The following is a 72089-nucleotide window of genomic DNA, read 5'->3' on the forward strand; positions in this document are numbered from 1 at the left end:
GAAATTATAATTTTATACTCATTCAACATTCAAAGGTTATTGAAATTATAATTTTATACTCATTCAACATTCAAAGGTTATTGAAATTATACTTTTATACACATTCAACATTCAAAGGTTATTGAAATTATAATTTTATACACATTCAACATTCAAATGTTATTGAAATTATACTTTTATACACATTCAACATTCAAAGGTTATTGAAATTATAATTTTATACACATTCAACATTCAAAGGTTATTGAAATTATAATTTTATACTCATTCAACATTCAAAGGTTATTGAAATTATAATTTTATACACATTCAACATTCAAAGGTTATTGAAATTATAATTTTATACTCATTCAACATTCAAAGGTTATTGAAATTATAATTTTATACTCATTCAACATTCAAAGGTTATTGAAATTTTAATTTTATACACATTCAACATTCAAAGGTTATTGAAATTATAATTTTATACTCATTCAACATTCAAAGGTTATTGAAATTATAATTTTATACACATTCAACATTCAAAGGTTATTGAAATTATAATTTTATACACATTCAACATTCAACACTTTATTGAAATTATAATTTTATACACATTTAACATTCAACACTTTATTGAAATTATAATTTTATACACATTCAACATTCAAAGGTTATTGAAATTATAATTTTATACTCATTCAACATTCAAAGGTTATTGAAATTATAATTTTTTACTCATTCAACATTCAAAGGTTATTGAAATTATAATTTTATACTCATTCAACATTCAAAGGTTATTGAAATTATAATTTTATACACATTCAACATTCAAAGGTTATTGAAATTATAATTTTATACTCATTCAACATTCAAAGGTTATTGAAATTATAATTTTATACACATTCAACATTCAAAGGTTACTGAAATTATAATTTTATACACATTCAACATTCAACACTTTATTGAAATTATAATTTTATACACATTTAACATTCAACACTTTATTGAAATTATAATTTTATACACATTCAACATACAAAGGTTATTGAAATTATAATTTTATACACATTCAACATTCAAAGATTATTGAAATTATACTTTTATACACATTCAACATTCAAAGGTTATTGAAATTATAATTTTATACACATTCAACATTCAAAGGTTATTGAAATCATAATTTTATACACATTCAACATTCAAAGGTTATTGAAATTATAATTTTATACTCATTCAACATTCAAAGGTTATTGAAATTATAATTTTATACACATTCAACATTCAAAGGTTATTGAAATTATAATTTTATACACATTCAACATTCAAAGCTTATTGAAATTATAATTTTATACACATTCAACATTCAAAGGTTATTGAAATTATACTTTTATACACATTCAACATTCAAAGGTTATTGAAATTATAATTTTATACACATTCAACATTCAAAGGTTATTGAAATTATACTTTTATACACATTCAACATTCAAAGGTTATTGAAATTATAATTTTATACTCATTCAACATTCAAAGGTTATTGAAATTATAATTTTATACACATTCAACATTCAAAGGTTATTGAAATTATAATTTTATACACATTCAACATTCAAAGGTTATTGAAATTATACTTTTATACACATTCAACATTCAAAGGTTATTGAAATTATACTTTTATACACATTCAACATTCAAAGGTTATTGAAATTATACTTTTATACACATTCAACATTCAAAGGTTATTGAAATTATAATTTTATACTCATTCAACATTCAAAGGTTATTGAAATTATACTTTTGTACCCATTCAACATTCAAAGGTTATTGAAATTATAATTTTATACACATTCAACATTCAAAGGTTATTGAAATTATAATTTTATACTCATTCAACATTCAAAGGTTATTGAAATTATAATTTTATACTCATTCAACATTCAAAGGTTATTGAAATTATAATTTTATACACATTCAACATTCAAAGGTTATTGAAATTATAATTTTATACACATTCAACATTCAAAGGTTATTGAAATTATACTTTTATACACATTCAACATTCAAAGGTTATTGAAATTATAATTTTATACACATTCAACATTCAAAGGTTATTGAAATTATAATTTTATACTCATTCAACATTCAAAGGTTATTGAAATTATAATTTTATACACATTCAACATTCAAAAGTTATTGAAATTATAATTTTATACTCATTCAACATTCAAAGGTTATTGAAATTATAATTTTATACACATTCAACATTCAAAGGTTACTGAAATTATAATTTTATACACATTCAACATTCAACACTTTATTGAAATTATAATTTTATACACATTTAACATTCAACACTTTATTGAAATTATAATTTTATACACATTCAACATTCAAAGGTTATTGAAATTATAATTTTATACACATTCAACATTCAAAGGTTATTGAAATTATAATTTTATACACATTCAACATTCAAAGGTTATTGAAATTATAATTTTATACACATTCAACATTCAAAGGTTATTGAAATTATAATTTTATGCACATTCAACATTCAAAGGTTATTGAAATTATAATTTTATACTCATTCAACATTCAAAGGTTATTGAAATTATAATTTTATACACATTCAACATTCAAAGGTTATTGAAATTATAATTTTATACACATTCAACATTCAAAGGTTATTGAAATTATAATTTTATACACATTCAACATTCAAAGGTTATTGAAATTATACTTTTATACACATTCAACATTCAAAGGTTATTGAAATTATAATTTTATACACATTCAACATTCAAAGGTTATTGAAATTATACTTTTATACACATTCAACATTCAACACTTTATTGAAATTATAATTTTATACACATTCAACATTCAAAGGTTATTGAAATTATAATTTTATACACATTCAACATTCAAAGGTTATTGAAATTATAATTTTATACACATTCAACATTCAAAGGTTATTGAAATTATAATTTTATACTCATTCAACATTCAAAGGTTATTGAAATTATAATTTTATACTCATTCAACATTCAAAGGTTATTGAAATTATACTTTTATACACATTCAACATTCAAAGGTTATTGAAATTATAATTTTATACACATTCAACATTCAAATGTTATTGAAATTATACTTTAATACACATTCAACATTCAAAGGTTATTGAAATTATAATTTTATACACATTCAACATTCAAAGGTTATTGAAATTATAATTTTATACTCATTCAACATTCAAAGGTTATTGAAATTATAATTTTATACACATTCAACATTCAAAGGTTATTGAAATTATAATTTTATACTCATTCAACATTCAAAGGTTATTGAAATTATAATTTTATACACATTCAACATTCAAAGGTTACTGAAATTATAATTTTATACACATTCAACATTCAACACTTTATTGAAATTATAATTTTATACACATTTAACATTCAACACTTTATTGAAATTATAATTTTATACACATTCAACATTCAAAGGTTATTGAAATTATAATTTTATACTCATTCAACATTCAAAGGTTATTGAAATTATAATTTTATACTCATTCAACATTCAAAGGTTATTTAAATTATAATTTTATACACATTCAACATTCAAAGGTTATTGAAATTATAATTTTATACACATTCAACATTCAAAGGTTATTGAAATTATACTTTTATACACATTCAACATTCAAAGGTTATTGAAATTATAATTTTATACACATTCAACATTCAAAGGTTATTGAAATTATAATTTTATACTCATTCAACATTCAAAGGTTATTGAAATTATAATTTTATACACATTCAACATTCAAAGGTTATTGAAATTATAATTTTATACTCATTCAACATTCAAAGGTTATTGAAATTATAATTTTATACACATTCAACATTCAAAGGTTACTGAAATTATAACTTTATACACATTCAACATTCAACACTTTATTGAAATTATAATTTTATACACATTTAACATTCAACACTTTATTGAAATTATACTTTTATACACATTCAACATTCAAAGGTTATTGAAATTATAATTTTATACACATTCAACATTCAAAGGTTATTGAAATTATACTTTTATACACATTCAACATTCAAAGGTTATTGAAATTATAATTTTATACTCATTCAACATTCAAAGGTTATTGAAATTATAATTTTATACACATTCAACATTCAAAGGTTATTGAAATTATAATTTTATACACATTCAACATTCAAAGGTTATTGAAATTATACTTTTATACACATTCAACATTCAAAGGTTATTGAAATTATACTTTTATACACATTCAACATTCAAAGGTTATTGAAATTATACTTTTATACACATTCAACATTCAAAGGTTATTGAAATTATAATTTTATACTCATTCAACATTCAAAGGTTATTGAAATTATACTTTTATACACATTCAACATTCAAAGGTTATTGAAATTATAATTTTATACTCATTCAACATTCAAAGGTTATTGAAATTATACTTTTATACACATTCAACATTCAAAGGTTACTGAAATTATAATTTTATACACATTCAACATTCAAAGGTTATTGAAATTATAATTTTATACTCATTCAACATTCAAAGGTTATTGAAATCATACTTTTATACACATTCAACATTCAAAGGTTATTGAAATTATAATTTTATACACATTCAACATTCAAAGGTTATTGAAATTATAATTTTATACTCATTCAACATTCAAAGGTTATTGAAATTATACTTTTGTACACATTCAACATTCAAAGGTTATTGAAATTATAATTTTATACACATTCAACATTCAAAGGTTATTGAAATTATAATTTTATACTCATTCAACATTCAAAGGTTATTGAAATTATAATTTTATACTCATTCAACATTCAAAGGTTATTGAAATTATAATTTTATACACATTCAACATTCAAAGGTTATTGAAATTATAATTTTATACACATTCAACATTCAAAGGTTATTGAAATTATACTTTTATACACATTCAACATTCAAAGGTTATTGAAATTATAATTTTATACACATTCAACATTCAAAGGTTATTGAAATTATAATTTTATACTCATTCAACATTCAAAGGTTATTGAAATTATAATTTTATACACATTCAACATTCAAAGGTTATTGAAATTATAATTTTATACTCATTCAACATTCAAAGGTTATTGAAATTATAATTTTATACACATTCAACATTCAAAGGTTACTGAAATTATAATTTTATACACATTCAACATTCAACACTTTATTGAAATTATAATTTTATACACATTTAACATTCAACACTTTATTGAAATTATAATTTTATACACATTCAACATTCAAAGGTTATTGAAATTATAATTTTATACACATTCAACATTCAAAGGTTATTGAAATTATACTTTTATACACATTCAACATTCAAAGGTTATTGAAATTATAATTTTATACACATTCAACATTCAAAGGTTATTGAAATTATAATTTTATACTCATTCAACATTCAAAGGTTATTGAAATTATAATTTTATACACATTCAACATTCAAAGGTTATTGAAATTATAATTTTATACTCATTCAACATTCAAAGGTTATTGAAATTATAATTTTATACACATTCAACATTCAAAGGTTACTGAAATTATAATTTTATACACATTCAACATTCAACACTTTATTGAAATTATAATTTTATACACATTTAACATTCAACACTTTATTGAAATTATAATTTTATACACATTTAACATTCAAAGGTTATTGAAATTATAATTTTATACACATTCAACATTCAAAGGTTATTGAAATTATACTTTTATACACATTCAACATTCAAAGGTTATTGAAATTATAATTTTATACACATTCAACATTCAAAGGTTATTGAAATTATAATTTTATACACATTCAACATTCAAAGGTTATTGAAATTATAATTTTATACTCATTCAACATTCAAAGGTTATTGAAATTATAATTTTATACACATTCAACATTCAAAGGTTATTGAAATTATAATTTTATACACATTCAACATTCAAAGGTTATTGAAATTATAATTTTATACACATTCAACATTCAAAGGTTATTGAAATTATACTTTTATACACATTCAACATTCAAAGGTTATTGAAATTATAATTTTATACACATTCAACATTCAAAGGTTATTGAAATTATAATTTTATACACATTCAACATTCAAAGGTTATTGAAATTATAATTTTATACACATTCAACATTCAAAGGTTATTGAAATTATAATTTTATACTCATTCAACATTCAAAGGTTATTGAAATTATAATTTTATACACATTCAACATTCAAAGGTTATTGAAATTATAATTTTATACTCATTCAACATTCAAAGGTTATTGAAATTATAATTTTATACTCATTCAACATTCAAAGGTTATTGAAATTATAATTTTATACACATTCAACATTCAAAGGTTATTGAAATTATAATTTTATACACATTCAACATTCAAAGGTTATTGAAATTATAATTTTATACTCATTCAACATTCAAAGGTTATTGAAATTATAATTTTATACTCATTCAACATTCAAAGGTAATTGAAATTATAATTTTATACTCATTCAACATTCAAAGGTTATTGAAATTATAATTTTATACACATTCAACATTCAAAGGTTACTGAAATTATAATTTTATACACATTCAACATTCAACACTTTATTGAAATTATAATTTTATACACATTTAACATTCAACACTTTATTGAAATTATACTTTTATACACATTCAACATTCAAAGGTTATTGAAATTATAATTTTATACACATTCAACATTCAAAGGTTATTGAAATTATAATTTTATACTCATTCAACATTCAAAGGTTATTGAAATTATAATTTTATACTCATTCAACATTCAAAGGTTATTGAAATTAAATTTTATACACATTCAACATTCAAAGGTTATTAAAATTATAATTTTATACACATTCAACATTCAAAGGTTTTTGAAATTATACTTTTATACACATTCAACATTCAAAGGTTATTGAAATTATAATTTTATACACATTCAACATTCAAAGGTTATTGAAATTATAATTTTATACACATTCAACATTCAAAGGTTATTGAAATTATAATTTTATACACATTCAACATTCAAAGGTTATTGAAATTATAATTTTATACTCATTCAACATTCAAAGGTTATTGAAATTATAATTTTATACACATTCAACATTCAAAGGTTACTCAAATTATAATTTTATACACATTCAACATTCAACACTTTATTGAAATTATAATTTTATACACATTTAACATTCAACACTTTATTGAAATTATAATTTTATACACATTCAACATTCAAAGGTTATTGAAATTATAATTTTATACACATTCAACATTCAAAGGTTATTGAAATTATACTTTTATACACATTCAACATTCAAAGGTTATTGAAATTATACTTTTATACACATTCAACATTCAAAGGTTATTGAAATTATAATTTTATACACATTCAACATTCAAAGGTTATTGAAATTATAATTTTATACTCATTCAACATTCAAAGGTTATTGAAATTATAATTTTATACACATTCAACATTCAAAGGTTATTGAAATTATAATTTTATACTCATTCAACATTCAAAGGTTATTGAAATTATAATTTTATACACATTCAACATTCAAAGGTTACTGAAATTATAACTTTATACACATTCAACATTCAACACTTTATTGAAATTATAATTTTATACACATTTAACATTCAACACTTTATTGAAATTATACTTTTATACACATTCAACATTCAAAGGTTATTGAAATTATAATTTTATACACATTCAACATTCAAAGGTTATTGAAATTATACTTTTATACACATTCAACATTCAAAGGTTATTGAAATTATAATTTTATACTCATTCAACATTCAAAGGTTATTGAAATTATAATTTTATACACATTCAACATTCAAAGGTTATTGAAATTATAATTTTATACACATTCAACATTCAAAGGTTATTGAAATTATACTTTTATACACATTCAACATTCAAAGGTTATTGAAATTATACTTTTATACACATTCAACATTCAAAGGTTATTGAAATTATACTTTTATACACATTCAACATTCAAAGGTTATTGAAATTATAATTTTATACTCATTCAACATTCAAAGGTTATTGAAATTATACTTTTATACACATTCAACATTCAAAGGTTATTGAAATTATAATTTTATACTCATTCAACATTCAAAGGTTATTGAAATTATACTTTTATAGACATTCAACATTCAAAGGTTACTGAAATTATAATTTTATACACATTCAACATTCAAAGGTTATTGAAATTATAACTTTATACTCATTCAACATTCAAAGGTTATTGAAATCATACTTTTATACACATTCAACATTCAAAGGTTATTGAAATTATAATTTTATACACATTCAACATTCAAAGGTTATTGAAATTATAATTTTATACTCATTCAACATTCAAAGGTTATTGAAATTATACTTTTGTACACATTCAACATTCAAAGGTTATTGAAATTATAATTTCATACACATTCAACATTCAAAGGTTATTGAAATTATAATTTTATACTCATTCAACATTCAAAGGTTATTGAAATTATAATTTTATACTCATTCAACATTCAAAGGTTATTGAAATTATAATTTTATACACATTCAACATTCAAAGGTTATTGAAATTATAATTTTATACACATTCAACATTCAAAGGTTATTGAAATTATACTTTTATACACATTCAACATTCAAAGGTTATTGAAATTATAATTTTATACACATTCAACATTCAAAGGTTATTGAAATTATACTTTTATACACATTCAACATTCAAAGGTTATTGAAATTATAATTTTATACACATTCAACATTCAAAGGTTATTGAAATTATAATTTTATACTCATTCAACATTCAAAGGTTATTGAAATTATAATTTTATACACATTCAACATTCAAAGGTTATTGAAATTATAATTTTATACTCATTCAACATTCAAAGGTTATTGAAATTATAATTTTATACACATTCAACATTCAAAGGTTACTGAAATTATAATTTTATACACATTCAACATTCAACACTTTATTGAAATTATAATTTTATACACATTTAACATTCAACACTTTATTGAAATTATAATTTTATACACATTCAACATTCAAAGGTTATTGAAATTATAATTTTATACACATTCAACATTCAAAGGTTATTGAAATTATACTTTTATACACATTCAACATTCAAAGGTTATTGAAATTATAATTTTATACACATTCAACATTCAAAGGTTATTGAAATTATAATTTTATACTCATTCAACATTCAAAGGTTATTGAAATTATAATTTTATACACATTCAACATTCAAAGGTTATTGAAATTATAATTTTATACTCATTCAACATTCAAAGGTTATTGAAATTATAATTTTATACACATTCAACATTCAAAGGTTACTGAAATTATAATTTTATACACATTCAACATTCAACACTTTATTGAAATTATAATTTTATACACATTTAACATTCAACACTTTATTGAAATTATAATTTTATACACATTTAACATTCAAAGGTTATTGAAATTATAATTTTATACACATTCAACATTCAAAGGTTATTGAAATTATACTTTTATACACATTCAACATTCAAAGGTTATTGAAATTATAATTTTATACACATTCAACATTCAAAGGTTATTGAAATTATAATTTTATACACATTCAACATTCAAAGGTTATTGAAATTATAATTTTATACTCATTCAACATTCAAAGGTTATTGAAATTATAATTTTATACACATTCAACATTCAAAGGTTATTGAAATTATAATTTTATACACATTCAACATTCAAAGGTTATTGAAATTATAATTTTATACACATTCAACATTCAAAGGTTATTGAAATTATACTTTTATACACATTCAACATTCAAAGGTTATTGAAATTATAATTTTATACACATTCAACATTCAAAGGTTATTGAAATTATAATTTTATACACATTCAACATTCAAAGGTTATTGAAATTATAATTTTATACACATTCAACATTCAAAGGTTATTGAAATTATAATTTTATACTCATTCAACATTCAAAGGTTATTGAAATTATAATTTTATACACATTCAACATTCAAAGGTTATTGAAATTATAATTTTATACTCATTCAACATTCAAAGGTTATTGAAATTATAATTTTATACTCATTCAACATTCAAAGGTTATTGAAATTATAATTTTATACACATTCAACATTCAAAGGTTATTGAAATTATAATTTTATACACATTCAACATTCAAAGGTTATTGAAATTATAATTTTATACTCATTCAACATTCAAAGGTTATTGAAATTATAATTTTATACTCATTCAACATTCAAAGGTAATTGAAATTATAATTTTATACTCATTCAACATTCAAAGGTTATTGAAATTATAATTTTATACACATTCAACATTCAAAGGTTACTGAAATTGTAATTTTATACACATTCAACATTCAACACTTTATTGAAATTATAATTTTATACACATTTAACATTCAACACTTTATTGAAATTATACTTTTATACACATTCAACATTCAAAGGTTATTGAAATTATAATTTTATACACATTCAACATTCAAAGGTTATTGAAATTATAATTTTATACTCATTCAACATTCAAAGGTTATTGAAATTATAATTTTATACTCATTCAACATTCAAAGGTTATTGAAATTATAATTTTATACACATTCAACATTCAAAGGTTATTAAAATTATAATTTTATACACATTCAACATTCAAAGGTTTTTGAAATTATACTTTTATACACATTCAACATTCAAAGGTTATTGAAATTATAATTTTATACACATTCAACATTCAAAGGTTATTGAAATTATAATTTTATACACATTCAACATTCAAAGGTTATTGAAATTATAATTTTATACACATTCAACATTCAAAGGTTATTGAAATTATAATTTTATACTCATTCAACATTCAAAGGTTATTGAAATTATAATTTTATACACATTCAACATTCAAAGGTTACTCAAATTATAATTTTATACACATTCAACATTCAACACTTTATTGAAATTATAATTTTATACACATTTAACATTCAACACTTTATTGAAATTATAATTTTATACACATTCAACATTCAAAGGTTATTGAAATTATAATTTTATACACATTCAACATTCAAAGGTTATTGAAATTATACTTTTATACACATTCAACATTCAAAGGTTATTGAAATTATACTTTTATACACATTCAACATTCAAAGGTTATTGAAATTATAATTTTATACACATTCAACATTCAAAGGTTATTGAAATTATAATTTTATACTCATTCAACATTCAAAGGTTATTGAAATTATAATTTTATACACATTCAACATTCAAAGGTTATTGAAATTATAATTTTATACTCATTCAACATTCAAAGGTTATTGAAATTATAATTTTATACACATTCAACATTCAAAGGTTACTGAAATTATAACTTTATACACATTCAACATTCAACACTTTATTGAAATTATAATTTTATACACATTTAACATTCAACACTTTATTGAAATTATACTTTTATACACATTCAACATTCAAAGGTTATTGAAATTATAATTTTATACACATTCAACATTCAAAGGTTATTGAAATTATACTTTTATACACATTCAACATTCAAAGGTTATTGAAATTATAATTTTATACTCATTAAACATTCAAAGGTTATTGAAATTATAATTTTATACACATTCAACATTCAAAGGTTATTGAAATTATAATTTTATACACATTCAACATTCAAAGGTTATTGAAATTATACTTTTATACACATTCAACATTCAAAGGTTATTGAAATTATACTTTTATACACATTCAACATTCAAAGGTTATTGAAATTATACTTTTATACACATTCAACATTCAAAGGTTATTGAAATTATAATTTTATACTCATTCAACATTCAAAGGTTATTGAAATTATACTTTTATACACATTCAACATTCAAAGGTTATTGAAATTATAATTTTATACTCATTCAACATTCAAAGGTTATTGAAATTATACTTTTATACACATTCAACATTCAAAGGTTACTGAAATTATAATTTTATACACATTCAACATTCAAAGGTTATTGAAATTATAATTTTATACTCATTCAACATTCAAAGGTTATTGAAATCATACTTTTATACACATTCAACATTCAAAGGTTATTGAAATTATAATTTTATACACATTCAACATTCAAAGGTTATTGAAATTATAATTTTATACTCATTCAACATTCAAAGGTTATTGAAATTATACTTTTGTACACATTCAACATTCAAAGGTTATTGAAATTATAATTTTATACACATTCAACATTCAAAGGTTATTGAAATTATAATTTTATACTCATTCAACATTCAAAGGTTATTGAAATTATAATTTTATACTCATTCAACATTCAAAGGTTATTGAAATTATAATTTTATACACATTCAACATTCAAAGGTTATTGAAATTATAATTTTATACACATTCAACATTCAAAGGTTATTGAAATTATACTTTTATACACATTCAACATTCAAAGGTTATTGAAATTATAATTTTATACACATTCAACATTCAAAGGTTATTGAAATTATAATTTTATACTCATTCAACATTCAAAGGTTATTGAAATTATAATTTTATACACATTCAACATTCAAAGGTTATTGAAATTATAATTTTATACTCATTCAACATTCAAAGGTTATTGAAATTATAATTTTATACACATTCAACATTCAAAGGTTACTGAAATTATAATTTTATACACATTCAACATTCAACACTTTATTGAAATTATAATTTTATACACATTTAACATTCAACACTTTATTGAAATTATAATTTTATACACATTTAACATTCAAAGGTTATTGAAATTATAATTTTATACACATTCAACATTCAAAGGTTATTGAAATTATACTTTTATACACATTCAACATTCAAAGGTTATTGAAATTATAATTTTATACACATTCAACATTCAAAGGTTATTGAAATTATAATTTTATACACATTCAACATTCAAAGGTTATTGAAATTATAATTTTATACTCATTCAACATTCAAAGGTTATTGAAATTATAATTTTATACACATTCAACATTCAAAGGTTATTGAAATTATAATTTTATACACATTCAACATTCAAAGGTTATTGAAATTATAATTTTATACACATTCAACATTCAAAGGTTATTGAAATTATACTTTTATACACATTCAACATTCAAAAGTTATTGAAATTATAATTTTATACACATTCAACATTCAAAGGTTATTGAAATTATAATTTTATACACATTCAACATTCAAAGGTTATTGAAATTATAATTTTATACACATTCAACATTCAAAGGTTATTGAAATTATAATTTTATACTCATTCAACATTCAAAGGTTATTGAAATTATAATTTTATACACATTCAACATTCAAAGGTTATTGAAATTATAATTTTATACTCATTCAACATTCAAAGGTTATTGAAATTATAATTTTATACTCATTCAACATTCAAAGGTTATTGGAATTATAATTTTATACACATTCAACATTCAAAGGTTATTGAAATTATAATTTTATACACATTCAACATTCAAAGGTTATTGAAATTATAATTTTATACTCATTCAACATTCAAAGGTTATTGAAATTATAATTTTATACTCATTCAACATTCAAAGGTAATTGAAATTATAATTTTATACTCATTCAACATTCAAAGGTTATTGAAATTATAATTTTATACACATTCAACATTCAAAGGTTACTGAAATTATAATTTTATACACATTCAACATTCAACACTTTATTGAAATTATAATTTTATACACATTTAACATTCAACACTTTATTGAAATTATACTTTTATACACATTCAACATTCAAAGGTTATTGAAATTATAATTTTATACACATTCAACATTCAAAGGTTATTGAAATTATAATTTTATACTCATTCAACATTCAAAGGTTATTGAAATTATAATTTTATACTCATTCAACATTCAAAGGTTATTGAAATTATAATTTTATACACATTCAACATTCAAAGGTTATTAAAATTATAATTTTATACACATTCAACATTCAAAGGTTTTTGAAATTATACTTTTATACACATTCAACATTCAAAGGTTATTGAAATTATAATTTTATACACATTCAACATTCAAAGGTTATTGAAATTATAATTTTATACACATTCAACATTCAAAGGTTATTGAAATTATAATTTTATACACATTCAACATTCAAAGGTTATTGAAATTATAATTTTATACTCATTCAACATTCAAAGGTTATTGAAATTATAATTTTATACACATTCAACATTCAAAGGTTACTCAAATTATAATTTTATACACATTCAACATTCAACACTTTATTGAAATTATAATTTTATACACATTTAACATTCAACACTTTATTGAAATTATAATTTTATACACATTCAACATTCAAAGGTTATTGAAATTATAATTTTATATACATTCAACATTCAAAGGTTATAAAATTATACTTTTATACACATTCAACATTCAAAGGTTATTGAAATTATAATTTTATACACATTCAACATTCAAAGGTTATTGAAATTATAATTTTATACACATTCAACATTCAAAGGTTATTGAAATTATAATTTTATACTCATTCAACATTCAAAGGTTATTGAAATTATAATTTTATACTCATTCAACATTCAAAGGTTATTTAAATTATAATTTTATACACATTCAACATTCAAAGGTTATTGAAATTATAATTTTATACACATTCAACATTCAAAGGTTATTGAAATTATACTTTTATACACATTCAACATTCAAAGGTTATTGAAATTATAATTTTATACACATTCAACATTCAAAGGTTATTGAAATTATAATTTTATACTCATTCAACATTCAAAGGTTATTGAAATTATAATTTTATACACATTCAACATTCAAAGGTTATTGAAATTATAATTTTATACTCATTCAACATTCAAAGGTTATTGAAATTATAATTTTATACACATTCAACATTCAAAGGTTACTGAAATTATAACTTTATACACATTCAACATTCAACACTTTATTGAAATTATAATTTTATACACATTTAACATTCAACACTTTATTGAAATTATACTTTTATACACATTCAACATTCAAAGGTTATTGAAATTATAATTTTATACACATTGAACATTCAAAGGTTATTGAAATTATACTTTTATACACATTCAACATTCAAAGGTTATTGAAATTATAATTTTATACTCATTCAACATTCAAAGGTTATTGAAATTATAATTTTATACACATTCAACATTCAAAGGTTATTGAAATTATAATTTTATACACATTCAACATTCAAAGGTTATTGAAATTATACTTTTATACACATTCAACATTCAAAGGTTATTGAAATTATACTTTTATACACATTCAACATTCAAAGGTTATTGAAATTATACTTTTATACACATTCAACATTCAAAGGTTATTGAAATTATAATTTTATACTCATTCAACATTCAAAGGTTATTGAAATTATACTTTTATACACATTCAACATTCAAAGGTTATTGAAATTATAATTTTATACTCATTCAACATTCAAAGGTTATTGAAATTATACTTTTATACACATTCAACATTCAAAGGTTACTGAAATTATAATTTTATACACATTCAACATTCAAAGGTTATTGAAATTATAATTTTATACTCATTCAACATTCAAAGGTTATTGAAATCATACTTTTATACACATTCAACATTCAAAGGTTATTGAAATTATAATTTTATACACATTCAACATTCAAAGGTTATTGAAATTATAATTTTATACTCATTCAACATTCAAAGGTTATTGAAATTATACTTTTGTACACATTCAACATTCAAAGGTTATTGAAATTATAATTTTATACACATTCAACATTCAAAGGTTATTGAAATTATAATTTTATACTCATTCAACATTCAAAGGTTATTGAAATTATAATTTTATACTCATTCAACATTCAAAGGTTATTGAAATTATAATTTTATACACATTCAACATTCAAAGGTTATTGAAATTATAATTTTATACACATTCAACATTCAAAGGTTATTGAAATTATACTTTTATACACATTCAACATTCAAAGGTTATTGAAATTATAATTTTATACACATTCAACATTCAAAGGTTATTGAAATTATAATTTTATACTCATTCAACATTCAAAGGTTATTGAAATTATAATTTTATACACATTCAACATTCAAAGGTTATTGAAATTATAATTTTATACTCATTCAACATTCAAAGGTTATTGAAATTATAATTTTATACACATTCAACATTCAAAAGTTACTGAAATTATAATTTTATACACATTCAACATTCAACACTTTATTGAAATTATAATTTTATACACATTTAACATTCAACACTTTATTGAAATTATAATTTTATACACATTCAACATTCAAAGGTTATTGAAATTATAATTTTATACACATTCAACATTCAAAGGTTATTGAAATTATACTTTTATACACATTCAACATTCAAAGGTTATTGAAATTATAATTTTATACACATTCAACATTCAAAGGTTATTGAAATTATAATTTTATACTCATTCAACATTCAAAGGTTATTGAAATTATAATTTTATACACATTCAACATTCAAAGGTTATTGAAATTATACTTTTATACACATTCAACATTCAAAGGTTATTGAAATTATAATTTTATACACATTCAACATTCAAAGGTTACTGAAATTATAATTTTATACACATTCAACATTCAACACTTTATTGAAATTATAATTTTATACACATTTAACATTCAACACTTTATTGAAATTATAATTTTATACACATTTAACATTCAAAGGTTATTGAAATTATAATTTTATACACATTCAACATTCAAAGGTTATTGAAATTATACTTTTATACACATTCAACATTCAAAGGTTATTGAAATTATAATTTTATACACATTCAACATTCAAAGGTTATTGAAATTATAATTTTATACACATTCAACATTCAAAGGTTATTGAAATTATAATTTTATACTCATTCAACATTCAAAGGTTATTGAAATTATAATTTTATACACATTCAACATTCAAAGGTTATTGAAATTATAATTTTATACACATTCAACATTCAAAGGTTATTGAAATTATAATTTTATACACATTCAACATTCAAAGGTTATTGAAATTATACTTTTATACACATTCAACATTCAAAGGTTATTGAAATTATAATTTTATACACATTCAACATTCAAAGGTTATTGAAATTATAATTTTATACACATTCAACATTCAAAGGTTATTGAAATTATAATTTTATACACATTCAACATTCAAAGGTTACTGAAATTATAATTTTATACTCATTCAACATTCAAAGGTTATTGAACTTATAATTTTATACACATTCAACATTCAAAGGTTATTGAAATTATAATTTTATACTCATTCAACATTCAAAGGTTATTGAAATTATAATTTTATACTCATTCAACATTCAAAGGTTATTGAAATTATAATTTTATACACATTCAACATTCAAAGGTTATTGAAATTATAATTTTATACACATTCAACATTCAAAGGTTATTGAAATTATAATTTTATACTCATTCAACATTCAAAGGTTATTGAAATTATAATTTTATACTCATTCAACATTCAAAGGTAATTGAAATTATAATTTTATACTCATTCAACATTCAAAGGTTATTGAAATTATAATTTTATACACATTCAACATTCAAAGGTTACTGAAATTATAATTTTATACACATTCAACATTCAACACTTTATTGAAATTATAATTTTATACACATTTAACATTCAACACTTTATTGAAATTATACTTTTATACACATTCAACATTCAAAGGTTATTGAAATTATAATTTTATACACATTCAACATTCAAAGGTTATTGAAATTATAATTTTATACTCATTCAACATTCAAAGGTTATTGAAATTATAATTTTATACTCATTCAACATTCAAAGGTTATTGAAATTATAATTTTATACACATTCAACATTCAAAGGTTATTAAAATTATAATTTTATACACATTCAACATTCAAAGGTTTTTGAAATTATACTTTTATACACATTCCACATTCAAAGGTTATTGAAATTATAATTTTATACACATTCAACATTCAAAGGTTATTGAAATTATAATTTTATACACATTTAACATTCAAAGGTTATTGAAATTATACTTTTATACACATTCAACATTCAAAGGTTATTGAAATTATAATTTTATACTCATTCAACATTCAAAGGTTATTGAAATTATAATTTTATACACATTCAACATTCAAAGGTTACTCAAATTATAATTTTATACACATTCAACATTCAACACTTTATTGAAATTATAATTTTATACACATTTAACATTCAACACTTTATTGAAATTATAATTTTATACACATTCAACATTCAAAGGTTATTGAAATTATAATTTTATACACATTCAACATTCAAAGGTTATTGAAATTATACTTTTATACACATTCAACATTCAAAGGTTATTGAAATTATAATTTTATACACATTCAACATTCAAAGGTTATTGAAATTATAATTTTATACACATTCAACATTCAAAGGTTATTGAAATTATAATTTTATACTCATTCAACATTCAAAGGTTATTGAAATTATAACTTTATACACATTCAACATTCAAAGGTTATTGAAATTATAATTTTATACACATTCAACATTCAAAGGTTATTGAAATTATAATTTTATACACATTCAACATTCAAAGGTTATTGAAATTATACTTTTATACACATTCAACATTCAAAGGTTATTGAAATTATAATTTTATACACTTTCAACATTCAAAGGTTATTGAAATTATAATTTTATACACATTCAACATTCTAAGGTTATTGAAATTATAATTTTATACACATTCAACATTCAAAGGTTATTGAAATTATAATTTTATACTCATTCAACATTCAAAGGTTATTGAAATTATAATTTTATACACATTCAACATTCAAAGGTTATTGAAATTATAATTTTATACTCATTCAACATTCAAAGGTTATTGAAATTATAATTTTATACTCATTCAACATTCAAAGGTTATTGAAATTATAATTTTATACACATTCAACATTCAAAGGTTATTGAAATTATAATTTTATACACATTCAACATTCAAAGGTTATTGAAATTATAATTTTATACACATTCAACATTCAAAGGTTATTGAAATTATAATTTTATACTCATTCAACATTCAAAGGTTATTGAAATTATAATTTTATACTCATTCAACATTCAAAGGTTATTGAAATTATAATTTTATACACATTCAACATTCAAAGGTTACTGAAATTATAATTTTATACACATTCAACATTCAACACTTTATTGAAATTATAATTTTATACACATTTAACATTCAACACTTTATTGAAATTATACTTTTATACACATTCAACATTCAAAGGTTATTGAAATTATAATTTTATACACATTCAACATTCAAAGGTTATTGAAATTATAATTTTATACTCATTCAACATTCAAAGGTTATTGAAATTATAATTTTATACTCATTCAACATTCAAAGGTTATTGAAATTATAATTTTATACACATTCAACATTCAAAGGTTATTGAAATTATAATTTTATACACATTCAACATTCAAAGGTTATTGACATTATACTTTTATACACATTCAACATTCAAAGGTTATTGAAATTATAATTTTATACACATTCGGCATTCAAAGATTATTGAAATTATAATTTTATACTCATTCAACATTCAAAGGTTATTGAAATTATAATTTTATACACATTCAACATTCAAAGGTTATTAGAATTATAATTTTATACTCATTCAACATTCAAAGGTTATTGAAATTATAATTTTATACACATTCAACATTCAAAGGTTACTGAAATTATAATTTTATACACATTCAACATTCAACACTTTATTGAAATTATAATTTTATACACATTTAACATTCAACACTTTATTGAAATTATAATTTTATACACATTCAACATTCAAAGGTTATTGAAATTATAATTTTATACACATTCAACATTCAAAGGTTATTGAAATTATAATTTTATACTCATTCAACATTCAAAGGTTATTGAAATTATAATTTTATACACATTCAACATTTAAAGGTTATTGAAATTATAATTTTATACTCATTCAACATTCAAAGGTTATTGAAATTATAATTTTATACTCATTCAACATTCAAAGGTTATTGAAATTATAATTTTATACACATTCAACATTCAAAGGTTACTGAAATTATAATTTTATACACATTCAACATTCAACACTTTATTGAAATTATAATTTTATACACATTTAACATTAAACAATTTATTGAAATTATAATTTTAAACACATTCAACATTCAAAGGTTATTGAAATTATAATTTTATACACATTCAACATTCAAAGGTTATTGAAATTATAATTTTATACTCATTCAACATTCAAAGGTTATTGAAATTATACTTTTATACACATTCAACATTCACAGGTTATTGAAATTATAATTTTATACACATTAAACATTCAAAGGTTATTGAAATTATAATTTTATACTCATTCAACATTCAAAGGTTATTGAAATTATAATTTTATACTCATTCAACATTCAAAGGTTATTGAAATTATAATTTTATACACATTCAACATTCAAAGGTTATTGAAATTATAATTTTATACACATTCAACATTCAAAGGTTATTGAAATTATAATTTTATACACATTCAACATTCAAAGGTCATTGAAATTATACTTTTATACACATTCAACATTCAAAGGTTATTGAAATTATACTTTTATACACATTCAACATTCAAAGGTTATTGAAATTATACTTTTATACACATTCAACATTCAAAGGTTATTGAAATTATAATTTTATACTCATTCAACATTCAAAGGTTATTGAAATTATACTTTTATACACATTCAACATTCAAAGGTTATTGAAATTATAATTTTATACTCATTCAACATTCAAAGGTTATTGAAATTATACTTTTATACACATTCAACATTCAAAGGTTACTGAAATTATAATTTTATACACATTCAACATTCAAAGGTTATTGAAATTATAATTATATACTCATTCAACATTCAAAGGTTATTGAAATTATACTTTTATACACATTCAACATTCAAAGGTTATTGAACTTATAATTTTATACACATTCAACATTCAAAGGTTATTGAAATTATAATTTTATACTCATTCAACATTCAAAGGTTATTGAAATTATAATTTTATACACATTCAACATTCAAAGGTTATTGAAATTATAATTTTATACACATTAAACATTCAAAGGTTATTGAAATTATAATTTTATACTCATTCAACATTCAAAGGTTATTGAAATTATAATTTTATACTCATTCAACATTCAAAGGTTATTGAAATTATAATTTTATACACATTCAACATTCAAAGGTTACTGAAATTATAATTTTATACACATTCAACATTCAACACTTTATTGAAATTATAATTTTATACACATTTAACATTCAACACTTTATTGAAATTATACTTTTATACACATTCAACATTCAAAGGTTATTGAAATTATAATTTTATACACATTCAACATTCAAAGGTTATTGAAATTATAATTTTATACTCATTCAACATTCAAAGGTTATTGAAATTATAATTTTATACTCATTCAACATTCAAAGGTTATTGAAATTATAATTTTATACACATTCAACATTCAAAGGTTATTGAAATTATAATTTTATACACATTCAACATTCAAAGGTTATTGAAATTATACTTTTATACACATTCAACATTCAAAGGTTATTGAAATTATAATTTTATACACATTCGGCATTCAAAGATTATTGAAATTATAATTTTATACTCATTCAACATTCAAAGGTTATTGAAATTATAATTTTATACACATTCAACATTCAAAGGTTATTAGAATTATAATTTTATACTCATTCAACATTCAAAGGTTATTGAAATTATAATTTTATACACATTCAACATTCAAAGGTTACTGAAATTATAATTTTATACACATTCAACATTCAACACTTTATTGAAATTATAATTTTATACACATTTAACATTCAACACTTTATTGAAATTATAATTTTATACACATTCAACATTCAAAGGTTATTGAAATTATAATTTTATACACATTCAACATTCAAAGGTTATTGAAATTATAATTTTATACTCATTCAACATTCAAAGGTTATTGAAATTATAATTTTATACACATTCAACATTTAAAGGTTATTGAAATTATAATTTTATACTCATTCAACATTCAAAGGTTATTGAAATTATAATTTTATACTCATTCAACATTCAAAGGTTATTGAAATTATAATTTTATACACATTCAACATTCAAAGGTTACTGAAATTATAATTTTATACACATTCAACATTCAACACTTTATTGAAATTATAATTTTATACACATTTAACATTAAACAATTTATTGAAATTATAATTTTAAACACATTCAACATTCAAAGGTTATTGAAATTATAATTTTATACACATTCAACATTCAAAGGTTATTGAAATTATAATTTTATACTCATTCAACATTCAAAGGTTATTGAAATTATACTTTTATACACATTCAACATTCACAGGTTATTGAAATTATAATTTTATACACATTCAACATTCAAAGGTTATTGAAATTATAATTTTATACTCATTCAACATTCAAAGGTTATTGAAATTATAATTTTATACTCATTCAACATTCAAAGGTTATTGAAATTATAATTTTATACACATTCAACATTCAAAGGTTATTGAAATTATAATTTTATACACATTCAACATTCAAAGGTTATTGAAATTATAATTTTATACACATTCAACATTCAAAGGTCATTGAAATTATACTTTTATACACATTCAACATTCAAAGGTTATTGAAATTATACTTTTATACACATTCAACATTCAAAGGTTATTGAAATTATACTTTTATACACATTCAACATTCAAAGGTTATTGAAATTATAATTTTATACTCATTCAACATTCAAAGGTTATTGAAATTATACTTTTATACACATTCAACATTCAAAGGTTATTGAAATTATAATTTTATACTCATTCAACATTCAAAGGTTATTGAAATTATACTTTTATACACATTCAACATTCAAAGGTTACTGAAATTATAATTTTATACACATTCAACATTCAAAGGTTATTGAAATTATAATTATATACTCATTCAACATTCAAAGGTTATTGAAATTATACTTTTATACACATTCAACATTCAAAGGTTATTGAACTTATAATTTTATACACATTCAACATTCAAAGGTTATTGAAATTATAATTTTATACTCATTCAACATTCAAAGGTTATTGAAATTATACTTTTATACACATTCAACATTCAAAGGTTATTGAAATTATAATTTTATACACATTCAACATTCAAAGGTTATTGAAATTATAATTTTATACTCATTTAACATTCAAAGGTTATTGAAATTATAATTTTATACTCATTCAACATTCAAAGGTTATTGAAATTATAATTTTATACACATTCAACATTCAAAGGTTATTGAAATTATAATTTTATACACATTCAACATTCAAAGGTTATTGAAATTATACTTTTATACACATTCAACATTCAAAGGTTATTGAAATTATACTTTTATACACATTCAACATTCAAAGGTTATTGAAATTATAATTTTATACTCATTCAACATTCAAAGGTTATTGAAATTATACTTTTATACACATTCAACATTCAAAGGTTATTGAAATTATAATTTTATACTCATTCAACATTCAAAGGTTATTGAAATTATAATTTTATACACATTCAACATTCAAAGGTTACTGAAATTATAATTTTATACACATTCAACATTCAACACTTTATTGAAATTATAATTTTATACACATTTAACATTCAACACTTTATTGAAATTATAATTTTATACACATTCAACATTCAAAGGTTATTGAAATTATAATTTTATACACATTCAACATTCAAAGGTTATTGAAATTATACTTTTATACACATTCAACATTCAAAGGTTATTGAAATTATAATTTTATACACATTCAACATTCAAAGGTTATTGAAATTATAATTTTATACACATTCAACATTCAAAGGTTATTGAAATTATAATTTTATACTCATTCAACATTCAAATGTTATTGAAATTATAATTTTATACACATTCAACATTCAAAGGTTATTGAAATTAGTATTTTATACACATTCAACATTCAAAGGTTATTGAAATTATAATTTTATACACATTCAACATTCAAAGGTTATTGAAATTATACTTTTATACACATTCAACATTCAAAGGTTATTGAAATTATAATTTTATACACATTCAACATTCAAAGGTTATTGAAATTATACTTTTATACACATTCAACATTCAAAGGTTATTGAAATTATAATTTTATACTCATTCAACATTCAAAGGTTATTGAAATTATAATTTTATACACATTCAACATTCAAAGGTTATTGAAATTATAATTTTATACACATTCAACATTCAAAGGTTATTGAAATTATACTTTTATACACATTCAACATTCAAAGGTTATTGAAATTATACTTTTATACACATTCAACATTCAAAGGTTATTGAAATTATACTTTTATACACATTCAACATTCAAAGGTTATTGAAATTATAATTTTATACTCATTCAACATTCAAAGGTTATTGAAATTATAATTTTATACACATTCAACATTCAAAGGTTACTGAAATTATAATTTTATACACATTCAACATTCAAAGGTTATTGAAATTATAATTTTATACTCATTCAACATTCAAAGGTTATTGAAATTATACTTTTATACACATTCAACATTCAAAGGTTATTGAAATTATAATTTTATACACATTCAACATTCAAAGGTTATTGAAATTATAATTTTATACTCATTCAACATTCAAAGGTTATTGAAATTATACTTTTGTACACCTTCAACATTCAAAGGTTATTGAAATTATAATTTTATACACATTCAACATTCAAAGGTTTTTGAAATTATAATTTTATACTCATTCAACATTCAAAGGTTATTGAAATTATAATTTTATACACATTCAACATTCAAAGGTTACTGAAATTATAATTTTATACACATTCAACATTCAACACTTTATTGAAATTATAATTTTATACACATTTAACATTCAACACTTTATTGAAATTATAATTTTATACACATTCAACATTCAAAGGTTATTGAAATTATAATTTTATACACATTCAACATTCAAAGGTTATTGAAATTATACTTTTATACACATTCAACATTCAAAGGTTATTGAAATTATAATTTTATACACATTCAACATTCAAAGGTTATTGAAATTATAATTTTATACACATTCAACATTCAAAGGTTATTGAAATTATAATTTTATACTCATTGAACATTCAAATGTTATTGAAATTATAATTTTATACACATTCAACATTCAAAGGTTATTGAAATTAGTATTTTATACACATTCAACATTCAAAGGTTATTGAAATTATAATTTTATACACATTCAACATTCAAAGGTTATTGAAATTATACTTTTATACACATTCAACATTCAAAGGTTATTGAAATTATAATTTTATACACATTCAACATTCAAAGGTTATTGAAATTATACTTTTATACACATTCAACATTCAAAGGTTATTGAAATTATAATTTTATACTCATTCAACATTCAAAGGTTATTGAAATTATAATTTTATACACATTCAACATTCAAAGGTTATTGAAATTATAATTTTATACACATTCAACATTCAAAGGTTATTGAAATTATACTTTTATACACATTCAACATTCAAAGGTTATTGAAATTATACTTTTATACACATTCAACATTCAAAGGTTATTGAAATTATACTTTTATACACATTCAACATTCAAAGGTTATTGAAATTATAATTTTATACTCATTCAACATTCAAAGGTTATTGAAATTATAATTTTATACACATTCAACATTCAAAGGTTACTGAAATTATAATTTTATACACATTCAACATTCAAAGGTTATTGAAATTATAATTTTATACTCATTCAACATTCAAAGGTTATTGAAATTATACTTTTATACACATTCAACATTCAAAGGTTATTGAAATTATAATTTTATACACATTCAACATTCAAAGGTTATTGAAATTATAATTTTATACTCATTCAACATTCAAAGGTTATTGAAATTATACTTTTGTACACCTTCAACATTCAAAGGTTATTGAAATTATAATTTTATACACATTCAACATTCAAAGGTTATTGAAATTATAATTTTATACTCATTCAACATTCAAAGGTTATTGAAATTATAATTTTATACACATTCAACATTCAAAGGTTACTGAAATTATAATTTTATACACATTCAACATTCAACACTTTATTGAAATTATAATTTTATACACATTTAACATTCAACACTTTATTGAAATTATAATTTTATACACATTCAACATTCAAAGGTTATTGAAATTATACTTTTATACACATTCAACATTCAAAGGTTATTGAAATTATAATTTTATACTCATTCAACATTCAAAGGTTATTGAAATTATACTTTTATACACATTCAACATTCAAAGGTTACTGAAATTATAATTTTATACACATTCAACATTCAAAGGTTATTGAAATTATAATTTTATACACATTCAACATTCAAAGGTTATTGAAATTATACTTTTATACACATTCAACATTCAAAGGTTATTGAAATTATACTTTTATACACATTCAACATTCAAAGGTTATTGAAATTATAATTTTATACACATTCAACATTCAAAGGTTATTGAAATTATAATTTTATACTCATTCAACATTCAAAGGTTATTGAAATTATAATTTTATACACATTCAACATTCAAAGGTTATTGAAATTATAATTTTATACTCATTCAACATTCAAAGGTTATTGAAATTATAATTTTATACACATTCAACATTCAAAGGTTACTGAAATTATAATTTTATACACATTCAACATTCAACACTTTATTGAAATTATAATTTTATACACATTTAACATTCAACACTTTATTGAAATTATAATTTTATACACATTCACCATTCAAAGGTTATTGAAATTATAATTTTATACACATTCAACATTCAAAGGTTATTGAAATTATAATTTTATACACATTCAACATTCAAAGGTTATTGAAATTATAATTTTATACACATTCAACATTCAAAGGTTATTGAAATTATAATTTTATACACATTCAACATTCAAAGGTTATTGAAATTATAATTTTATACACATTCAACATTCAAAGGTCATTGAAATTATACTTTTATACACATTCAACATTCAAAGGTTATTGAAATTATACTTTTATACACATTCAACATTCAAAGGTTATTGAAATTATACTTTTATACACATTCAACATTCAAAGGTTATTGAAATTATAATTTTATACTCATTCAACATTCAAAGGTTATTGAAATTATACTTTTATACACATTCAACATTCAAAGGTTATTGAAATTATAATTTTATACTCATTCAACATTCAAAGGTTATTGAAATTATACTTTTATACACATTCAACATTCAAAGGTTACTGAAATTATAATTTTATACACATTCAACATTCAAAGGTTATTGAAATTATAATTATATACTCATTCAACATTCAAAGGTTATTGAAATTATACTTTTATACACATTCAACATTCAAAGGTTATTGAAATTATAATTTTATACACATTCAACATTCAAAGGTTATTGAAATTATAATTTTATACACATTCAACATTCAAAGGTTATTGAAATTATAATTTTATACTCATTCAACATTCAAATGTTATTGAAATTATAATTTTATACACATTCAACATTCAAAGGTTATTGAAATTAGTATTTTATACACATTCAACATTCAAAGGTTATTGAAATTATAATTTTATACACATTCAACATTCAAAGGTTATTGAAATTATACTTTTATACACATTCAACATTCAAAGGTTATTGAAATTATAATTTTATACACATTCAACATTCAAAGGTTATTGAAATTATACTTTTATACACATTCAACATTCAAAGGTTATTGAAATTATAATTTTATACTCATTCAACATTCAAAGGTTATTGAAATTATAATTTTATACACATTCAACATTCAAAGGTTATTGAAATTATAATTTTATACACATTCAACATTCAAAGGTTATTGAAATTATACTTTTATACACATTCAACATTCAAAGGTTATTGAAATTATACTTTTATACACATTCAACATTCAAAGGTTATTGAAATTATACTTTTATACACATTCAACATTCAAAGGTTATTGAAATTATAATTTTATACTCATTCAACATTCAAAGGTTATTGAAATTATAATTTTATACACATTCAACATTCAAAGGTTACTGAAATTATAATTTTATACACATTCAACATTCAATGGTTATTGAAATTATAATTTTATACTCATTCAACATTCAAAGGTTATTGAAATTATACTTTTATACACATTCAACATTCAAAGGTTATTGAAATTATAATTTTATACACATTCAACATTCAAAGGTTATTGAAATTATAATTTTATACTCATTCAACATTCAAAGGTTATTGAAATTATACTTTTGTACACCTTCAACATTCAAAGGTTATTGAAATTATAATTTTATACACATTCAACATTCAAAGGTTATTGAAATTATAATTTTATACTCATTCAACATTCAAAGGTTATTGAAATTATACTTTTATACACATTCAACATTCAAAGGTTATTGAAATTATAATTTTATACACATTCAACATTCAAAGGTTATTGAAATTATACTTTTATACACATTCAACATTCAAAGGTTATTGAAATTATACTTTTATACACATTCAACATTCAAAGGTTATTGAAATTATACTTTTATACACATTCAACATTCAAAGGTTATTGAAATTATAATTTTATACTCATTCAACATTCAAAGGTTATTGAAATTATACTTTTATACACATTCAACATTCAAAGGTTACTGAAATTATAATTTTATACACATTCAACATTCAAAGGTTATTGAAATTATAATTTTATACACATTCAACATTCAAAGGTTATTGAAATTATACTTTTATACACATTCAACATTCAAAGGTTATTGAAATTATAATTTTATACACATTCAACATTCAAAGGTTATTGAAATTATAATTTTATACACATTCAACATTCAAAGGTTATTGAAATTATAATTTTATACTCATTCAACATTCAAATGTTATTGAAATTATAATTTTATACACATTCAACATTCAAAGGTTATTGAAATTAGTATTTTATACACATTCAACATTCAAAGGTTATTGAAATTATAATTTTATACACATTCAACATTCAAAGGTTATTGAAATTATACTTTTATACACATTCAACATTCAAAGGTTATTGAAATTATAATTTTATACACATTCAACATTCAAAGGTTATTGAAATTATACTTTTATACACATTCAACATTCAAAGGTTATTGAAATTATAATTTTATACTCATTCAACATTCAAAGGTTATTGAAATTATAATTTTATACACATTCAACATTCAAAGGTTATTGAAATTATAATTTTATACACATTCAACATTCAAAGGTTATTGAAATTATACTTTTATACACATTCAACATTCAAAGGTTATTGAAATTATACTTTTATACACATTCAACATTCAAAGGTTATTGAAATTATACTTTTATACACATTCAACATTCAAAGGTTATTGAAATTATAATTTTATACTCATTCAACATTCAAAGGTTATTGAAATTATAATTTTATACACATTCAACATTCAAAGGTTACTGAAATTATAATTTTATACACATTCAACATTCAAAGGTTATTGAAATTATAATTTTATACTCATTCAACATTCAAAGGTTATTGAAATTATACTTTTATACACATTCAACATTCAAAGGTTATTGAAATTATAATTTTATACACATTCGACATTCAAAGGTTATTGAAATTATAATTTTATACTCATTCAACATTCAAAGGTTATTGAAATTATACTTTTGTACACCTTCAACATTCAAAGGTTATTGAAATTATAATTTTATACACATTCAACATTCAAAGGTTATTGAAATTATAATTTTATACTCATTCAACATTCAAAGGTTATTGAAATTATACTTTTATACACATTCAACATTCAAAGGTTATTGAAATTATAATTTTATACACATTCAACATTCAAAGGTTATTGAAATTATACTTTTATACACATTCAACATTCAAAACTTATTGAAATTATACTTTTATACACATTCAACATTCAAAGGTTATTGAAATTATACTTTTATACACATTCAACATTCAAAGGTTATTGAAATTATAATTTTATACTCATTCAACATTCAAAGGTTATTGAAATTATACTTTTATACACATTCAACATTCAAAGGTTACTGAAATTATAATTTTATACACATTCAACATTCAAAGGTTATTGAAATTATAATTTTGTACACATTCAACATTCAAAGGTTATTGAAATTATACTTTTATACACATTCAACATTCAAAGGTTATTGAAATTATACTTTTATACACATTCAACATTCAAAGGTTATTGAAATTATAATTTTATACACATTCAACATTCAAAGGTTATTGAAATTATAATTTTATACTCATTCAACATTCAAAGGTTATTGAAATTATAATTTTATACACATTCAACATTCAAAGGTTATTGAAATTATAATTTTATACTCATTCAACATTCAAAGGTTATTGAAATTATAATTTTATACACATTCAACATTCAAAGGTTACTGAAATTATAATTTTATACACATTCAACATTCAACACTTTATTGAAATTATAATTTTATACACATTTAACATTCAACACTTTATTGAAATTATAATTTTATACACATTCAACATTCAAAGGTTATTGAAATTATAATTTTATACACATTCAACATTCAAAGGTTATTGAAATTATAATTTTATACACATTCAACATTCAAAGGTTATTGAAATTATAATTTTATACACATTCAACATTCAAAGGTTATTGAAATTATAATTTTATACACATTCAACATTCAAAGGTTATTGAAATTATAATTTTATACTCATTCAACATTCAAAGGTTATAGAAATTATTATTTTATACACATTCAACATTCAAAGGTTATTGAAATTATACTTTTATACACATTCAACATTCAAAGGTTATTGAAATTATAATTTTATACACATTCAACATTCAAAGGTTATTGAAATTATACTTTTATACACATTCAACATTCCAAGGTTATTGAAATTATAATTTTATACACATTCAACATTCAAAGGTTATTGAAATTATACTTTTATACACATTCAACATTCAAAGGTTATTGAAATTATAATTTTATACTCATTCAATATTCAAATGTTATTGAAATTATAATTTTATACACATTCAACATTCAAAGGTTATTGAAATTATAATTTTATACACATTCAACATTCAAAGGTTATTGAAATTATAATTTTATACTCATTCAACATTCAAAGGTTATTGAAATTATAATTTTATACTCATTCAACATTCAAAGGTTATTGAAATTATAATTTTATACACATTCAACATTCAAAGGTTATTGAAATTATAATTTTATACACATTCAACATTCAAATGTTGTTGAAATTATACTTTTATACACATTCAACATTCAAAGGTTATTGAAATTATAATTTTATACACATTCAACATTCAAAGGTTATTGAAATTATAATTTTATACACATTCAACATTCAAAGGTTATTGAAATTATAATTTTATACACATTCAACATTCAAAGGTTATTGAAATTATAATTTTATACTCATTCAACATTCAAAGGTTATTGAAATTATAATTTTATACACATTCAACATTCAAAGGTTACTGAAATTATAATTTTATACACATTCAACATTCAACACTTTATTGAAATTATAATTTTATACACATTTAACATTCAACACTTTATTGAAATTATAATTTTATACACATTCAACATTCAAAGGTTATTGAAATTATAATTTTATACTCATTCAACATTCAAAGGTTATTGAAATTATAATTTTATACTCATTCAACATTCAAAGGTTATTTAAATTATAATTTTATACACATTCAACATTCAAAGGTTATTGAAATTATAATTTTATACTCATTCAACATTCAAAGGTTATTGAAATTATACTTTTATACACATTCAACATTCAAAGGTTATTGAAATTATAATTTTATACACATTCAACATTCAAAGGTTATTGAAATTATAATTTTATACTCATTCAACATTCAAAGGTTATTGAAATTATAATTTTATACACATTCAACATTCAAAGGTTATTGAAATTATAATTTTATACTCATTCAAAATTCAAAGGTTATTGAAATTATAATTTTATACACATTCAACATTCAAAGGTTACTGAAATTATAATTTTATACACATTCAACATTCAACACTTTATTGAAATTATAATTTTATACACATTTAACATTCAACACTTTATTGAAATTATACTTTTATACACATTCAACATTCAAAGGTTATTGAAATTATAATTTTATACACATTCAACATTCAAAGGTTATTGAAATTATACTTTTATACACATTCAACATTCAAAGGTTATTGAAATTATAATTTTATACTCATTCAACATTCAAAGGTTATTGAAATTATAATTTTATACACATTCAACATTCAAAGGTTACTGAAATTATAATTTTATACACATTCAACATTCAACACTTTGTTGAAATTATAATTTTATACACATTTAACATTCAACACTTTATTGAAATTATAATTTTATACACATTCAACATTCAAAGGTTAATGAAATTAGAATTTTATACACATTCAACATTCAAAGGTTATTGAAAGTATAATTTTATACTCATTCAACATTCAAAGGTTATTGAAATTATACTTTTATACACATTCAACATTCAAAGATTATTGAAATTATAATTTTATACACATTCAACATTCAAAGGTTATTGAAATTATAATTTTATACTCATTCAACATTCAAAGGTTATTGAAATAATACTTTTATACACATTCAACATTCAAAGGTTATTGAAATTATAATTTTATACACATTCAACATTCAAAGGTTATTGAAATTATAATTTTATACTCATTCAACATTCAAAGGTTATTGAAATTATAATTTTATACACATTCAACATTCAAAGGTTATTGAAATTATAATTTTATACACATTCAACATTCAAAGGTTATTGAAATTATACTTTTATACACATTCAACATTCAAAGGTTATTGAAATTATAATTTTATACACATTCAACATTCAAAGGTTATTGAAATTATAATTTTATACTCATTCAACATTCAAAGGTTATTGAAATTATAATTTTATACACATTCAACATTCAAAGGTTATTGAAATTATAATTTTATACTCATTCAACATTCAAAGGTTGTTGAAATTATAATTTTATACACATTCAACATTCAAAGGTTACTGAAATTATAATTTTATACACATTCAACATTCAACACTTTATTGAAATTATAATTTTATACACATTTAACATTCAACACTTTATTGAAATTATAATTTTATACACATTCAACATTCAAAGGTTATTGAAATTATAATTTTATACACATTCAACATTCAAAGGTTATTGAAATTATAATTTTATACTCATTCAACATTCAAAGGTTATTGAAATTATAATTTTATACACATTCAACATTCAAAGGTTACTGAAATTATAATTTTATACACATTCAACATTCAACACTTTATTGAAATTATAATTTTATACACATTTAACATTCAACACTTTATTGAAATTATAATTTTATACACATTCAACATTCAAAGGTTATTGAAATTATAATTTTATACACATTCAACATTCAAAGGTTATTGAAATTATACTTTTATACACATTCAACATTCAAAGGTTATTGAAATTATAATTTTATACACATTCAACATTCAAAGGTTATTGAAATTATAATTTTATACACATTCAACATTCAAAGGTTATTGAAATTATAATTTTATACTCATTCAACATTCAAAGGTTATTGAAATTATAATTTTATACACATTCAACATTCAAAGGTTATTGAAATTATAATTTTATACACATTCAACATTCAAAGGTTATTGAAATTATAATTTTATACACATTCAACATTCAAAGGTTATTGAAATTATACTTTTATACACATTCAACATTCAAAGGTTATTGAAATTATAATTTTATACACATTCAACATTCAAAGGTTATTGAAATTATACTTTTATACACATTCAACATTCAAAGGTTATTGAAATTATAATTTTATACTCATTCAACATTCAAAGGTTATTGAAATTATAATTTTATACACATTCAACATTCAAAGGTTATTGAAATTATAATTTTATACACATTCAACATTCAAAGGTTATTGAAAATATACTTTTATACACATTCAACATTCAAAGGTTATTGAAATTATACTTTTATACACATTCAACATTCAAAGGTTATTGAAATTATACTTTTATACACATTCAACATTCAAAGGTTATTGAAATTATAATTTTATACTCATTCAACATTCAAAGGTTATTGAAATTATACTTTTATACACATTCAACATTCAAAGGTTACTAAAATTATAATTTTATACACATTCAACATTCAAAGGTTATTGAAATTATAATTTTATACTCATTCAACATTCAAAGGTTATTGAAATTATACTTTTATACACATTCAACATTCAAAGGTTATTGAAATTATAATTTTATACACATTCAACATTCAAAGGTTATTGAAATTATAATTTTATACTCATTCAACATTCAAAGGTTATTGAAATTATACTTTTGTACACATTCAACATTCAAAGGTTATTGAAATTATAATTTTATACACATTCAACATTCAAAGGTTATTGAAATTATAATTTTATACTCATTCAACATTCAAAGGTTATTGAAATTATAATTTTATACTCATTCAACATTCAAAGGTTATTGAAATTATAATTTTATACACATTCAACATTCAAAGGTTATTGAAATTATAATTTTATACACATTCAACATTCAAAGGTTATTGAAATTATACTTTTATACACATTCAACATTCAAAGGTTATTGAAATTATAATTTTATACTCATTCAACATTCAAAGGTTATTGAAATTATAATTTTATACACATTCAACATTCAAAGGTTATTGAAATTATAATTTTATACTCATTCAACATTCAAAGGTTATTGAAATTATAATTTTATACACATTCAACATTCAAAGGTTACTGAAATTATAATTTTATACACATTCAACATTCAACACTTTATTGAAATTATAATTTTATACACATTTAACATTCAACACTTTATTGAAATTATAATTTTATACACATTCAACATTCAAAGGTTATTGAAATTATAATTTTATACACATTCAACATTCAAAGGTTATTGAAATTATAATTTTATACACATTCAACATTCAAAGGTTATTGAAATTATAATTTTATACACATTCAACATTCAAAGGTTATTGAAATTATAATTTTATACACATTCAACATTCAAAGGTTATTGAAATTATAATTTTATACTCATTCAACATTCAAAGGTTATTGAAATTATACTTTTATACACATTCAACATTCAAAGGTTATTGAAATTATAAATTTATACACATTCAACATTCAAAGGTTTTTGAAATTATACTTTTATACACATTCAACATTCAAAGGTTATTGAAATTATAATTTTATACTCATTCAACATTCAAAGGTTATTGAAATTATAATTTTATACTCATTCAACATTCAAAGGTTATTGAAATTATAATTTTATACACATTCAACATTCAAAGGTTATTGAAATTATAATTTTATACACATTCAACATTCAAATGTTATTGAAATTATACTTTTATACACATTCAACATTCAAAGGTTATTGAAATTATAATTTTATACACATTCAACATTCAAAGGTTATTGAAATTATAATTTTATACTCATTCAACATTCAAAGGTTATTGAAATTATAATTTTATACTCATTCAACATTCAAAGGTTATTGAAATTATAATTTTATACACATTCAACATTCAAAGGTTACTGAAATTATAATTTTATACACATTCAACATTCAACACTTTATTGAAATTATAATTTTATACACATTTAACATTCAACACTTTATTGAAATTATAATTTTATACACATTCAACATTCAAAGGTTATTGAAATTATAATTTTATACACATTCAACATTCAAAGGTTATTGAAATTATAATTTTATACACATTCAACATTCAAAGGTTATTGAAATTATACTTTTATACACATTCAACATTCAAAGGTTATTGAAATTATAATTTTATACACATTCAACATTCAAAGGTTATTGAAATTATACTTTTATACACATTCAACATTCAAAGGTTATTGAAATTATAATTTTATACTCATTCAACATTCAAAGGTTATTGAAATTATAATTTTATACACATTCAACATTCAAAGGTTATTGAAATTATAATTTTATACACATTCAACATTCAAAGGTTATTGAAATTATACTTTTATACACATTCAACATTCAAAGGTTATTGAAATTATACTTTTATACACATTCAACATTCAAAGATTATTGAAATTATACTTTTATACACATTCAACATTCAAAGGTTATTGAAATTATAATTTTATACTCATTCAACATTCAAAGGTTATTGAAATTATACTTTTATACACATTCAACATTCAAAGGTCACTGAAATTATAATTTTATACACATTCAACATTCAAAGGTTATTGAAATTATAATTTTATACTCATTCAACATTCAAAGGTTATTGAAATTATACTTTTATACACATTCAGCATTCAAAGGTTATTGAAATTATAATTTTATACACATTCAACATTCAAAGGTTATTGAAATTATAATTTTATACTCATTCAACATTCAAAGGTTATTGAAATTATACTTTTGTACACATTCAACATTCAAAGGTTATTGAAATTATAATTTTATACACATTCAACATTCAAAGGTTATTGAAATTATAATTTTATACACATTCAACATTCAAAGGTTATTGAAATTATACTTTTATACACATTCAACATTCAAAGGTTATTGAAATTATAATTTTATACTCATTCAACATTCAAAGGTTATTGAAATTATAATTTTATACACATTCAACATTCAAAGGTTATTGAAATTATAATTTTATACTCATTCAACATTCAAAGGTTATTGAAATTATAATTTTATACACATTCAACATTCAAAGGTTACTGAAATTATAATTTTATACACATTCAACATTCAACACTTTATTGAAATTATAATTTTATACACATTTAACATTCAACACTTTATTGAAATTATAATTTTATACACATTCAACATTCAAAGGTTATTGAAATTATAATTTTATACACATTCAACATTCAAAGGTTATTGAAATTATAATTTTATACACATTCAACATTCAAAGGTTATTGAAATTATAATTTTATACACATTCAACATTCAAAGGTTATTGAAATTATAATTTTATACACATTCAACATTCAAAGGTTATTGAAATTATAATTTTATACTCATTCAACATTCAAAGGTTATTGAAATTATACTTTTATACACATTCAACATTCAAAGGTTATTGAAATTATAAATTTATACACATTCAACATTCAAAGGTTATTGAAATTATACTTTTATACACATTCAACATTCAAAGGTTATTGAAATTATAATTTTATACTCATTCAACATTCAAAGGTTATTGAAATTATAATTTTATACTCATTCAACATTCAAAGGTTATTGAAATTATAATTTTATACACATTCAACATTCAAAGGTTATTGAAATTATAATTTTATACACATTCAACATTCAAATGTTATTGAAATTATACTTTTATACACATTCAACATTCAAAGGTTATTGAAATTATAATTTTATACACATTCAACATTCAAAGGTTATTGAAATTATAATTTTATACTCATTCAACATTCAAAGGTTATTGAAATTATAATTTTATACACATTCAACATTCAAAGGTTATTGAAATTATAATTTTATACTCATTCAACATTCAAAGGTTATTGAAATTATAATTTTATACACATTCAACATTCAAAGGTTATTGAAATTATAATTTTATACACATTCAACATTCAACACTTTATTGAAATTATAATTTTATACAAATTTAACATTCAACACTTTATTGAAATTATAATTTTATACACATTCAACATTCAAAGGTTATTGAAATTATAATTTTATACTCATTCAACATTCAAAGGTTATTGAAATTATAATTTTATACTCATTCAACATTCAAAGGTTATTGAAATTATAATTTTATACTCATTCAACATTCAAAGGTTATTGAAATTATAATTTTATACACATTCAACATTCAAAGGTTATTGAAATTATAATTTTATACTCATTCAACATTCAAAGGTTATTGAAATTATAATTTTATACACATTCAACATTCAAAGGTTACTGAAATTATAATTTTATACACATTCAACATTCAACACTTTATTGAAATTATAATTTTATACACATTTAACATTCAACACTTTATTGAAATTATAATTTTATACACATTCAACATACAAAGGTTATTGAAATTATAATTTTATACACATTCAACATTCAAAGATTATTCAAATTATACTTTTATACACATTCAAACATTCAAAGGTTATTGAAATTATAATTTTATACACATTCAACATTCAAAGGTTATTGAAATTATAATTTTATACACATTCAACATTCAAAGGTTATTGAAATTATAATTTTATACTCATTCAACATTCAAAGGTTATTGAAATTATAATTTTATACACATTCAACATTCAAAGGTTATTGAAATTATAATTTTATACACATTCAACATTCAAAGGTTATTGAAATTATAATTTTATACACATTCAACATTCAAAGGTTATTGAAATTATACTTTTATACACATTCAACATTCAAAGGTTATTGAAATTATAATTTTATACACATTCAACATTCAAAGGTTATTGAAATTATACTTTTATACACATTCAACATTCAAAGGTTATTGAAATTATAATTTTATACTCATTCAACATTCAAAGGTTATTGAAATTATAATTTTATACACATTCAACATTCAAAGGTTATTGAAATTATAATTTTATACACATTCAACATTCAAAGGTTATTGAAATTATACTTTTATACACATTCAACATTCAAAGGTTATTGAAATTATACTTTTATACACATTCAACATTCAAAGGTTATTGAAATTATACTTTTATACACATTCAACATTCAAAGGTTATTGAAATTATAATTTTATACTCATTCAACATTCAAAGGTTATTGAAATTATACTTTTATACACATTCAACATTCAAAGGTTACTGAAATTATAATTTTATACACATTCAACATTCAAAGGTTATTGAAATTATAATTTTATACTCATTCAACATTCAAAGGTTATTGAAATTATACTTTTATACACATTCAACATTCAAAGGTTATTGAAATTATAATTTTATACACATTCAACATTCAAAGGTTATTGAAATTATAATTTTATACTCATTCAACATTCAAAGGTTATTGAAATTATACTTTTGTACACATTCAACATTCAAAGGTTATTGAAATTATAATTTTATACACATTCAACATTCAAAGGTTATTGAAATTATAATTTTATACTCATTCAACATTCAAAGGTTATTGAAATTATAATTTTATACTCATTCAACATTCAAAGGTTATTGAAATTATAATTTTATACACATTCAACATTCAAAGGTTATTGAAATTATAATTTTATACACATTCAACATTCAAAGGTTATTGAAATTATACTTTTATACACATTCAACATTCAAAGGTTATTGAAATTATAATTTTATACACATTCAACATTCAAAGGTTATTGAAATTATAATTTTATACTCATTCAACATTCAAAGGTTATTGAAATTATAATTTTATACACATTCAACATTCAAAGGTTATTGAAATTATAATTTTATACTCATTCAACATTCAAAGGTTATTGAAATTATAATTTTATACACATTCAACATTCAAAGGTTACTGAAATTATAATTTTATACACATTCAACATTCAACACTTTATTGAAATTATAATTTTATACACATTTAACATTCAACACTTTATTGAAATTATAATTTTATACACATTCAACATTCAAAGGTTATTGAAATTATAATTTTATACACATTCAACATTCAAAGGTTATTGAAATTATAATTTTATACACATTCAACATTCAAAGGTTATTGAAATTATAATTTTATACTCATTCAACATTCAAAGGTTATTGAAATTATAATTTTATACACATTCAACATTCAAAGGTTACTGAAATTATAATTTTATACACATTCAACATTCAACACTTTATTGAAATTATAATTTTATACACATTTAACATTCAACACTTTATTGAAATTATAATTTTATACACATTCAACATTCAAAGGTTATTGAAATTATAATTTTATACACATTCAACATTCAAAGGTTATTGAAATTATAATTTTATACACATTCAACATTCAAAGGTTATTGAAATTATAATTTTATACACATTCAACATTCAAAGGTTATTGAAATTATAATTTTATACACATTCAACATTCAAAGGTTATTGAAATTATAATTTTATACTCATTCAACATTCAAAGGTTATTGAAATTATACTTTTATACACATTCAACATTCAAAGGTTATTGAAATTATAAATTTATACACATTCAACATTCAAAGGTTATTGAAATTATACTTTTATACACATTCAACATTCAAAGGTTATTGAAATTATAATTTTATACTCATTCAACATTCAAAGGTTATTGAAATTATAATTTTATACTCATTCAACATTCAAAGGTTATTGAAATTATAATTTTATACACATTCAACATTCAAAGGTTATTGAAATTATAATTTTATACACATTCAACATTCAAATGTTATTGAAATTATACTTTTATACACATTCAACATTCAAAGGTTATTGAAATTATAATTTTATACACATTCAACATTCAAAGGTTATTGAAATTATAATTTTATACTCATTCAACATTCAAAGGTTATTGAAATTATAATTTTATACACATTCAACATTCAAAGGTTATTGAAATTATAATTTTATACTCATTCAACATTCAAAGGTTATTGAAATTATAATTTTATACACATTCAACATTCAAAGGTTATTGAAATTATAATTTTATACACATTCAACATTCAACACTTTATTGAAATTATAATTTTATACAAATTTAACATTCAACACTTTATTGAAATTATAATTTTATACACATTCAACATTCAAAGGTTATTGAAATTATAATTTTATACTCATTCAACATTCAAAGGTTATTGAAATTATAATTTTATACTCATTCAACATTCAAAGGTTATTGAAATTATAATTTTATACTCATTCAACATTCAAAGGTTATTGAAATTATAATTTTATACACATTCAACATTCAAAGGTTATTGAAATTATAATTTTATACTCATTCAACATTCAAAGGTTATTGAAATTATAATTTTATACACATTCAACATTCAAAGGTTACTGAAATTATAATTTTATACACATTCAACATTCAACACTTTATTGAAATTATAATTTTATACACATTTAACATTCAACACTTTATTGAAATTATAATTTTATACACATTCAACATACAAAGGTTATTGAAATTATAATTTTATACACATTCAACATTCAAAGATTATTCAAATTATACTTTTATACACATTCAAACATTCAAAGGTTATTGAAATTATAATTTTATACACATTCAACATTCAAAGGTTATTGAAATTATAATTTTATACACATTCAACATTCAAAGGTTATTGAAATTATAATTTTATACTCATTCAACATTCAAAGGTTATTGAAATTATAATTTTATACACATTCAACATTCAAAGGTTATTGAAATTATAATTTTATACACATTCAACATTCAAAGGTTATTGAAATTATAATTTTATACACATTCAACATTCAAAGGTTATTGAAATTATACTTTTATACACATTCAACATTCAAAGGTTATTGAAATTATAATTTTATACACATTCAACATTCAAAGGTTATTGAAATTATACTTTTATACACATTCAACATTCAAAGGTTATTGAAATTATAATTTTATACTCATTCAACATTCAAAGGTTATTGAAATTATAATTTTATACACATTCAACATTCAAAGGTTATTGAAATTATAATTTTATACACATTCAACATTCAAAGGTTATTGAAATTATACTTTTATACACATTCAACATTCAAAGGTTATTGAAATTATACTTTTATACACATTCAACATTCAAAGGTTATTGAAATTATACTTTTATACACATTCAACATTCAAAGGTTATTGAAATTATAATTTTATACTCATTCAACATTCAAAGGTTATTGAAATTATACTTTTATACACATTCAACATTCAAAGGTTACTGAAATTATAATTTTATACACATTCAACATTCAAAGGTTATTGAAATTATAATTTTATACTCATTCAACATTCAAAGGTTATTGAAATTATACTTTTATACACATTCAACATTCAAAGGTTATTGAAATTATAATTTTATACACATTCAACATTCAAAGGTTATTGAAATTATAATTTTATACTCATTCAACATTCAAAGGTTATTGAAATTATACTTTTGTACACATTCAACATTCAAAGGTTATTGAAATTATAATTTTATACACATTCAACATTCAAAGGTTATTGAAATTATAATTTTATACTCATTCAACATTCAAAGGTTATTGAAATTATAATTTTATACTCATTCAACATTCAAAGGTTATTGAAATTATAATTTTATACACATTCAACATTCAAAGGTTATTGAAATTATAATTTTATACACATTCAACATTCAAAGGTTATTGAAATTATACTTTTATACACATTCAACATTCAAAGGTTATTGAAATTATAATTTTATACACATTCAACATTCAAAGGTTATTGAAATTATAATTTTATACTCATTCAACATTCAAAGGTTATTGAAATTATAATTTTATACACATTCAACATTCAAAGGTTATTGAAATTATAATTTTATACTCATTCAACATTCAAAGGTTATTGAAATTATAATTTTATACACATTCAACATTCAAAGGTTACTGAAATTATAATTTTATACACATTCAACATTCAACACTTTATTGAAATTATAATTTTATACACATTTAACATTCAACACTTTATTGAAATTATAATTTTATACACATTCAACATTCAAAGGTTATTGAAATTATAATTTTATACACATTCAACATTCAAAGGTTATTGAAATTATAATTTTATACACATTCAACATTCAAAGGTTATTGAAATTATAATTTTATACACATTCAACATTCAAAGGTTATTGAAATTATAATTTTATGCACATTCAACATTCAAAGGTTATTGAAATTATAATTTTATACTCATTCAACATTTAAAGGTTATTGAAATTATAATTTTATACACATTCAACATTCAAAGGTTATTGAAATTATAATTTTATACACATTCAACATTCAAAGGTTATTGAAATTATAATTTTATACACATTCAACATTCAAAGGTTATTGAAATTATACTTTTATACACATTCAACATTCAAAGGTTATTGAAATTATAATTTTATACACATTCAACATTCAAAGGTTATTGAAATTATACTTTTATACACATTCAACATTCAACACTTTATTGAAATTATAATTTTATACACATTCAACATTCAAAGGTTATTGAAATTATAATTTTATACACATTCAACATTCAAAGGTTATTGAAATTATAATTTTATACACATTCAACATTCAAAGGTTATTGAAATTATACTTTTATACTCATTCAACATTCAAAGGTTATTGAAATTATAATTTTATACTCATTCAACATTCAAAGGTTATTGAAATTATAATTTTATACACATTCAACATTCAAAGGTTATTGAAATTATAATTTTATACACATTCAACATTCAAAGGTTATTGAAATTATACTTTTATACACATTCAACATTCAAAGGTTATTGAAATTATACTTTTATACACATTCAACATTCAAAGATTATTGAAATTATACTTTTATACACATTCAACATTCAAAGGTTTTTGAAATTATAATTTTATACTCATTCAACATTCAAAGGTTATTGAAATTATACTTTTATACACATTCAACATTCAAAGGTCACTGAAATTATAATTTTATACACATTCAACATTCAAAGGTTATTGAAATTATAATTTTATACTCATTCAACATTCAAAGGTTATTGAAATTATACTTTTATACACATTCAGCATTCAAAGGTTATTGAAATTATAATTTTATACACAGTCAACATTCAAAGGTTATTGAAATTATAATTTTATACTCATTCAACATTCAAAGGTTATTGAAATTATACTTTTGTACACATTCAACATTCAAAGGTTATTGAAATTATAATTTTATACACATTCAACATTCAAAGGTTATTGAAATTATAATTTTATACACATTCAACATTCAAAGGTTATTGAAATTATACTTTTATACACATTCAACATTCAAAGGTTATTGAAATTATAATTTTATACTCATTCAACATTCAAAGGTTATTGAAATTATAATTTTATACACATTCAACATTCAAAGGTTATTGAAATTATAATTTTATACTCATTCAACATTCAAAGGTTATTGAAATTATAATTTTATACACATTCAACATTCAAAGGTTACTGAAATTATAATTTTATACACATTCAACATTAAACACTTTATTGAAATTATAATTTTATACACATTTAACATTCAACACTTTATTGAAATTATAATTTTATACACATTCAACATTCAAAGGTTATTGAAATTATAATTTTATACACATTCAACATTCAAAGGTTATTGAAATTATAATTTTATACACATTCAACATTCAAAGGTTATTGAAATTATAATTTTATACACATTCAACATTCAAGGTTATTGAAATTATAATTTTATACACATTCAACATTCAAAGGTTATTGAAATTATAATTTTATACTCATTCAACATTCAAAGGTTATTGAAATTATACTTTTATACACATTCAACATTCAAAGGTTATTGAAATTATAAATTTATACACATTCAACATTCAAAGGTTATTGAAATTATACTTTTATACACATTCAACATTCAAAGGTTATTGAAATTATAATTTTATACACATTCAACATTCAAAGGTTATTGAAATTATAATTTTATACACATTCAACATTCAAAGGTTATTGAAATTATACTTTTATACACATTCAACATTCAAAGGTTATTGAAATTATACTTTTATACACATTCAACATTCAAAGGTTATTGAAATTATACTTTTATACACATTCAACATTCAAAGGTTATTGAAATTATAATTTTATACTCATTCAACATTCAAAGGTTATTGAAATTATACTTTTATACACATTCAACATTCAAAGGTTACTGAAATTATAATTTTATACACATTCAACATTCAAAGGTTATTGAAATTATAATTTTATACTCATTCAACATTCAAAGGTTATTGAAATTATACTTTTATACACATTCAACATTCAAAGGTTATTGAAATTATAATTTTATACACATTCAACATTCAAAGGTTATTGAAATTATAATTTTATACTCATTCAACATTCAAAGGTTATTGAAATTATACTTTTGTACACATTCAACATTCAAAGGTTATTGAAATTATAATTTTATACACATTCAACATTCAAAGGTTATTGAAATTATAATTTTATACTCATTCAACATTCAAAGGTTATTGAAATTATAATTTTATACTCATTCAACATTCAAAGGTTATTGAAATTATAATTTTATACACATTCAACATTCAAAGGTTATTGAAATTATAATTTTATACACATTCAACATTCAAAGGTTATTGAAATTATACTTTTATACACATTCAACATTCAAAGGTTATTGAAATTATAATTTTATACACATTCAACATTCAAAGGTTATTGAAATTATAATTTTATACTCATTCAACATTCAAAGGTTATTGAAATTATAATTTTATACACATTCAACATTCAAAGGTTATTGAAATTATAATTTTATACTCATTCAACATTCAAAGGTTATTGAAATTATAATTTTATACACATTCAACATTCAAAGGTTACTGAAATTATAATTTTATACACATTCAACATTCAACACTTTATTGAAATTATAATTTTATACACATTTAACATTCAACACTTTATTGAAATTATAATTTTATACACATTCAACATTCAAAGGTTATTGAAATTATAATTTTATACACATTCAACATTCAAAGGTTATTGAAATTATAATTTTATACACATTCAACATTCAAAGGTTATTGAAATTATAATTTTATACACATTCAACATTCAAAGGTTATTGAAATTATAATTTTATGCACATTCAACATTCAAAGGTTATTGAAATTATAATTTTATACTCATTCAACATTTAAAGGTTATTGAAATTATAATTTTATACACATTCAACATTCAAAGGTTATTGAAATTATAATTTTATACACATTCAACATTCAAAGGTTATTGAAATTATAATTTTATACACATTCAACATTCAAAGGTTATTGAAATTATACTTTTATACACATTCAACATTCAAAGGTTATTGAAATTATAATTTTATACACATTCAACATTCAAAGGTTATTGAAATTATACTTTTATACACATTCAACATTCAACACTTTATTGAAATTATAATTTTATACACATTCAACATTCAAAGGTTATTGAAATTATAATTTTATACACATTCAACATTCAAAGGTTATTGAAATTATAATTTTATACACATTCAACATTCAAAGGTTATTGAAATTATACTTTTATACTCATTCAACATTCAAAGGTTATTGAAATTATAATTTTATACTCATTCAACATTCAAAGGTTATTGAAATTATAATTTTATACACATTCAACATTCAAAGGTTATTGAAATTATAATTTTATACACATTCAACATTCAAAGGTTATTGAAATTATACTTTTATACACATTCAACATTCAAAGGTTATTGAAATTATACTTTTATACACATTCAACATTCAAAGATTATTGAAATTATACTTTTATACACATTCAACATTCAAAGGTTTTTGAAATTATAATTTTATACTCATTCAACATTCAAAGGTTATTGAAATTATACTTTTATACACATTCAACATTCAAAGGTCACTGAAATTATAATTTTATACACATTCAACATTCAAAGGTTATTGAAATTATAATTTTATACTCATTCAACATTCAAAGGTTATTGAAATTATACTTTTATACACATTCAGCATTCAAAGGTTATTGAAATTATAATTTTATACACAGTCAACATTCAAAGGTTATTGAAATTATAATTTTATACTCATTCAACATTCAAAGGTTATTGAAATTATACTTTTGTACACATTCAACATTCAAAGGTTATTGAAATTATAATTTTATACACATTCAACATTCAAAGGTTATTGAAATTATAATTTTATACACATTCAACATTCAAAGGTTATTGAAATTATACTTTTATACACATTCAACATTCAAAGGTTATTGAAATTATAATTTTATACTCATTCAACATTCAAAGGTTATTGAAATTATAATTTTATACACATTCAACATTCAAAGGTTATTGAAATTATAATTTTATACTCATTCAACATTCAAAGGTTATTGAAATTATAATTTTATACACATTCAACATTCAAAGGTTACTGAAATTATAATTTTATACACATTCAACATTAAACACTTTATTGAAATTATAATTTTATACACATTTAACATTCAACACTTTATTGAAATTATAATTTTATACACATTCAACATTCAAAGGTTATTGAAATTATAATTTTATACACATTCAACATTCAAAGGTTATTGAAATTATAATTTTATACACATTCAACATTCAAAGGTTATTGAAATTATAATTTTATACACATTCAACATTCAAGGTTATTGAAATTATAATTTTATACACATTCAACATTCAAAGGTTATTGAAATTATAATTTTATACTCATTCAACATTCAAAGGTTATTGAAATTATACTTTTATACACATTCAACATTCAAAGGTTATTGAAATTATAAATTTATACACATTCAACATTCAAAGGTTATTGAAATTATACTTTTATACACATTCAACATTCAAAGGTTATTGAAATTATAATTTTATACTCATTCAACATTCAAAGGTTATTGAAATTATAATTTTATACTCATTCAACATTCAAAGGTTATTGAAATTATAATTTTATACACATTCAACATTCAAAGGTTATTGAAATTATAATTTTATACACATTCAACATTCAAATGTTATTGAAATTATACTTTTATACACATTCAACATTCAAAGGTTATTGAAATTATAATTTTATACACATTCAACATTCAAAGGTTATTGAAATTATAATTTTATACTCATTCAACATTCAAAGGTTATTGAAATTATAATTTTATACACATTCAACATTCAAAGGTTATTGAAATTATAATTTTATACTCATTCAACATTCAAAGGTTATTGAAATTATAATTTTATACACATTCAACATTCAAAGGTTATTGAAATTATAATTTTATACACATTCAACATTCAACACTTTATTGAAATTATAATTTTATACAAATTTAACATTCAACACTTTATTGAAATTATAATTTTATACACATTCAACATTCAAAGGTTATTGAAATTATAATTTTATACTCATTCAACATTCAAAGGTTATTGAAATTATAATTTTATACTCATTCAACATTCAAAGGTTATTGAAATTATAATTTTATACTCATTCAACATTCAAAGGTTATTGAAATTATAATTTTATACACATTCAACATTCAAAGGTTATTGAAATTATAATTTTATACTCATTCAACATTCAAAGGTTATTGAAATTATAATTTTATACACATTCAACATTCAAAGGTTACTGAAATTATAATTTTATACACATTCAACATTCAACACTTTATTGAAATTATAATTTTATACACATTTAACATTCAACACTTTATTGAAATTATAATTTTATACACATTCAACATACAAAGGTTATTGAAATTATAATTTTATACACATTCAACATTCAAAGATTATTCAAATTATACTTTTATACACATTCAAACATTCAAAGGTTATTGAAATTATAATTTTATACACATTCAACATTCAAAGGTTATTGAAATTATAATTTTATACACATTCAACATTCAAAGGTTATTGAAATTATAATTTTATACTCATTCAACATTCAAAGGTTATTGAAATTATAATTTTATACACATTCAACATTCAAAGGTTATTGAAATTATAATTTTATACACATTCAACATTCAAAGGTTATTGAAATTATAATTTTATACACATTCAACATTCAAAGGTTATTGAAATTATACTTTTATACACATTCAACATTCAAAGGTTATTGAAATTATAATTTTATACACATTCAACATTCAAAGGTTATTGAAATTATACTTTTATACACATTCAACATTCAAAGGTTATTGAAATTATAATTTTATACTCATTCAACATTCAAAGGTTATTGAAATTATAATTTTATACACATTCAACATTCAAAGGTTATTGAAATTATAATTTTATACACATTCAACATTCAAAGGTTATTGAAATTATACTTTTATACACATTCAACATTCAAAGGTTATTGAAATTATACTTTTATACACATTCAACATTCAAAGGTTATTGAAATTATACTTTTATACACATTCAACATTCAAAGGTTATTGAAATTATAATTTTATACTCATTCAACATTCAAAGGTTATTGAAATTATACTTTTATACACATTCAACATTCAAAGGTTACTGAAATTATAATTTTATACACATTCAACATTCAAAGGTTATTGAAATTATAATTTTATACTCATTCAACATTCAAAGGTTATTGAAATTATACTTTTATACACATTCAACATTCAAAGGTTATTGAAATTATAATTTTATACACATTCAACATTCAAAGGTTATTGAAATTATAATTTTATACTCATTCAACATTCAAAGGTTATTGAAATTATACTTTTGTACACATTCAACATTCAAAGGTTATTGAAATTATAATTTTATACACATTCAACATTCAAAGGTTATTGAAATTATAATTTTATACTCATTCAACATTCAAAGGTTATTGAAATTATAATTTTATACTCATTCAACATTCAAAGGTTATTGAAATTATAATTTTATACACATTCAACATTCAAAGGTTATTGAAATTATAATTTTATACACATTCAACATTCAAAGGTTATTGAAATTATACTTTTATACACATTCAACATTCAAAGGTTATTGAAATTATAATTTTATACACATTCAACATTCAAAGGTTATTGAAATTATAATTTTATACTCATTCAACATTCAAAGGTTATTGAAATTATAATTTTATACACATTCAACATTCAAAGGTTATTGAAATTATAATTTTATACTCATTCAACATTCAAAGGTTATTGAAATTATAATTTTATACACATTCAACATTCAAAGGTTACTGAAATTATAATTTTATACACATTCAACATTCAACACTTTATTGAAATTACAATTTTTTACACATTTAACATTCAACACTTTATTGAAATTATAATTTTATACACATTCAACATTCAAAGGTTATTGAAATTATAATTTTATACACATTCAACATTCAAAGGTTATTGAAATTATAATTTTATACACATTCAACATTCAAAGGTTATTGAAATTATAATTTTATACACATTCAACATTCAAAGGTTATTGAAATTATAATTTTATGCACATTCAACATTCAAAGGTTATTGAAATTATAATTTTATACTCATTCAACATTTAAAGGTTATTGAAATTATAATTTTATACACATTCAACATTCAAAGGTTATTGAAATTATAATTTTATACACATTCAACATTCAAAGGTTATTGAAATTATAATTTTATACACATTCAACATTCAAAGGTTATTGAAATTATACTTTTATACACATTCAACATTCAAAGGTTATTGAAATTATAATTTTATACACATTCAACATTCAAAGGTTATTGAAATTATACTTTTATACACATTCAACATTCAACACTTTATTGAAATTATAATTTTATACACATTCAACATTCAAAGGTTATTGAAATTATAATTTTATACACATTCAACATTCAAAGGTTATTGAAATTATAATTTTATACACATTCAACATTCAAAGGTTATTGAAATTATAATTTTATACTCATTCAACATTCAAAGGTTATTGAAATTATAATTTTATACTCATTCAACATTCAAAGGTTATTGAAATTATACTTTTATACACATTCAACATTCAAAGGTTATTGAAATTATAATTTTATACACATTCAACATTCAAATGTTATTGAAATTATACTTTTATACACATTCAACATTCAAAGGTTATTGAAATTATAATTTTATACACATTCAACATTCAAAGGTTATTGAAATTATAATTTTATACTCATTCAACATTCAAAGGTTATTGAAATTATAATTTTATACACATTCAACATTCAAAGGTTATTGAAATTATAATTTTATACTCATTCAACATTCAAAGGTTATTGAAATTATAATTTTATACTCATTCAACATTCAAAGGTTATTGAAATTATAATTTTATACACATTCAACATTCAAAGGTTATTGAAATTATAATTTTATACTCATTCAACATTCAAAGGTTATTGAAATTATAATTTTATACACATTCAACATTCAAAGGTTATTGAAATTATAATTTTATACACATTCAACATTCAACACTTTATTGAAATTATAATTTTATACACATTTAACATTCAACACTTTATTGAAATTATAATTTTATACACATTCAACATTCAAAGGTTATTGAAATTATAATTTTATACTCATTCAACATTCAAAGGTTATTGAAATTATAATTTTATACACATTCAACATTCAAAGGTTATTGAAATTATAATTTTATACACATTCAACATTCAAATGTTATTGAAATTATACTTTTATACACATTCAACATTCAAAGGTTATTGAAATTATAATTTTATACACATTCAACATTCAAAGGTTATTGAAATTATAATTTTATACTCATTCAACATTCAAAGGTTATTGAAATTATAATTTTATACACATTCAACATTCAAAGGTTATTGAAATTATAATTTTATACTCATTCAACATTCAAAGGTTATTGAAATTATAATTTTATACACATTCAACATTCAAAGGTTATTGAAATTATAATTTTATACACATTCAACATTCAACACTTTATTGAAATTATAATTTTATACACATTTAACATTCAACACTTTATTGAAATTATAATTTTATACACATTCAACATTCAAAGGTTATTGAAATTATAATTTTATACTCATTCAACATTCAAAGGTTATTGAAATTATAATTTTATACTCATTCAACATTCAAAGGTTATTGAAATTATAATTTTATACTCATTCAACATTCAAAGGTTATTGAAATTATAATTTTATACACATTCAACATTCAAAGGTTATTGAAATTATAATTTTATACTCATTCAACATTCAAAGGTTATTGAAATTATAATTTTATACACATTCAACATTCAAAGGTTACTGAAATTATAATTTTATACACATTCAACATTCAACACTTTATTGAAATTATAATTTTATACACATTTAACATTCAACACTTTATTGAAATTATAATTTTATACACATTCAACATACAAAAGTTATTGAAATTATAATTTTATACACATTCAACATTCAAAGATTATTCAAATTATACTTTTATACACATTGAAACATTCAAAGGTTATTGAAATTATAATTTTATACACATTCAACATTCAAAGGTTATTGAAATTATAATTTTATACACATTCAACATTCAAAGGTTATTGAAATTATAATTTTATACTCATTCAACATTCAAAGGTTATTGAAATTATAATTTTATACACATTCAACATTCAAAGGTTATTGAAATTATAATTTTATACACATTCAACATTCAAAGCTTATTGAAATTATAATTTTATACACATTCAACATTCAAAGGTTATTGAAATTATACTTTTATACACATTCAACATTCAAAGGTTATTGAAATTATAATTTTATACACATTCAACATTCAAAGGTTATTGAAATTATACTTTTATACACATTCAACATTCAAAGGTTATTGAAATTATAATTTTATACTCATTCAACATTCAAAGGTTATTGAAATTATAATTTTATACACATTCAACATTCAAAGGTTATTGAAATTATAATTTTATACACATTCAACATTCAAAGGTTATTGAAATTATACTTTTATACACATTCAACATTCAAAGGTTATTGAAATTATACTTTTATACACATTCAACATTCAAAGGTTATTGAAATTATACTTTTATACACATTCAACATTCAAAGGTTATTGAAATTATAATTTTATACTCATTCAACATTCAAAGGTTATTGAAATTATACTTTTATACACATTCAACATTCAAAGGTTACTGAAATTATAATTTTATACACATTCAACATTCAAAGGTTATTGAAATTATAATTTTATACTCATTCAACATTCAAAGGTTATTGAAATTATACTTTTATACACATTCAACATTCAAAGGTTATTGAAATTATAATTTTATACACATTCAACATTCAAAGGTTATTGAAATTATAATTTTATACTCATTCAACATTCAAAGGTTATTGAAATTATACTTTTGTACACATTCAACATTCAAAGGTTATTGAAATTATAATTTTATACACATTCAACATTCAAAGGTTATTGAAATTATAATTTTATACTCATTCAACATTCAAAGGTTATTGAAATTATAATTTTATACTCATTCAACATTCAAAGGTTATTGAAATTATAATTTTATACACATTCAACATTCAAAGGTTATTGAAATTATAATTTTATACACATTCAACATTCAAAGGTTATTGAAATTATACTTTTATACACATTCAACATTCAAAGGTTATTGAAATTATAATTTTATACACATTCAACATTCAAAGGTTATTGAAATTATAATTTTATACTCATTCAACATTCAAAGGTTATTGAAATTATAATTTTATACACATTCAACATTCAAAGGTTATTGAAATTATAATTTTATACTCATTCAACATTCAAAGGTTATTGAAATTATAATTTTATACACATTCAACATTCAAAGGTTACTGAAATTATAATTTTATACACATTCAACATTCAACACTTTATTGAAATTATAATTTTATACACATTTAACATTCAACACTTTATTGAAATTATAATTTTATACACATTCAACATTCAAAGGTTATTGAAATTATAATTTTATACACATTCAACATTCAAAGGTTATTGAAATTATAATTTTATACACATTCAACATTCAAAGGTTATTGAAATTATAATTTTATACTCATTCAACATTCAAAGGTTATTGAAATTATAATTTTATACTCATTCAACATTCAAAGGTTATTGAAATTATACTTTTATACACATTCAACATTCAAAGGTTATTGAAATTATAATTTTATACACATTCAACATTCAAAGCTTATTGAAATTATACTTTTATACACATTGAACATTCAAAGGTTATTGAAATTATAATTTTATACACATTCAACATTCAAAGGTTATTGAAATTACAATTTTATACTCATTCAACATTCAAAGGTTATTGAAATTATAATTTTATACACATTCAACATTCAAAGGTTATTGAAATTATAATTTTATACTCATTCAACATTCAAAGGTTATTGAAATTATAATTTTATACTCATTCAACATTCAAAGGTTATTGAAATTATAATTTTATACACATTCAACATTCAAAGGTTATTGAAATTATAATTTTATACTCATTCAACATTCAAAGGTTATTGAAATTATAATTTTATACACATTCAACATTCAAAGGTTATTGAAATTATAATTTTATACACATTCAACATTCAACACTTTATTGAAATTATAATTTTATACACATTTAACATTCAACACTTTATTGAAATTATAATTTTATACACATTCAACATTCAAAGGTTATTGAAATTATAATTTTATACTCATTCAACATTCAAAGGTTATTGAAATTATAATTTTATACTCATTCAACATTCAAAGGTTATTGAAATTATAATTTTATACTCATTCAACATTCAAAGGTTATTGAAATTATAATTTTATACACATTCAACATTCAAAGGTTATTGAAATTATAATTTTATACTCATTCAACATTCAAAGGTTATTGAAATTATAATTTTATACACATTCAACATTCAAAGGTTACTGAAATTATAATTTTATACACATTCAACATTCAACACTTTATTGAAATTATAATTTTATACACATTTAACATTCAACACTTTATTGAAATTATAATTTTATACACATTCAACATACAAAGGTTATTGAAATTATAATTTTATACACATTCAACATTCAAAGATTATTGAAATTATACTTTTATACACATTCAACATTCAAAGGTTATTGAAATTATAATTTTATACACATTCAACATTCAAAGGTTATTGAAATTATAATTTTATACACATTCAACATTCAAAGGTTATTGAAATTATAATTTTATACTCATTCAACATTCAAAGGTTATTGAAATTATAATTTTATACACATTCAACATTCAAAGGTTATTGAAATTATAATTTTATACACATTCAACATTCAAAGCTTATTGAAATTATAATTTTATACACATTCAACATTCAAAGGTTATTGAAATTATACTTTTATACACATTCAACATTCAAAGGTTATTGAAATTATAATTTTATACACATTCAACATTCAAAGGTTATTGAAATTATACTTTTATACACATTCAACATTCAAAGGTTATTGAAATTATAATTTTATACTCATTCAACATTCAAAGGTTATTGAAATTATAATTTTATACACATTCAACATTCAAAGGTTATTGAAATTATAATTTTATACACATTCAACATTCAAAGGTTATTGAAATTATACTTTTATACACATTCAACATTCAAAGGTTATTGAAATTATACTTTTATACACATTCAACATTCAAAGGTTATTGAAATTATACTTTTATACACATTCAACATTCAAAGGTTATTGAAATTATAATTTTATACTCATTCAACATTCAAAGGTTATTGAAATTATACTTTTATACACATTCAACATTCAAAGGTTACTGAAATTATAATTTTATACACATTCAACATTCAAAGGTTATTGAAATTATAATTTTATACTCATTCAACATTCAAAGGTTATTGAAATTATACTTTTATACACATTCAACATTCAAAGGTTATTGAAATTATAATTTTATACACATTCAACATTCAAAGGTTATTGAAATTATAATTTTATACTCATTCAACATTCAAAGGTTATTGAAATTATACTTTTGTACACATTCAACATTCAAAGGTTATTGAAATTATAATTTTATACACATTCAACATTCAAAGGTTATTGAAATTATAATTTTATACTCATTCAACATTCAAAGGTTATTGAAATTATAATTTTATACTCATTCAACATTCAAAGGTTATTGAAATTATAATGTTATACACATTCAACATTCAAAGGTTATTGAAATTATAATTTTATACACATTCAACATTCAAAGGTTATTGAAATTATACTTTTATACACATTCAACATTCAAAGGTTATTGAAATTATAATTTTATACACATTCAACATTCAAAGGTTATTGAAATTATAATTTTATACTCATTCAACATTCAAAGGTTATTGAAATTATAATTTTATACACATTCAACATTCAAAGGTTATTGAAATTATAATTTTATACTCATTCAACATTCAAAGGTTATTGAAATTATAATTTTATACACATTCAACATTCAAAGGTTACTGAAATTATAATTTTATACACATTCAACATTCAACACTTTATTGAAATTATAATTTTATACACATTTAACATTCAACACTTTATTGAAATTATAATTTTATACACATTCAACATTCAAAGGTTATTGAAATTATAATTTTATACACATTCAACATTCAAAGGTTATTGAAATTATAATTTTATACACATTCAACATTCAAAGGTTATTGAAATTATAATTTTATACACATTCAACATTCAAAGGTTATTGAAATTATAATTTTATGCACATTCAACATTCAAAGGTTATTGAAATTATAATTTTATACTCATTCAACATTCAAAGGTTATTGAAATTATAATTTTATACACATTCAACATTCAAAGGTTATTGAAATTATAATTTTATACACATTCAACATTCAAAGGTTATTGAAATTATAATTTTATACACATTCAACATTCAAAGGTTATTGAAATTATACTTTTATACACATTCAACATTCAAAGGTTATTGAAATTATAATTTTATACACATTCAACATTCAAAGGTTATTGAAATTATACTTTTATACACATTCAACATTCAACACTTTATTGAAATTATAATTTTATACACATTCAACATTCAAAGGTTATTGAAATTATAATTTTATACACATTCAACATTCAAAGGTTATTGAAATTATAATTTTATACACATTCAACATTCAAAGGTTATTGAAATTATAATTTTATACTCATTCAACATTCAAAGGTTATTGAAATTATAATTTTATACTCATTCAACATTCAAAGGTTATTGAAATTATACTTTTATACACATTCAACATTCAAAGGTTATTGAAATTATAATTTTATACACATTCAACATTCAAATGTTATTGAAATTATACTTTTATACACATTCAACATTCAAAGGTTATTGAAATTATAATTTTATACACATTCAACATTCAAAGGTTATTGAAATTATAATTTTATACTCATTCAACATTCAAAGGTTATTGAAATTATAATTTTATACACATTCAACATTCAAAGGTTATTGAAATTATAATTTTATACTCATTCAACATTCAAAGGTTATTGAAATTATAATTTTATACACATTCAACATTCAAAGGTTACTGAAATTATAATTTTATACACATTCAACATTCAACACTTTATTGAAATTATAATTTTATACACATTTAACATTCAACACTTTATTGAAATTATAATTTTATACACATTCAACATTCAAAGGTTATTGAAATTATAATTTTATACTCATTCAACATTCAAAGGTTATTGAAATTATAATTTTATACTCATTCAACATTCAAAGGTTATTTAAATTATAATTTTATACACATTCAACATTCAAAGGTTATTGAAATTATAATTTTATACACATTCAACATTCAAAGGTTATTGAAATTATACTTTTATACACATTCAACATTCAAAGGTTATTGAAATTATAATTTTATACACATTCAACATTCAAAGGTTATTGAAATTATAATTTTATACTCATTCAACATTCAAAGGTTATTGAAATTATAATTTTATACACATTCAACATTCAAAGGTTATTGAAATTATAATTTTATACTCATTCAACATTCAAAGGTTATTGAAATTATAATTTTATACACATTCAACATTCAAAGGTTACTGAAATTATAACTTTATACACATTCAACATTCAACACTTTATTGAAATTATAATTTTATACACATTTAACATTCAACACTTTATTGAAATTATACTTTTATACACATTCAACATTCAAAGGTTATTGAAATTATAATTTTATACACATTCAACATTCAAAGGTTATTGAAATTATACTTTTATACACATTCAACATTCAAAGGTTATTGAAATTATAATTTTATACTCATTCAACATTCAAAGGTTATTGAAATTATAATTTTATACACATTCAACATTCAAAGGTTATTGAAATTATAATTTTATACACATTCAACATTCAAAGGTTATTGAAATTATACTTTTATACACATTCAACATTCAAAGGTTATTGAAATTATACTTTTATACACATTCAACATTCAAAGGTTATTGAAATTATACTTTTATACACATTCAACATTCAAAGGTTATTGAAATTATAATTTTATACTCATTCAACATTCAAAGGTTATTGAAATTATACTTTTTTACACATTCAACATTCAAAGGTTATTGAAATTATAATTTTATACTCATTCAACATTCAAAGGTTATTGAAATTATACTTTTATACACATTCAACATTCAAAGGTTACTGAAATTATAATTTTATACACATTCAACATTCAAAGGTTATTGAAATTATAATTTTATACTCATTCAACATTCAAAGGTTATTGAAATCATACTTTTATACACATTCAACATTCAAAGGTTATTGAAATTATAATTTTATACACATTCAACATTCAAAGGTTATTGAAATTATAATTTTATACTCATTCAACATTCAAAGGTTATTGAAATTATACTTTTGTACACATTCAACATTCAAAGGTTATTGAAATTATAATTTTATACACATTCAACATTCAAAGGTTATTGAAATTATAATTTTATACTCATTCAACATTCAAAGGTTATTGAAATTATAATTTTATACACATTCAACATTCAAAGGTTATTGAAATTATAATTTTATACACATTCAACATTCAAAGGTTATTGAAATTATACTTTTATACACATTCAACATTCAAAGGTTATTGAAATTATAATTTTATACACATTCAACATTCAAAGGTTATTGAAATTATAATTTTATACTCATTCAACATTCAAAGGTTATTGAAATTATAATTTTATACACATTCAACATTCAAAGGTTATTGAAATTATAATTTTATACTCATTCAACATTCAAAGGTTATTGAAATTATAATTTTATACACATTCAACATTCAAAGGTTACTGAAATTATAATTTTATACACATTCAACATTCAACACTTTATTGAAATTATAATTTTATACACATTTAACATTCAACACTTTATTGAAATTATAATTTTATACACATTCAACATTCAAAGGTTATTGAAATTATAATTTTATACACATTCAACATTCAAAGGTTATTGAAATTATACTTTTATACACATTCAACATTCAAAGGTTATTGAAATTATAATTTTATACACATTTAACATTCAACACTTTATTGAAATTATAATTTTATACTCATTCAACATTCAAAGGTTATTGAAATTATAATTTTATACACATTCAACATTCAAAGGTTATTGAAATTATAATTTTATACTCATTCAACATTCAAAGGTTATTGAAATTATAATTTTATACACATTCAACATTCAAAGGTTATTGAAATTATAATTTTATACACATTCAACATTCAACAGTTTATTGAAATTATTTTATACACATGCAATATTCAACACTCTATTGAAATTATTATTTGATACTCATTCAACATTCAACACTTTATTGGAATTATTATTTTATACACATTCAACAGTCCATACTCTATTGAAATTACAATTTTATACACATTCAACATTCAATTCTTTATTGAAGTTTTTATTTTATACACATTTAACATTCAACACTGGATTGAAATTATTATTTTTACACAGTCAACATTCAATATTGTACTGAAATTTGAATTTGACACACATTCAACAGTTTATTGAAATTATTATTTTATTCTCATTCAACATTCAACAGTTTATTGGAATTATTATTTTATACACATTCAACATTCAACAGTTTATTGGAATTATAATTTTATACACATTCAACATTCAACACTTTATTAAACTTATTATTTAATACTCATTCAAAATTCAACACTGTATTGAAATTATTATTTTATACACATCCAACATTTAACACTTTATCGAAATTATTATTTCATACTCATTCAACATTAAGCACTTTATTGAAATTATTATTTTATACTCATTGAACATTTATTTCCTGAGATCATTATTTTATCCGCATTCACTATACAACACGTTATTGAAATTTCAAAGTCATTTGTTCTTTGTGATGCATCTTGCTGTACTTTTGAGTTGGTTGATTGTTATATGTGAGATTGTTTCTTAGTGTTCCACTTATTGAACTTGAGCGCACGGGATGCTTCTATTTAACACTTTTATATTATAATACTGGAGAATTCTACAAGTTTTCGTTTAGGCCCTTTGCATAGTTATTCTCCATACGTGTGTATCAATAGTTTTTAAGTTGAAATGGTAGGTTCTTACAAAATACACCCCTAAAATAACCTTCACACGATGACAAACGACCATAATTCACCGCAAGGAGAATAAAACATTTTATGTCTCAATATTTTTCTCTGATTATTTTGCTCCACAAAGAGAACCAGCCGAGCCAGGTGCGTCAATTAAAGATGGCCGACCGACGTTTCCAGCAGCACACACGATATAATAATTATACACAATGTCAATATGTGGAAATGGACATTTCTTCCTTTTTTTTTAAATCATTTCTAATTCTTTAATTAAATCATCACCGAAAAAGGAACATCAAAATGCGACTGGCATTTAATTAACTTCTAAATAATAATCAAAACTTCAACACAACAATTTTTCTTATTTTTTTCTTGAGGTGACGACAGGCTTCATTTTACAGACATTTCCATTAAATCATGAATGTGTCTCTTTTATTATTTTGTAAATTATAAAGTCTGAAATCAATTTTACAATCTCTTAAAATTGATGAGTTTAGAAAACATGAGTGGGGTAGAGTGAACTTGGATAGATGAATAAATAATTTTTGAAGTCAACTGGAATCGCCTGAGTACGATGAGAACGACTTGTTTGTTGAGGTGAGAAGTGGGTCTATTTTCGGCCTAATCCAATGGAGAAGTTTGAATAGTAGAACAATCTAAAATTGTTGTTTCAGTTCGGGAATGTCATGTGAGGAATTGGCTCCGGCAATTTATTTAGTAAGGTTGGATATCTGTGGGCGTTTGAAAAGGAGACAAGAAAATAAAAATGAAAAAGTACAAAAAAAAAATAAAATAAAATAAAAAAATAAAAGGAAACAAACAAAAAGGAAAAATGAAAGCGAAAAAAGACAAGAAACGTTAATAAAAACAAAATATAAAGAAAAACTAAAAATATTAATAAAAAAAAACAAGGAAAACTGAAAGTATTTTTAATTAAACAAAAAAGAAAGCAAAAATAAAAATTTAAGAAAAAAGAAAATGGAAAAGTAAAACAAAAACGAACAAAACATAAAACAAAAAAATGAGAAATGAAAGAGTAAAACGAAAAAACGTAAAGAAAAACTGAAAATTAAAAAATGAAAAACAAAAGAAAAAATGACAAAATAAAAAGAAAGGAAAACTGAAAAACCAAATGAACCAAGAAAATTCAAGAAGAAAAGCTGAAACAAAAACGAAAAAAAGAAGCAAAAAATAACAGAAGTAGGAAAACTGTTTTAAAATGTAAAAATGTAAAAAGATCGAAAACGTGTATAAGAAAGACAAACTACGAAAAGAAGGAATAACTGTAAATAAAAGTGAAAACAAAAGAAAGAGAAATAAAAAGAAACTAATGACGAAAAGTGAAATGCTGAAACTGGAGAAATTAAAATAAGGGAAGAAGATAGAAGAAAAAAATATTAACGATGGAGATCAGATAAGAAGAATTAAACGAAGAAGGAAAACAGAAATATGGAAAAGAGATTCGCAAATTAAAAGAACTAAACAAAAAAAATTCTTTGGAATAATTTGTTCGCCATTTTAAAACTGTCTGATAACGCTTGACTTTTATCCAAGAATAAACCGCCTCCAGAGAAACGCGGGAAAATCATATTTGAAATTTGAGTTTGTTTGCAAACACCGGTTTTCAAATTATATAAAATTAGATTAACACAATTCAAAAGTCAGACATTTCAATTAAAATACAAATTATAAACACTATTACTGAGAATTGATAATTAACCAACATTATTGACCATTAGACCATAGGTCGATGCAGACAATTTTAGTGAACATTAAATTTAAACAGACAATTTTAGCGAGCATTAAATTTAAACAGACAATTTTAGTGAGCATTAAATTTAAACAGACAATTTTAGTGAGCATTAAACTTATATGTGTGGTATTACTACTTATTAATATAAAATTATTATCGACCGAATGAAAATATTCTATGGTTACTAAAGAGTTGAGGAAGTCTCACCAGGATTAAAATATTGTAAGAAAATTCACGGAACATTGTGTCCACGACAGTCTACAAAAGATAGTTAGACCTCGAAAGAATTGAAAACAATCAGTTGCTGAAGTTATGGGATAGTCAAGCGCAAAAAAAAAAATTACAAAGAAGAAGTTTCATACAAGTCTGCAAGTCTGGTATAAAGATTCCTGTTCGACTAAAAGTTCGATCAAGTTCGATGGACCTAAATACTTTCAAAGTTAACATCAGCCGAAATATCATTAATATAAAGACAAACTCATCTCAACAATTCAGAAATATATGTTATTCTAAATAAGTAACGTTTTACGTTGTTTTTAATGTGTTGTTTCTGCTGAAAGTCACTTTCTAGTGACTTGAAACCATATTTTAATATACAGATTCATGTAATAAAAAAGGAAATATTTTATTAGCTAGCTACGGTAATAACTTTTATTACCAAGATAAGGTAATGGCTTTTCTCAGTGGCATAGCATCAGATTTTGCCGCCCAGAGCGGTCGTAAAATTTGCCGCCCCCTGGCATATAATTGCCTGCCCCCCCTCCAGCTGGAATATAATTACCTGTTTTGTCCACCCCTTGCTGGCATATGATTACGTGTGTTTGTCCTCCCCACTGCTGGCATATGACAACCTGTTAAAACCTTCTAAATTCCAAAAAGCCCTCAAAATATTTATTTTCATTGAACTAATGTTTACACAATTCCCTTCAGATTAATGTTTACACAATTCCCCTTTTGTTAAATTTTTATTTAACGAACTCTTTTCAATAATTTGAATAATAATAAATATGTAAACATTAATCTGAAAGGAAATATGTAAACGTTAATATGAATCAAAAAAGAAACCAATTTTTTTAAAAAACAAAATCGTATAATTCAAATGATAAAATAAATATTAAATTAAATCAATTGGCTGCACAAATAAATATAATAATAAATTTAAATGAGAACATTTGGACACCTGAAAATGTTATGGAATAATAAAATCATTTTTATTTACTTTTTTGTTGTTGTTAACGTCCGAATTTTCGCCAAATAACATGGCTGTATCAAAGAGAGAATAGTCCGATTAAGTTTTCTTTTCTTTTTCTTCATAATGTTATTATTAAGAGGTCGAACCTCCTGAAGAGAAAAAAAGTATTTTATCCATGCTTTTTGACATCCGTGTATGTAATCGCTCGGTTTAAGCACGAAATTTAAGAAACTTGTTGTTGTTTATAATGTTTCAATTTTTTTAAAAGATAGTTTAACTTTTTTAATAAATGTATTTATGAAATGAAAATAAGGCTACAAATTTATTTTTGTGAGAGAACTATCGCAAGGCCTTAAGTCGGTTAAAAATTTACAAAGATACTTTTAGCGCTTGTTTTTAGCAAAGTTATCAATAATTATATCAAAATTCACTCTATCGACAAGTTCCCTCTCTATGGAGAGCATTGCCAAGTCTGTAAGCTCATTTTTGATCGAATGTAGTTTTTTGTGAGCTTCAGTTTCGAGAAAAAGCGCTCACAGCATGCAACGCTAATAGCTCGGGTAAGAATAATGTTACAAACATACCTGTCTATTTGTTTGTTTCCCCTTTCTTTTCTCTTGTGGTCCCGGTCCTTTCAACATTGCTCTCGGCTTTTTAAAACTTCCGTATATTCCTTTACCAGCAATGCTTCATGCAAACTACCATTTAATTTTACCCCTTGACAGAGTTTGCACTTACCAAAAGTATATTCCGGATCTCGAAGAAACGTGCCAGAATCATTTCTTAAAGAGAAGCCGCAAAAACAACATTATCTTCAACACTCAAACATCAAACATGTACAAGACTAAAAATAATAAGATATATATATAGCCAATAAATATTAATAACAAAAAAATTATTCCCAGTTTCCCACAGATTTAAGTATTCACATCTTACTGTGGTTCTAACCTCTATCTGCGATCCTGGTCTCTTTTGTCATCTTGAATATACTCTTGTTTCCTTTTGAAAAGAGGGGGTACTTTCTCCTGAAATTAATCACAATTCCATACCATCAATGGACTTTATATACAACGGACATACCAATAACTTGGTTGCAAATAATTATGTAATGAAGGGAGGAGTGATAAATGAATAAATTGTTAGACATTTCTCTATTCGAGCATACCCGTCTATTTGTTTGTTTGTTTTTCCTTTCTTTTCTCTTGTGGTCCCGGTCCTTTCCGCATTGCTCTCGGCTTTTTACAACTTCCGACGACTACGACTTAAAAATAATTGTCTGTTCTTTTTTCCGGCAAGATTTCCAAGATGTCCATATGCAATCGCATGAAACAAGTGCATTTTTTGTAAAAATATATGCAGACATGAGAAGATTTTAGAGTAATTCGAAAAAAAAGACAATAATAAATCACTAATTAAATATTTAGAAATTTAAAAAGAATCGGAATCGGAATCGGGAATCGTATCTCATAGAGAATTCAAGACAGAATTAGTAATTGAATCGGAATTGGGGGAAAAATATGAATCGTCACATCACTAGTATATACACATATATACATATATACATACATGCATACACACCGGACAAAACCCACCAGCTAATTAAAGCAAAATCAGATAAAATCCCAAATGAATCAAAAACATTAAAAATCACTTTTTATATTTTTATTTTTAATTTAATTAAATTTAAGAAAATTAGACATCGGGGAACTAATTGTAGCAAAGTATGAAAATTAAGCATCTACGGAATAAATATAAATTGAAGATAGAGTTTAAGACCATTCTTAATGATGATATAGTTTTAAATAGGATTCAAGTGCATCTCACAGAAATATACATATTTTTAAATATTTACTCTTGTTTGAAGTCGATTTTTCTAAGTAAGGTACGCGTTCTAAGGAGATTTTTCGTGTATTGTCTTTTACAATTATTATGTTAATAAAAAAAAAGTAAAAAAATTAAAATCCTATTACCAGAATTAATCCATCATAATAAATTTCGGTTTAATTATAAATACGTCAGTGATTATAAAATTTTATTAATAGTTTGAAAAAAAATCAATTATTCCGTGATTGTTCGAAACTTGCAGAAATTCGGCGGTATTTAAACTATCGAATAGAAAGCCACTTAAATAGTATTTAAGATGCAGCGCTTACTTGCCATTTAAAATTATATTCCGTTATGACGATCAGAATATCTGTTTACAGTCGATTTTTATTCCGTATTTACTTAATGTTTTCATAATTCCAAAATTACGTAATTTTCTTTGCTAATTTTCCGTTGTATCAGTTAATTATCAGTGATGTTTGAAAGTATTTTTCTTGACAAAAATGTTTTGTTTAATTTTTCAACAGTTTTTGGAACATGTAAATCAACTGCTTTCCTAGAGAACTGGTTACCTAGAGAATTTATGCTTCTTTTTTAAAACTTTGTTTTACAAATAAAATAAATTTAATCGTATTTTGATGTTATTATCATTTTAGTTTTAGTGATAACTTAAAAACAATAATTATTTATCTTTAGTACCAATAATGAAAAATTAAATTAAAAAATTAAAAACGATCGGTTTTGAAATCGTAAATTAGGGACACATTTTTTCCGATTCCGATACCTCCGATTTTTTACAAACTTTTCAGCATAAAGTTTCAGATTTTTTGTTAGCTTTTATTCATTTATTTTTATTTTCTCTCTAAGTGTCGCCCCTGACATGTGCCGCTCGTAAAATAGGGACACATTTTTCCGATTCCGATACCTCCAAAATTCCGATGTTTTACAACTTTTTCGGTATAAAATTTCAAATTGTTTGTTAACGTTTATTTATTTTTATTTTTCTATTTTCTATTTTTAACCTCTCAAAATGCCGCCCCCCTGACATGGGCCGGTCATAAAATAGGGACACATTTTCTGATTCCAATATCTCTAAAAGTCCCGATGTTTTACAACCTTTTCGGCATAAAATTTCAGATTTTTTGTTAGCTTTTATTTATTTTTATTTGTTATTTTTACCAATGAATTGACTTTATTTTTGCCGCTTCCTGGCACGTGCTGCCCGGGGCGGACCGCCCCTCCCCTCCTTGCTACGCCACTGGCTTTTTTTTATCTGGCTAAGGTAATGACTCTTATTGCCTAATTAAGATATTGACTTTTATTACCTAGCTATGGTAATGAATTTTATTACCTTGTTTATCTAATGATATTTATTAGCTAGGTAGAAAAATGGCTTTTATTACTTTGCTAAAGTAATAACATTTATTACGGTGCTTAAATAATGACTTTTATTTCCTAGCTTAGGTAATAAAATGTATTACCTTGCTTAAATAATGACTTTTATTTCCTAGCTTAGGTTATAACATTTATTACTTAGCTTAAATAATGACTTTTATTTCCTAACTAAGGTAATACCATTTACATTTTTATCTAGCTAATGTAATTGTTATTATTACCTAGCAAAGCTAATGACTTTTATTACCTAGCTAATGTAAAACCAAATATGTTTTTTATTGGACAATTTCTTCTTTTTTCTATTGATATGTTTTATGTGTTAATTTAGTTTGAATAAAAATTCAAAACTTTCAAATTCCACTAAACTTTTGCGTTTGTCAGATGATTCTTGATTTTCCCATTTTTTTCTCGGATTTCAAAATAATTTCCTTCACCTTTCTCAATTTGCAAGCAAGTAAACCAGAAATATAAGACAAATATTATGCGATGAAAAATATGAATGTCTTAGTATTCCTAATTTTGCATTGGTCCATACGTCCATTATGCTAAATGTGTAGATTGAATAAAATCAGTGCAGAGAATGTTTATCTATTGCGTTCACTTACCTTACTAAGCATTTCCCATATCAATCTGTCATCCGTCATATTTGAAACATATTTTTGTCATTAAACATGCAAATTCCTTATTTCTCTGTGCATATTTCCATCTTTGGCTCGTCTTATAATAAGTTAGAATTAGAGTATGTTGAGCTATCTCCTCGGACTTGGAACATGTGTGCAATGGGGAAAGAAGTGGCGTATTAGTTTTAATTCCTCTAAAATTGTTTCTCTCTTTTTTCAATGCTTGGATCCTTATTTCTCTACAGTCGAAATGTATCTCTATACGGATCAAAGCCGGATTAATACCACTAGTAATTATTAAATTAATATAAACATTAAATATAAGAAAAAAAATAATAGTAATAATAATAATAATATGTGCATACTGGTTCAAAAAATTCGCATAACTACATAAAAGGCTAATTCAAACCATGAAAAGATACACCTATGAAGCAGACGTGCCGGTATGGATAAACAAAGGTAGAACCACACTAGTGCAAAAGGAAACAGCAAAAGGAACCATACCCATAACATGTCTACCTACAATGTGAAAAATACTAACAGCACAACTGAGGGAACAAAATTATCGTTCATTTCATAATCACTGAGAAACAGAAACGATGCAAAAAAAGAAAAAAATGAAATACGTGACCTATTATACATAGACCAAAAGATAGTTAGAAGTAGAAAAAGAACATGACATGGATTAACTACACGAAAGCGCGCAATAGGATCCTTAAAACATGGATAAAATGCCCGAGAATGTACAAAACACCAAGCAACGTTATCAATTTCATAGAAAATGCAATAAAAACAAGGAGATTTGAACTGAAAGCTGATGGACAACACATAACTGAGATTAAAATACAAAGAGGTATTTTCCAAAGGAATTAACAATATACCCAGAAAGTACCAAACTAGATAACAATTAACTAATAGAGGGTGAAGAATAAACCACCTAATGTACATAGACGACCTGAAACTGTTTGCAAAAACCAAGAAGAAACTGAAGACTAAAATATACACAAGCTGAACTTTCAGCCAGGATATCTGAATAGATTCGACATGTATTGCTATTTTAAATAATTCAAAATAATTCAATGATAAATAATTAGCGTTGTTTAAATATATTTTGCATTTTCACATTTTTCGATAAGTGTAAGAAATGTAAGTGTAAAATTTAGAAAATTATTTTTGAAAAGAGATTTTTTTTTGCCTAAAAAATATTAAAATATTTTAGTGAAGAAAAAATACATTTAAACAAGTGAAGCAGGCATGGTCCTGTGAGTGCTCAGTGAATGAGGCATAAAAAATGACTAAATTCTGCATTTGCCCCTCCCATTTAGCCCAAAAGTCCCCAGGGGACGTCAAATCCTGGTGGAAATAAACAAACGGTGCACTTTTAGGCCTTAACATATGTACATTTGAGTTCTGCAAAAAAGTGGGTGTCCATCATTTGCCCCCCTCCCCATTTAGCTCCAAAAGTCCCCAAGGTCTTGATATATTTAAATGCACCATGCAAAACAGCTAAATAGATACACAGATAAAATTTTGGACAAATATGGTAAAATAGTCTAAAAAATGGACCCAAGAGACGCAAAGTATAGACAAACAAAATTATGTAGATATCAGTTAGTTACAACTTTTCAGAGAGTTTTATAAAAATCCAAGCCATCAATTATTTTTAATAAGCACAAAAGTGTCAATTTTAGCCATTTTAACTCGAAAGGCATTCCTAGGGGAGCAACCGGAGTTTTCCCGGAAACTCTGTTCTGTTACTTTTTTACTTATATTATGTTGAATGTTTGTGCAAAATTCTTAAAAAATTCCAAGATATAGTTAATTAGAAAATGCGGAGAGACGAACGGATAAGCGTGAATTTACAGGTCCACCTTCCTTTTGTTGGGGAACAAATAAATACGTTTAAGTTATAAGATAATTAAATAAAAATGAATTATACTTGACTGCTCTTTAAAGTCATTTCATATTTTAATCTGTATCATATATCATTCGAAATGGAAGCAAAAAATAGAATAACGCCACTGATTCAAAAACCAAACTTGAATTAAATATAAAGGTAAGTATTACATTTCTTGCGATTATTTTAATATGGGAATATTAGCGGCACATTTGTGTGATTTTGAAGTTTTTAACAACAAAGGAATCACATTTTACAAGAATTATGTGCCTTGATTGAACTCACACATAAACAATAGAGATAAAATATAAAGTAACTAAAAAAAATCATAAACATACTAGGAGGAAATTAATTCCCAAAACAAAACAGTTTTGCACCACTTTTATGTCCCCCTACAAAGAATAAAATCAAGATATAATGATAATAAATCTTATGTCTATGTATTTATATGGGATCCGTTCACCACCAAACACAACACATATGTTCATTATTGCATCCAACTTAAAATAATAAATTCAGGCCCTTGCATTGAAAAAATGATGTCATGTCTGAAGTCCTAGTATGCAAGATCTGTTGAATTGTCAGACTGTTGATAAAAGATCTTTACAAAATTTTCACTGATTTTTAGTTTCTGCTAATATGATTATATTTATTGCCGTCTTTCTGTTTTCGTGTTATAAAAGTCGATCTTCGAATTTTATAAATTACTTTTATAAAAATAATAAAAAATGCATTTCATGTTTTTTATTTTCTCTCAATCTTAAAACCACAAATTTTGTGTTAAAAGAAACTAATAAACCATGTTTACACATTTTACTAATAAAATAGATGTGAATCTTTATCACATAAGTACAATTTTCATTTTAAGAACAAACTATAATATTGTGCAAATATATAAGAATTTGTATGTATATATGTAATAGTGTCAAAATACATACTTATAGCAAATGAGCTACACAAATGTTTGCTTCTTTCTACTAAAAGAATTCGCAACTGTTAGTCTGATGAGTTTCTTTGATGGAATGAAACACTTGCGATAAGTGTACATTATAAACTATTTCTAGAGATTATATGCAAAAGAGGCATTATCAAATAGTTTATGTAAAATGCAGATATGTGTTATCGAATGAAATAATTTGTACTATTATGTATAGCAAGTAAACATGAAAGCAATCACGTCCCAATTTTCATTTTCAGATATTTAGTATTTCTTCAGTAATTATAGCAATTATAATATGCGTAACACAATAAGACAATAAAAAAGAGAATAAGCAAAAGAAGGGTAACGACACACTGAATTCACACAACCTACTGATGTGAGGGAATAAATTCTGAAGATACAGCCGGAAGTCTTTCTGTTGTATCAAATTGTAGAGAGTACTTATGAAAATCTCACATATATATATATATATATATATATATATATATATATATATATATATATATATATATATATATATATATATATATATATAAGACAGGGAAATATTTTGGGGAAGCGTCCCCCTTCATAGTGTCTCTTGAAGCAATTGGCTCCTCACCAGTGTTCATTTTTTCACGGTATGCCTCGTTTACCTGGGAGTTTTCTCTCTTTTGGGGGGAACTGCCCTCGTGGGGAGGTTCTCCCCGCGTCAAGTCTTTTGGGGCTGCTACTCTTTCGTTTGGAGGATCTGTTTGGTATGCCTCCTCGTTTTTGCAGTTTGCT

This window comes from Euprymna scolopes, chromosome 16 (assembly GCF_053919585.1).
Source record: "Euprymna scolopes isolate OS-2025 chromosome 16, ASM5391958v1, whole genome shotgun sequence".
Taxonomy (NCBI): Eukaryota; Metazoa; Mollusca; class Cephalopoda; order Sepiida; family Sepiolidae; genus Euprymna; species Euprymna scolopes.